At 46.7% G+C, this 62,276-nt stretch overlaps 3 protein-coding genes and 1 non-coding gene across 7 annotated transcripts; 2 read left to right on the top strand and 2 right to left on the bottom strand.

Annotated features, from left to right (window-relative positions):
- The first annotated feature begins 2,226 nt into the window (after nt 1-2,226).
- On the top strand, nt 2,227-10,203 carry NRIP2 (nuclear receptor interacting protein 2). 2 transcript variants are annotated; one of them, XM_041736325.1, is made up of 7 exons: nt 2,227-2,731; nt 3,294-3,359; nt 6,228-6,380; nt 7,585-7,667; nt 7,999-8,120; nt 8,338-8,390; nt 8,709-10,203. In XM_041736325.1, exons 1-7 carry the CDS (start codon nt 2,477-2,479, stop codon nt 8,799-8,801), a joined length of 825 nt encoding a protein of 274 aa, XP_041592259.1. In that variant the 5' UTR covers nt 2,227-2,476; the 3' UTR covers nt 8,802-10,203. The 2 variants fall into 2 exon arrangements, with proteins under 2 accessions (XP_041592259.1, XP_041592260.1); XM_041736326.1 differs by lacking the exon at nt 3,294-3,359 and having other exon boundaries at nt 2,232-2,731.
- Nucleotides 10,204-10,482: 279 nt separating this feature from the next.
- ITFG2 (integrin alpha FG-GAP repeat containing 2) lies at nt 10,483-21,437 on the bottom strand. 3 transcript variants are annotated; one of them, XM_041736321.1, is made up of 12 exons: nt 21,016-21,437; nt 16,784-16,879; nt 16,211-16,252; nt 15,855-16,026; nt 14,954-15,093; nt 14,313-14,461; nt 13,812-13,915; nt 13,574-13,627; nt 13,379-13,470; nt 12,511-12,628; nt 11,605-11,778; nt 10,483-11,503 (listed from the first exon to the last, which is right to left on the bottom strand). In XM_041736321.1, exons 1-12 carry the CDS (start codon nt 21,109-21,111, stop codon nt 11,400-11,402), a joined length of 1,341 nt encoding a protein of 446 aa, XP_041592255.1. In that variant the 5' UTR covers nt 21,112-21,437; the 3' UTR covers nt 10,483-11,399. The 3 variants fall into 3 exon arrangements, with proteins under 3 accessions (XP_041592255.1, XP_041592258.1, XP_041592256.1); XM_041736324.1 differs by lacking the exon at nt 21,016-21,437 and adding an exon at nt 20,387-20,918; XM_041736322.1 differs by lacking the exon at nt 21,016-21,437 and adding an exon at nt 20,429-20,918.
- Nucleotides 21,438-27,045: 5,608 nt separating this feature from the next.
- On the bottom strand, nt 27,046-35,708 carry FKBP4 (FKBP prolyl isomerase 4). Its single transcript, XM_041736542.1, has 10 exons — nt 35,420-35,708; nt 33,181-33,325; nt 32,580-32,722; nt 31,647-31,767; nt 31,226-31,382; nt 30,479-30,569; nt 30,298-30,381; nt 29,879-30,064; nt 29,139-29,378; nt 27,046-27,847 (listed from the first exon to the last, which is right to left on the bottom strand). Exons 1-10 carry the CDS (start codon nt 35,522-35,524, stop codon nt 27,740-27,742), a joined length of 1,380 nt encoding a protein of 459 aa, XP_041592476.1. The 5' UTR covers nt 35,525-35,708; the 3' UTR covers nt 27,046-27,739.
- Nucleotides 35,709-50,598: 14,890 nt separating this feature from the next.
- Nucleotides 50,599-50,732, top strand: LOC121480459. Its single transcript, XR_005984977.1, has one exon. It is a non-coding gene; the product is annotated as a small nucleolar RNA SNORA70 (small nucleolar RNA).
- Nucleotides 50,733-62,276: the final 11,544 nt, after the last annotated feature.

Raw genomic sequence — 62,276 nt, 5'->3', positions numbered from 1 at the left:
AGGCCAGAACCTGATCAATAAAATCACACTACAGTTTGGTTTTCATTCTGCGCTTATCATCTTCAACAGTCTTCTTTGGCTTAGTGGACACTGAACAGGACTTTGGAGACAGAATACAAGGGTCCAATTCCAGGCTCTGCCATACAGTAACTGAATGTTAGGTGAGATTTCTAAGTGTATTAGCTTACTGGGACTTGCCATAACAATACCACTAACTGGATGGCTTACACAACAGAAATGTATTGCCTTACAGTTCTGGAGGCTGGAAGTCCTCCAAGATCAAGGTGCCAGAGAAGTTGGTTCTTTCTGAGGGTGCTGAGAAAGGATCTGGCCCAGGCCCTCCTTCTCCTAGCTTCTAGTGGATACTGACAACCTTTGGTGTTCCTTGGCTTAGTGATGCATCTTCTAGCCCTCCTGTTTATGTAGTGCTCTTCTTGTGTGCATCTCCATGAACAAATTTTCACTTTTAGTAAAGACACAGTCATCTTGGATTAGGGCCACTCCTAATGACCTCATGTTAACTTGATTATCTCTTTAAAGACCCTACCTCCAAATAAGGAAGGTTACATTCTGAGGTGCTGGGAGTTGGGACTTTAACATACAAACTTGCAGGGGGGACACAGTTTAACCCATTGGCACAGGGCCACTTCTCTCATCTGTAAACAGGGATCACAATGCAATTCTTCCTCAAAAAATTGTCATGGCTGTGAAAATACCTCAAACAGGCCACAAACAGACATCTTGTCTGTCTGAATATGTGCATGTGCCTTGGTGATGTGGGAATCAGACTGTGTCCCTAGGGAGCAGGCCTTAACTGGGGCCATCCTGTAAGTCTCCAACACAGTGTGAGCAGGTACTTGACTTGATGCATTTTAATGATGGTGAAGATAAAGGGCTGGAAAGAAAAATCTGATGACAGTTGAGCCAGGGCTGTAAAAGGTTTGATTCCAAGTGCTGATGAGGAAGTGGAGGGTAAGGAACTTCCAAACACTGTTGACTGGAGGACACATTGGTATGAATAGTCTGGAGGGCTATTATGCTAAAGGGGGAGAAGCTGTGTATCTGATGCCCCAGCCATTCCACACCTAGGAATGTACTCTAGATAAATGTTTACACGTGTGCCCAGGAGTTATGTCTAAAAATATTCATAGCACCATTGTTTGTAATTGAAAAATAATCTAAGGAGTGCCTGGCTGGCTCAGTCAGTAGAGCCTGCGACTCTTGATCTCAGGGTCATGAGTTCAAGCCCCAGGTTGGGCATGGAGCCTACTTAAAACAAAAACAAATGAGAAATAACCTAAGTTTCCTAAACATGATGTATTCAGAGAGGAATGACATATGGCGGTTAAAGAGAACTGAAAGAGTAATGAATATCTCATGGATAAATCTAATAAAATATTGAGCAATAAATGGGTCAGGCAAAACTAAATGACATGTTGCTTAGGGCACATATATACTCATATGCGTGGAGAGTAAAAGAAGTATGGGAATGGTCAAAGTCCAGATTGAGGAAGGGATTTTATCTGGGGAGAAGGAGAAGTGCAGGGGGCACTTCAACTATATTTATAATAGTTTGGTTATTTTTTTTGACCGAGGTGGCCAATAAAAGGTATTGGTTATTCCTTGTAACTTTCTGAGTGTTTGAATTTAATGCTTTTTAAAGAGCCAGGACTCCATAAACCTTACATAAAGAAGAGGGAGAAGCTGGGGCCCTGCTTGTGGGGAGATTCAGAGTTGCTCTTGCTCCCCCCTCTCCCTGGAACCCAGAACCCAGAGTAAATTAGCTAGACACTCTTGACAACTGCCACACTGAAAGGTTGAGTCCCAGAATGGTCCAGCCTCTCCTGTTGATGGAAGGAGAGGAGGAGTGAAGGACATTCTGAGGCTGCCCCTCTCTGCTCAACCTGGTTATCAGCCTGCACCCCAACCCTGAACTGCAGAGAACCCCAGCAGAGGGAACAGTGGGGCAGCCCAGAGGAGACGGGAGGGCAGGCACACAGGGATGCACGTGCCTGCATCCCATGCATGCACTGAGCATGCAGGCTGACTCCCCCACACACCCACACTCACTGCCTTTCAAACAAGCTGGCATGGCACCCTGACAGTTTACAATACTGTTACACCCCTCTCGGTTGCAGACACACACACACACACACACACACACACACACACACTCTCTCTCTCTCTCTCTCCTTCCACCAACCACTCCAACCAGGACCCTAGACTTGCATGCTCTGCAGAGCCTGCCACCTGCAGGCCCTGCCAACCCCCCCTCTCTCGGGTAGTGCTGGGTTTTTCCAGCCGGAGCCTCACTCTCTCTACTGCAATCCTGGAAATTGGTGTCTGACGCGGCTGCTCCTGCACGTTATTTATTGATTTCCTCTGCCCCTGTGGAGACCCTCCTGTCCGGAGAGCTGCCACCTGCCCAGGGAGCCGAGGCAGGCAGGAAGCGGCAGGGCCACGGGAGGCAGAGGGGATGGAGAGAAGCACCGTCCCGCAGCCCCCACCCTGCTCATCAAGCTCGTCAAGCCCTGCAGGGGCCGTGAGCACCAGGCAGGAGGCCAGAGAGGAGGGAGACTCCAGTAGGAGGGGACGGGAGGCAGCGCCTCGGGACCGAGCCCCCCTGAGCCAGCAGCGCCGGCTCAGACAGGCCACCCAGTTCCTGCACAAGGACTCAGCCGACCTGCTCCCCCTGGACAGCCTCAAGAGGCTCGGCACCTCCAAGGACTTGGTGAGGCAGCCCTCTCCCCACCCTTCCTCTCCATCTCCTTGAATCCCGGGGAGGGGAGGGAGGAGGGAGGGCTGGAGGGGACAGTCCCCAAGCCTTTGGATCCCCTTTCCCTGGCTGAGGATGGGGCATAGGTAGTTTGAGGGGCTCTTCTCTGACCATTCTCACTCTTTGCTGGGAATGTTCCCATGGCTCGGTGGCTCTGGGAGACCCTGTTCTCATTGCTCTGCTTCTCCCAAATAGTCCCAGGTTTATCTTGGGGTGATAAGGAGCTGTGCTCTTTAGGAAAAGAGGCTTACAAGGACACAGGAATCTTCTGGAGTGGTGGCTTACTGCTGGGAGGGCCCAGAGGCCTGACCAGTTTAGGGCTGTGGTTTCTCCTAACCCTCAACAACGGATTCCCTCCTACCAGCTTTGACCATTCATTTGCCTTTTCCCTCCAGAATGGTAGCATTAAGGGCCCCTGTCCTTTCCAGAGCCCTGGGGTTTTGTATGGCTCTTGCCTGGGCCACCAGCCTCCTGAGCACCCCTTGCTCCCTCTTTGTTGGGGGCACTGGCCTTCCAGGCTCCCTTCTTCCACCTCCGTGAAGCAGAGGGAATCGGGCAAGAGGAGGGAAACAACAAGGAGGAGGTGAGTGGGTCAGGGGACAGCTGCATATACTCATCTTCCTTGGAAAGACTGGTAAAGAGCATGGATAGGCTCTGGGGACAGCCTGCTTGGGTTCAGGTCCTGGCTCTGCCACCTACTATCTTGGGCAAGTTGCTTTACATCTCTGAGCTTGTTTCTTCCTCTGCTAAATGAGGACAAAATTAGTAGTATCTCCTTCACGGGGTTACTGTGGGAGTGGCATGAACTAATACCTCTAAGCGGCTTAGAAAAGCGTGTATTAGATAGAAAGCACTAAGGTCCATTTAGCTCAAGAGAGAAAATAAGCACCGCAGAATATGGAGTCCTCTCTGGTGTCTGGCTCCTAGAAGAGAGGAAGGCTTTCATAGAAGGGCCTGGAAGCACTCGGCACCCTCACCCAATTCCTCATTAGAAGGTCTGAGAGGAGGGCGCTCCCACAACCTGAGAGGCACAAGGTCAAGTCCGGGGGCCCAAGGCCCGAGTTAGTGGGGAGGCTGATGCAGGCCCTTGCTCCCTTTCCTGACCTAGGCCCGCCAAATTGTTCCTGGACGAATGTTCCCCCTCCAGGAACCCAGGAGATTCCCAGCAGCTCCCAAAGAGAAAAAGTGACCAGCCTGGGATCTCAGTTCAGGGAACTTCAGGGCTGCTCCCTCCCTGCACACACAAGCACTGTGGAGAGCTAGGGACAAAGAGGGCAACAGGGGAGCTGGTCGTTGGGCTATCGGTGGCTAGGACCTCAAAGTCACTATGGTTTGGATACCACCTTACATCTCTCTAGCCCCCCGGAGTAGAGGCTTTATTAACACCGCCATCCCAGAATGGCAGGTCCGGCCTTCTGATGAGAAGTCCTGAGCTTTTTACCTCACCTGTCTGCCCCAGGACCTCCCGGATAGATCTCAGTTACTTTGTGTGGCTTTGGGAGTGAAGACACGGCAGATTGGGAGGACCCCACCATCTCCCTCCCCGGAAGAACTCTGCAGTAAACTGCACAGCACTGGGGGCCTAAAGCCTGTAATCATCGTGGGAAAGGTGGGAGGAGAGCTGGGAACCGCAGGGCCCCTCTTTCCGGCTAGTCCCAGAGTTCACTGCCCTTTTTTCCCACAGCTGGGTCTCCTGCTTGCAGCCTTGTTGGCAGGAGCAGCTGGCCTCAAGGGCCTCATTAAACCAAGGGTAGAAAAACAACCCCAGGTTCCCAAGCAGAGAGGGCAGGTGGAGAAGATGGACAGATAAAGTCATTCTTCAATAATTATTTATTGAGTGCCTACTATATGCTGAGCTAAGCCTTGGGATATAAAGACCTGACCCTCATAGGGTCTCCAGGTTAATGGGGGGAGGGGGCAAAATCCACAAATCACATCTGTGAGAAGCATGACAAAGGGAGAGAAGGGATGCTGGCCCAGCCTGGTGTGTGGAATGAAGAGTACAAAGAAGTCAGAGAGGGCTTCCTGGAGGAGATAAACCCCACATTAGTTACAGGACACATATGGGACTTCATACTTAGATAAAAATCTCTCTCCCAAATAAAGAGTAGTTCCTGAACAAACTATGTTGAACCAGTCATCTAGTCTGGCCTAGAAAAGAATGAGAAAGAGGAGTCTCAGCAAAGGGGTTGAGCAGAAGTCAAGGTGTGGAGGTGAAGAGCACCATGGTACAAGAGGTATAAGCAGGGTCACTAGGGCAGACCTGCCAAGTGGGGGACGAGGCTGAAGGCCCAGCAGGGCCAGGTCACCTGGGCTATGCATCACCTTAAAAAGTTTAGGCTTGGGACACTTGGGTGGCTCAGCGGTTGAGCATCTGCCTTCAGCTCAGCTCGTGATCCCAGGGTCCTGGGACGGAGTCCCGCAACGGGCTCCCCCTAGGGAGCCTGCTTCTCCCTCTGCCTGTGTCTCTGCCTCTCTGTCTCTGATGGATAAATTCTTAAAAAGTCTGGGCTTTATCAGGTAAGTGACAGGAGGTGAGTGTGCTTTGAGAGGTTTTATTCATTTATTTTTTTTTCTTTGTTTTTTTTTTTTTCTTTGAGAGGTTTTAAACAGGAGTAAGAAGAGTTAGTTTGGTTTCACTTTGGTGTTTCTCAGACTTGCACACGAATCAGAGCATCCTGTTAGAACGAAGCCTCTAAATAAGATGAGATTCTGCACTTCTAACCAGCTTCCAAGTGATTGGAAGCTGACTACAGCTAACCAGCTGTAGGACTGCACCTTGGGGAGCAAGGGTTTAGATGACCCCTGGCTTCGAGCAGGTGTACCTGAGGCAGGTTCTTGCGAACTTAGGGAGGCGGTCCGTGCCCCAGGCTAGCTGGAGTGAGGCTTGAATACAGGCAGGAATACAAAGCAAGGATGGACTAGATAAATACAGGAGGCAAAGCTGACGGAACTTCGGAAGTGGAGTGACCAGACTGGGTGAAAGTCTCAGGTGGGGGAGGGCTCAAGCATCCTAGTTTTGAAGAGGACTTTTGCTTTTGATGTTACCGATTTCTTCTCAACACATCATCAACCCTGGCATCTGCGGCTCATTGAAGGATGAGGTCAGAGGGTGAAAGGGAGAAAAAGTAAAAAATAATGTGTTCTAGGCTGGAGTTAAAAGCTCCCCAAGCATCATATTAGCTCTTGAGAGGTCCCATTGGCTGACAGGTCAGTCCAATCTAGTGGACTGTTTTCCTCGTCCCATTTGTTCATTGCCGAGCAACCCCTTGGGTCCCAGCAAACTGGAGTGCTGGATACTGGGTTCACTCCACTATAATGCCCTGACTGCTGTGAGATACAGGTCCGGGGTTGGGGAGAACATCGTGGTGATAACAATGGTAAAAGGACCGAGTGGCCCGGATACTTGGGTTTAGACCTGCCTGCCTTCTTGGTTTTGTGCGGGAGCCAGCAGCCGCACAGCGTGATCCAAAGACGCCTGGTGGAGGGAAACCAGAGTCGGCTGCAGGGCGAGTCTCCCCTGGCGCAGGCCCGGATTCATGGCCAGGAGGGCAGGAGGAAGACCAGCAAGACAGAGATTCCGGCTCTTCTGGTCAACTGCAAGGTGAGAAGCCCCCCAGAGCAATGACTTTCATAGACAATCCTGCCTGGGACTGGCTCACTTCAGCCACCCTCCTTTCTCCCCTGGGTGATGCCGGAAGAAGGGAGAGAGGGAGGGAGGGGTAGGAGCAAAGGCACCTCCTCCCCCAGCCTGGACCAAAAAATGAGACCCTGTACATTCTTTACTCTCTGTCTCGACCCATCTTCCCTCCATGCTGAGCCACCTGTCACTGTCATTCCTTCTTCCCTTTATCAAATATAACCTTCAAGTGAGAATGTGTGAGCACTCTTCAGTGCACTATGTCTGTGATCGGTGTGTGCCCGTATGCATCCTGCAACCCCACCCCCCAGAGAAAGCTCATGTGTTCCAAGGGGACAGTCTCATCACCTCCGAAGCCACTGAACCAACTGAGCAGTATCGGACCCTCCCTGACAAATGCCCACTGCTTTGGTGTGATGTTTCTCCTTCCTGTTCTCCAATCATTCTATGGCCACGTTCCGCAACCAAATGGTACCTCTTCCTTGCAGCCTTTTCTGATTTCCCCGAGGAGGAAACAAACAGCCTCTCCTCCCTCTCAATGTCCAGGGCACTTTACTCCCAAACCTTTCGTAGACCTCAACACTTTCCAGCATGCAGTGGTTACGTGCCCCTTCCTTCAGACCCAAGCACAGCATTCACCCCTGTGCCTTCTAGCCACATGCATCTCACACATAGTAGGTACTCAATGTCTGGAATAAGAAAACTGCATGCATTTGGGATATCCAAGCACAACCCAAAATGTCCATACACATCCAGAAGGAAGTGAACCAGTCTTTATTCCTGTGCTGAACCTGTCCCTTATCCACATATGAAGTGCCTGACAAGGTGGCCTGGTCTTCCCACCCTTCCATCCCTCACCCAGACCGCTCTAAACTCAACCCTCAACTTCCCAAGAATTTCTCTCCACAAACAGATCTCCATTTCTGGTCAAATCATTCCCAAGTGTATGGACTCACCATGGGGCAGCTCTACTTCTTTTTTTGATTCCTCTAAGAGCCGGTTTTGCCTCAATTGGATGAGTGCCATAAAAATCACTTTGAAAGACTCAGTTCTTTCCCTTCACTCATTTCTGAGAGGGAATCATCAAAGGGCTGGGAAAGGTGAAGGATCCAAGCCCAATCTGTTCTCCCTGGGGGGCTCACTGACTCCCCACGACCCTCTTTCTCAGTGCCGAGACCAGGAGCTTCAGGTGGCCGTGGACACAGGCACCCAGCACAATCAGATCTCTGCTGGATGCCTCAACCGCCTGGGGTAAGAGTGTGGCCCAAAACAATGGATTGGGGGAAAATATTCAGAAAATATTCTGAAATGAGATAGTAGTGGTATTCACAGACGCTGAATATACTAAAAACCACTGCATTTGTAAAAGAGTGACTTTTGTGGTTTATCATCAAGGAAGCTGTAGTTTGGAAAAAAAAAAAAAAAGACTTGATGGGGACTCTGATAGCGAAGATAAGGATTTAGACCCCACGTAGGGCCCAGGGATTGGAAGAGTACCCAAGTGTGGTAAGGGAGGGGTGTCAGCTGACTCGGGCAGGGACCAGGGGCTGTGGTTGCCATAACCCTTGCTTCCGAATCATAGCTTAGGGAAGAAGGTCCTCAAAGCCCCAGGTGGGGGCCTGGCCCCCGGGCCTCCCCTCGAGGTGGAGCAGCTGGAGCTACAGCTGGGCCAGGAGACAGTGGCCTGCTCGGCTCAGGTGGTGGGTGAGTCCTCCCTTCCTTCCCAGCTTTCCTCTTCCTCTCCCACCTTCCTCTCTTGGCTGGGGTGAAGGCTGGCACCACTGGAGGTGTCTCTGGTCTCTGGGCCCAGATCCCCAGACTTGGAGTGTGGGGAGGGCAGATAAGGAGTGAGTGTGGACAGGAGGGCCCTGCGACCCCTAGGTGCCCCTCCAGCCTCTTCTGTCTTCACATGATCCTACAGATGTTGAGAGTCCTGAGCTCTGTCTTGGACTGCAGACTCTGCTTTCCCTCAAGGTAAGGAGGATGCTGGCGCTTGGGCCACGCTTGGGGCCTGGCCTGAAGGGCCGGAGAAAAGAAGTGAGGCGCAGGTGTGCAAGTGGGGTCAGCTTGTCATGAGAAAGCCTTGGAGGTGTGTGATGGCACCTTTGCTTTCTCAGAGGTTCCTTATTTGCCCACAAGTGAAAAATAAGCAGGTCCCATTGCCCCACCCCCACCCCCAGGGCTCTGGGTGAACAGAACCAGGGGGAAGAGCAAGGAGTAGGGAGAGGCTGTGGGAAGTGGGGATGCCCTGAGAGGCGCACATTTCCCCTTCTCCCCCTGCCCCCTCAACAGTGCTGTATTGACTTGGAGCGTGGAGTGCTGCGGCTGAGAGCCCCCTTCCCAGAGCTGCCCTTCCTGCCTCTGTACCAAGAGCCTGGCCAGTGATTGCTGAACCAGACAGTCCCCAGGGAAAGGACTCTGCCTTGGGGAGGAGCCATATGGGGGAATGGGGCATGAGAGCCAGGTAGCTGGGGACTACCGCGTCTGTCTCCTTCTGTCGCCACCCTAACCCTGCCATCCCATTTCCTTCGGCCAGCCACATTCCTCTCTGTTCTCAGTGACTGCTTCAGGAGTCCTCCAGAGAGAGGGCCTATGGTCTCAGGGGCCTGGCTTCCCTGGTCCTGTTCCCTTCCACATCAGGACTGTGGCAAAGGGACATTAAGTGGCATGCTAGGGACTGGCCTGAGTCGAAGTATCATCCTTCACCTGTGCCCTCCACCCCACCCCCCCTTGGTGGCCTTCACTCCCAGACCTGTTGCCTCACCTTCTGGGGCTTGTTATCTTTCACAATGAGCCTACCACAAGTCACCCCCCTCGGCCCTGTCCCTGCTGACGCCCACTTTTCTGATTCTGTACACATCTGTTCACAGTTGAGTAGGGGAAGAAAGGCAAAAGAATGTTCCAACATAACGGGAAGGTGAGTTGGTAGAAGAATGAAGGCTCACAGGGCTGGGAGCTTCCTTAGTTACTTTTTCTGGGGCTGCAAATGTCTGAATCCGGTTATTATTTGATTACACCATGCAAAACCTTGGATGGAACTCTGACAATTCTCTAAGCATCGCTCCTCCTCCACTTGCTTTTTTAACACATTGGGACCCTGAATCTCAGAGGGTGGGGGTGTGGAGGTGTTGTCAGGAAATGCCCCGAGGTGGAAGGATGGCAGAGTAGTCAGTACTCAGACTTACCCTAATCAGTATTCTTTCTTATTTCTAGAGCCACTCACCTCATTAGACCCTCTTCCTTCCCCTCATCTCTGGCCTCTCGAGCTTGAGCTTGTCTAATTTTGGAATCAGTGACTTTCTATCACTCGCCAGGCTGTGAGCCAAGGCAAAAAAATAAGGAGACTTTTTGTCTTCACTGTGAAGAGAAGAATCTAACCCTAGAAGAGCCAGCTCCCTGAGGGTCCTTCTGGCTGGTTTCAGGCTCTCGAGCCATGGATGAGGGGTAGAGGAAGACAGTGGTACCACTAACCTCAGTTAGGAAGCTAGAGCCCTTGGAGTGGAAACAAAGTCTTGAGCCTTGGGTAGATTAGAGAAGAAGCAGGATACAACCCTGCTGCCCTGTGACCTCTGGTCTTGCCTTTCCCTGCTGAGCTCCCTGCCCTCTGAAGAAGAGGAGCAAACCCACTACCACATGTGTAATAATGATACCCTCATCCCTCCTGCCTTGCCCTATAGCCTCTGCTTTCTCTTCTGCCTCTTGCTGCTTCTGTAACTGCAGACCCCAGACCCAGGGGCGGGTCTTCAGCTCAGCTGCTTCTCCATTTGAATAAACACCTGTTTCTCTATGCCAATAGCCTTCTCTGGTCTTCCTCCACACTGAGCAGAGTCTGAACAAATAACTCTGCCCTGATTCCCTTACACAAAGGTAATATGAATGTGGACCTTTCCCCAGGTTGATCCATTGGGCTGGGTCTACAGAACTGAGAGCAATGGCTTTCAAATTCCTCTGAACACAACCCACAGCAGGAAATACATTTTGCATCGTACTTAGCATACGTAGACACGTGACCATGCACGATTATAACAAAATAATACTTCCCTATCCTGTGAGCAATATACTCTGATATTTTTCATTCTATTTTATTCTATCCTATTTCATTTATCCAAAAAATGCTGACCTCAACCCACCAAAGGATTGCAACCCGTAATGTAAAAAAAAAAAAAAAATACTTAGAGTGCACAGAATCGAGAGCAGAAGGGATCAAACTGGCCCAAGACAAAATTCTGATTGTGGTCTGGATCATAAACCTGCATCAGATTTTAAATGTCTATTGTCTCAGAGACAATGTGTTCTGAGGGGAAATGGGAACAAGGCTTACGAAGATGCATGATACTTAAAGAACATGGCAAAAGGAGAAAGTGCTAGCCCAGTTTCTTGTTAAGTAGAAGAAAATCAAAAAAAAAAAAGAAAAAAAAAAAGAAAATCATCTCAGGGTTGCTGGGAACAGTTAAGACCAGAGTGTAAAATGTCCTGAAAGATTCTCCTCAAAAGCAAAACAGCGTGCCATTCCTGTAACAGCCACTAATGCCAATGACTTGGAGCTGTGCCATGGAAGATGGAGCTGTGAATGACAGAGAACCCTTAACTCATTACTTCACTGACCCCAAACCCTGCTTTCTTTACAAGTGTTGGAGCCATGCAAAAGATGTGTGCTCCCTCCTCACAAACAAGTCTGTTTTCCGTACAAGGGGTGTGGGGAGTTCTGGGGAGGGGGCAGTCCCAGACAATGTGGGATGAAGCTGGGGTCCTATGATCCTGTTGATGTGATGGGTCAGGTACAGGAGGAAAGAGCAGAGGGCCAATTTGCCTCTTCTTTCCCCAAGAAGACCATGAAGGCTACAATTCACAGCCACCCTAGGGTTGCTGCCAACCTTCCATGCTCCTCTGTGATGTTTGCTTCCTATTCTGCTAGCACCATGGATACCGTGGGGGCTGGGGTAGTTCAGGAGGCTCCTTCTTCAGCTAAGATGGCAAGTCTGGCTAGGTGGGATCATGGATGCTTGCAGGAGCACACTGTGGTGGCTGGTCCGGATGATAGAGGGTTTGGTGAAGCAGGTCGCGGATGGCTGGGCTGTCATCAGGATCTGAGGGCAAGAAAGGGGTGCATTAGAGGCTGGGGGAGGGGGGCTGTCTCCTGCACACCTGGCATGGGGCTTCTCCAGCTGGAAGCTCTCCTGGGACTCACCCACGCCCAGCTCCTGGAGGAGGCTCTGGAACTCTGGCTCAGCCTCCAGCAGCTTCAACAAATTGGTCGACTCCATCCGCTCAAGTTGCACCTCCCAGTACACATAGATCTTCTGGTTGAACGTGACGTACACGAGGCAGGGGCTGTTGCGGCCCTCCTTGCAGGCATAGAGGCCTGGGGGTGTGGGGGTGAGACAGAGGTCAGAGAATTCCAGTCCCAGTGGGGAAGGGCAGGGTAGAAGATGCCAGCCTCGGGCTCAGCAGTTTCCACCCTTGCAGATGCCAAGCAGAAAACTAAAGCCCATCTTTCTATTCATTCCATGTTGGGAACCCAATAAAATAGGCAAAATACGTGGCCCGTTTCAGATATGGAAATACGCCAGGCAGAACAAAACCCAAACAGTGGTATTTGTTGATTTTCCCATCCTAGTGATAGTCCCGGATGAATGAAGGGTAGTCTTGATAGTCCAAGGGGTGGATTTACCCAGAGCACTGTGCGGTTCTCACCATCTCAGCGACCAAAGATATCTCCGTGCCCCCTGAAAGAGCCAGGGGACTGCTCTCCAAGTCCGATTTGGAACTAACATGAATGTTCTGGGAGAATGTTCCTCCCAGAGTTCTGACATGCTCAGGCGGGAAAGAAATGTCTAGGGGCTTCACATATCCCAGATGGGCAGATGATAAAAACTCGGCCCATTCTTTTTTTTTTTTTTTAAACTCGGCCCATTCTTACTCAGAGACTGGCCCGTCACTCTCTTATCCCTTATTTAAAACCACACAGATGGCACTTTAGTACACACCATGACCCTCCAACACCAGTGCTGAAGAGCTCGTTTGTTTATGAAGACTTATGTTAGGGCACACGGAGAGGGTAAAAATGAGAGGCGGGCATGGGCCAGGATCCCACCTGCACAGAAGGCCCGGATGTTCTCGTCCACCTGGAAGCGGACAACAGTGCGGTTGTGATCAATGATATAGGTCTGTCCATCCCAGGCACAGGCAACCACCTCCTCATGCCCATTGCCCTGAAAAAGGCCAGAAACAAGGATGCAGGGGTGGCCAGGAGCTGTTTTACAAAGAGCCCTAGTCATGGGGCTGGATGAAAGATAACAAAGCAGTGCATCCAGCCCTGAATGACAAACAGCTAGCTGGGAGTGAACACGAGCCCCCGTTTCTGACTCAACTTCCTCTGTGTACCAGTCACCGAACAGCTGGTGAGGTCGGCAATGGTGGTCTCTGTCTGATGTGGAGGACACTTCAGCTTACAGAAGCTAGTCACTCTCTCACGGTCACTCAGCAGCCTAGGGAGGCAGCACAGAATCAGGACTCAAACCCAGGCCTGCTCAACCAACTTTAAAACCTCGTGCCTCTTCTCCTAAACCATCACACACGCACCATGCCGGGCAAAGTCTGATCCCATCTGCAGATCCGGGGGATGCAGCTTTATTAAATAGAGGCTCATAGACAGACGAGGTAAAAAAAAAAAAAAAAGAACATGCCTCTGGAGTTGAGGCTAATAACTCACTTCTGGACCTTAATAACTTGTTTCTCTTTGGAGCCATTACTGATGTCAAAGCGTGCTGGAAAGTACTGCCAAGAGATCCCATGGCAGCATGGGGGACACTGCTGAACACTTAGAAACAGACTCACTAGAGATGCAGTTAAGAGTCTGTCTGAAGAGGCTGACATAAAGGCAGAGAGGGAACTGGGAAGGGAGAGCATCCTCACTTAAATCTCATCTCTCCAAGTCAAGGAGGTAAGAATGTTCCTCTTACCGTGACATCCAGTTTCTCTAGGGCGAAAAGCTGGTGATCCACCTGCACCGACCACAACAGCTTGTCTGCTTCCTCCATAAGCTTCAGAGTCCCTGCAAGGGCATGGGTGGAGGGGACAGGCAGGCTGGGTGGGCGGGACAGGACCCCGGGGCGGACCTCACGGGCATCCAGTCCCCCAGCCTAACAGGAACTCACCATCCAGGGTGCAGAGGGCAAAAAGGCCAGAGCCACCATTCTCAGAGCTGTGGCCTGTGGGGGGGGTGGGGGGGTGGGCAACAGGACAGAAAGAAGAAAATGTGAAGGAAGGGCAGGGCGAGGTCAGAGCCCATAGGGTGAGGGGCGGTCCCAGGTGGGGAGAAAGGGAAGGGCCTGCATCTCCTCCCTTCCAGGGCTGATGCTTGCCCCCTCGGCTCCCTCTTGCACCCCAGCCCACCTTCACTTCTTCGGATGTTGCCAATGAGGTGGGTGGAGACGTTCTTGTTGTGGATGCGGCCAGAAGTCTGATGCAGCATGATGTCTCGGGCAGCTGGGGTCTCCCTGTCAGCAAGTGGGAGATACGGAGTGGGGATCACCTGAACCCAGTTCTCCAGGACCTTTGTGCTCCCCCCGTATCCTGATCCCTGTACAAGCTTCCAGGATGAGAGTCAGCCTGGAAACCTATTGCTGACCCTGTCTGGCCCATGCGGCAAAGCAGAAAAGAGGGAAAGAGCTGCCAAGTTAGAATCTTGGCATCTCCTCCAGGTGCTACAAAGTTAAAGCTCAAGATGCCCTGGGTCCTCCAAATAATATTCCCTAGTGGGGCACAGGCACTGTGTCTGTGTCAGGACCCAGCTGAAGCAGCTCTGCCAACTATAGACCTGTCCCCTGCCACGTGAACCCAGAAGCCCACCTGGATTCCATGCACCCCATGCCACCCACAGGCCTGCACCCTTACCTACTGCCCTCTGAGACCTCCTCAGGGGTGGGGGGCAGCTCCATGTCCTTGTTCCAGGTACACAGCAGGATGGCATAAGCACAGCCTGGCTGAGATACCATCAGTTCCGGAACACCCAGGGGTCCTGGAGTCACCGAAAGACTGTCCACCTGCACCAGGGAATAGGGGCTTACAGGGGGCTGGGGGCAGAAGGAAGCGGGACCCTGCAGGGAATTGGGGAGAAAAGTGGCGCAGGGGCCCTGGGAATAGGCTTCGAGGGCAGCAGTGGGAGGAAGAATGTGTGTTCACAGGGCTCTTGCCAGGTGTCATCCTCTCCATACAGCCCACCTGCTCTCTTGTGTATATGTCGAATGGGTTCCGCACCCTGACACAGGGCATATTAACAGACTCCACAGGCACACAGCCCCCACACTGCTCACTCCTGACTCTTACCCAGTGCTCCTTCCTCTTGGCCTATTGTTAGTAATTAGTAACTAAGACCCTGATTTGAAACTCTTTTCTTCGCATTTCTCTTAACAAGGAAACTTTCCCTTCCTCCCACCCTAAACCCTGGCTCATACTGTTCTCCCTTGAGCCCCCTCCCCCAGGAGGGCTTCCTCCCTGCTCCCTGGGGTCCTCAAGCCCCACCCTCAGCCTCTCACCTGACCCTCCAGTGTCCATTTCTTGAGTGACACCAGTTGCCCTGTTGGATGTTCAGTGCCCTCACCCAGATCTTCCCAGCGGAAAGCTCGGACCACACGGTCTGTGTAACCTACCACCAGCTCGCAACACCCATCTCCATCTGCAGATCCAGAAAGTAAGAGGAGTTTGGAGCCAAATGTGTAGTCGTGAGCCTGAATCCTTCATATGTCCTCCCTGCTCCTCTGCTAATATCACCCCCACCTGTGCATTTAACCAGTATGACTTCAGTGCCAAAGTAAACCCTCAGCACGCTTAGTGTATGCACCTGCTCCCTGCCTTCCTAGCGCTTGGAACACTCCACCTACCATCTGCTCCACAGGTCCTATTACTTCTTCCCTCATGCTGCTTCCCTCAGAGACACAACTGGAGTGTCACATACCTACCGCCACCGGCAAGACAGCTTCAAGCCCTGTATCCATGGGGCTCACTCCCAACACCTTCAATGTTTGATCAAATGTCACCTTCCCAGCAAGGGCTTCCGTGACATCTCCACTGAGAATTGGTACCTCTACTTCTACACCCTGATATTCCCTAGCCCCTTCCTGTGGTTTATTTTCTTGGCTCTTACTACCTTCCAAAATACTACTTAATTTTCTTTACAACATTTTACACTGTTTATCTTCTGTCCCTTCCAAGGGACAGAAGGTCCAAGAAGGCAGTGACTTTTGTCCATTTTATTCACTGCTTCCATCCCACTGCCTAGAATGATACTTAGTTTATGAGAGCTCAGTAACTCAACAAAAAATGCATAATAATTGCACACATGAACACTAAAAACCTCTTGGAGTCCCTTGAGATCTGCTCTACTACTACCCATTGACTCCTATCCCCCTGGCTGCTTGCAGAGACAGCCATGCCCACCGATGTCGCTGATCAGCATGACCTTGGTGTTGGCAGGAATGTGCTGCTTGAAGACTGGATGTTGTTCCTCTCCCGTTATGGTCTCATGGTGTCCGGAAGCATCCATGGCCTTGGCAGGCGTCAGGTCACACAGGTGGAACCAGCCTTCAGCACTCACTGCCACCACCAGGTTCTGGGAGAGACAGAGGCATGGGGGGTGAACTGGGAGGAGAGTCTAGGCATGAGCCTGGTCATTAAAGCACAGTAGTGATGGCTGAAGCCTTTAACTCACCACTGATCTCCACCAGGAGATGGGGCTCAATCTAGGTGAAGCTTTGGAATTCTACCAAAGTCCCAATGTCCCCTAGGGTTCTTACCTTGCCTTTATTACATACATCTCCAACCCCAACGCAAGTCAGCTGCAAAGAAGAGGGGAGACACACTGAGACTGATATTCCCTAATCTCCGTGAAGCAAGCAAGGAGAGGGTTCACTAGCTACCATCGTTCGCTGAGAATTTGTGCCATGTGAACCTAATCAAGGTCTTATGCTATAGCTTTGGTTTACCCAGACAGCAATAGGAAGACCAGGAGTAGTTAAGACAGTCTAGGCTGAACAAAAGTTCCACATCTAATAGCCAGTCTATCATATTTCTAGACTTATTCCAAGTATTACCACCCCGCCCCCATTTTCTACTATACTTTATAAGATCAGATGATCTTGGTGTTTCTAAGTACTAAATACTTACCAAGAGAGCCAGTCGACAATGAACGTACCAGCTGGGAACATGCTGCCTGGTGGCTTCCCTCCCTGACTCAAATAAACCCTGAAACAGCAGGGCTGAGGAGCTGGTGAACTGGGACACACTAGTGGGCTCCTGGGTAGCTTAGCCTTGACAGTCTCTGCACAGAACCCCTCCATCCCTCGAGCCCCAGGGAATTGGACACTGACCATGCCCTGGCAGGAACAGGTGAGCCACGGCCGGCTGTCATCATTCTTATACACGAACAGCTTCCCACTGGTGTCTCCCACCACCAGTTCATTTAACTTCAAACAGGAAGAGAAGACAGTGTTAGTTAGGATAGGATCTTATGGAACCACCTCAACTTTTCTGTATGGGGCCCATCCTGGGGAAGTCACAAGACCTGAACTTGTATCTTCATCAACCTTAGTAAAAATCTTTTGCAAGCAACAAATCCACAGTTCCCAGAGTTTCTTTTATTTTCCTGTAGGGGTGTGTGTGTGTGTGTGTGTGTGTGTGTGTCAGGGGAGGTTAGCAAAATGGTCCAATACAGAAATCTATGACCCTTCCCAGAAGTCTGACAACTGAACAGTTTCGTGGCCTGCATGCCTGACTTCAACTCTTCCAATCTGTCATTGCCAATGGGACATGTTTTGAAAACAACCCAAAATATTTAACTTTTGGAAAACTGAACTTCAGACCACATATTTAATCAAGGGCCAAATGAAAAGACAAGGTCAGCCCTGGGGGCCCTCCTTCCTCCAGCAAGACCTTTTGAGTGTGGTGTGTATGAGCGGTTGGAGGTGCTGGAGGAGGCAGCAGGAAGGGGTTGCTGGCTTCAGCCTCCATGTTCTGGGCCTCTGGTGCCCTCAAGTGGTGGCCGTGCCCCCAGGAGGGGGCGCCCTGCAGGGCCTCTTCACTATTTGTTATACAGGTGCTCCATTGTCCCAATTGTTCCCCAAAGGCTGGCTGGCTGCCTTTCCAGGGACTAACAGTGATAACAAGGTAGCCCCAAACCCTTTTTGCACAAATAGCTTCCTGATTTCCCCTTAGGGGGCAGGGCCAGCCAACACTCCCTTCCTATCCTCAAAATAGAGTGAATATTAGATTCTCAAGAGATTTAATTCTAAAGGCAACAAAGATACAACAGATCAACAGTAAGGAAAAGTTTTAAAATGCACTGGGATTTATTAATAATGATTTACTTGATCTGAATCTTCAATTTGTTTCTTAAAACAGTTATGGGAGTTTCTGGTGGGAATATTTGATCACAAAAGCATAAAACAGGTTTTTTTTTTTTTTTTTTTTTTTACATTAAACCCTCTTCACCTGATGTTTCTATTATGGCTACCCCAGAGGACTCTGGCAGACACACAGGAGAGAAGCTGCATGGTAGAGAGGCTCAGTGCGGCTACCTGGATTTGAATCCAGCTCTCTATGCTAAAATTTTCTCATCTATAAAACAAAGATCATAAGGGTATCTACCATGTAAGGTTGTTGTGAGAATCGAGCTAACAGCAGCAGGCCTTTAAACCAGTGACTGGCACAGAGCGAGCACTAAGTACCAGGTGGTTTTCAGCCTCTAGTTAAAGGCCTCCAAGGCGAGAGAGCCTAGAATCTTTCATACAATCCATTCTTTCAAATACATTCATTCAGTAAATGCCATCCATAGTCCATAGTAAGCCCTTAATAAAGATTTACTTAATAGACTAATAACAAAAAAGATTTTGGAAGGCATCTGGGTGGCTCAGTCAGTTAAGCGTCTGCCTTTAGCTCAGGTCATGGAGTTGGGCTCCCTGCTCAGCGGAAAGTCTTCTTCCTCTGTGCTGCTCGTCCTTGCGCTTTCTCTCAAGTAAATAAAATCTTTTTTAAAAAAGATTCTATTAGGAACCAAAGAAAAATAAGAATGAAAGAGAATGTTCAGTCAGCCCTGGAGTTTCCAGGTAAAGCTAGACAATGAGTCAGTCAAAGATAAATGCTGCAGATTCCCTGCTGAAGACGACCTCACCATTTAACAAGGGCACAGACACAGGAATAAAATCGTCAAACGGTGTGGTAAGTGCAGTGAGCAGGCAGATGTGACCCAGCCAGGCAATGACAGGAAGAAAGGCAATGACAGTGATGTAATAGCTGGCCTCCTAGAAGGGGACATTTCCAAAGTAGCCCATCTGCTTTCTGATAACTATAATGTTTCCAGCAGTTCTGCTTCTCTGTGGCTCATCCTGTCTCTGGCCTCTGGCAGTCACTCACTGACACTAAAGAACACTGCTGGAGAGTACCATCACCAGAACTACTAAAAGAGAGAGGAGGTGAGGTCTCTGATCTGCTACAGTCTTCTAGAGACTTCCCCCTGGTGTAGCCAGGCCTTCTGTGGACAGTCCAAGAGAGTGTGGATTCTATTTCTGGCTTCCCCTCCTCCCAACTGACCAGGAAATAAATTCATTTCAAAGAACTTTAGGCTATTGATTTATTAAAATGAAATAAGCCTTTTTCCTGTGCCAAAGCTCCAAGTGCTGGCCTGGAGAAACGATAACAGAATTTCTATCTGCACTTGTGCAGGCTGAATGTACCACATACAATCACTAGGCAACTATCTCGACTACCTGCCCTTCTTTCAGTTATATTTATCAATTACAGGCAAAGCCCTTCAGACTGCTTTAGAGTTACATAATCACATTGGCTCTCCAGAACAGTCCTCATTTATTCAACAAACGTTTGATGAGTGCCTAGCTATGTGCCAGGTACTATTCTAAGTGTTGGGAAGACAGCAGTGAAAAAACAGATAAAAATTTCCTATCCTTATGAAGCTTACAACTCAGGTTAAGAAAAAAAAAAAAGTAGACAATACATCTATTATTGCAGAACGGAGTGTTATTAGTGCAATCCACCAGAAAAGTTCAATTTCCAAAAAAGCTGATGCTGTAAAGCTGTGGAGGCATGTATTTTTCCCTTTTAAAAACAAGACAAGGGATCCCTGGGTGGCGCAGCGGTTTGGCGCCTGCCTTTGGCCCAGGGCGCGATCCTGGAGACCCGGGATCGAATCCCACATCGGGCTCCCGGTGCATGGAGCCTGCTTCTCCCTCCGCCTGTGTCTCTGCCTCTCTCTCTCTCTCTCTGTGACTATCATAAATAAAAAAAAAATAAATAAATAAAAAAATAAATAAAAAGAAGACAAATACATAAGGCAGAAAATAATGCACACCCAAAGTCACTCTGTTAATTCACTATTTGAAAATGCCTCTCTTGATTTTCTCATAACATTGTAATGCTTGGCATTATGAAGAAACGTGAAAGCCCAGCAAACGATACAAATTTATGAGAATAACTCCTTCCTCCCTCGGAGCAGCAGAGCCAAAACAGTCCTCCTAAAACACGTTCTCCAACACAGGTCAAAGGAGGCCGGGGCGGGGGCGGGTATGTTTTAGTCCTCGTTTTTTCCCAGAGAAGTAAGCACAGAACAGTTAGGGAGGTGAGAATAAGGAGGAGAATAGGGAGACGGGGCAGAGGGTAGGAGAGGATGGCAATAAGGTGCTTTGCATTCCAAGTATGAAATAATGAATGAAAACATAGCTGTTAAGGGTCTCACACCAGCAACAGCCCCCACCCCCTTCGGGGCCCCACCCCAAAACTCTGCACACACGTGAACGAATGCACCTCCTTACTCTGTTACTCTCCTATCACCCCAGCCGACTGTGCGCTTCCTGCGTGCCTCGTTCATTTTGGAATTCCCAGAATACAGCCCAGTTCCTAGTGGCGCACTAGGGGCAACGGAATAAATCTTTGCGGAAAAACAGAATCCAACACTAACGTACCCAGCGGTAGCCGTGTGCCAGGCACGGTCCTGCCCGCTTTACCTGTGTTAACTCATTTAAACAACGAGGAAACGAACGGCGGTCGACAGATGCAACTGTAGATACAAACTGCTTTTGTAATTCGACCAAGCGCTTTCAAGGTGCCAGACCCCTGCGTGTCCACAGAAACCCGGCGCGACCGGGTGGGGCCGCAGAGGCGGCAGCACAGCCGTGTATTCGGCGCAAGGGGCAGGTGCAAGCGCAGCGAAGGAGCGTCGCGAGCTTGTTCCAAGGCTTCGAGAGGGGACATGATTTGGGAGGGGAGGCTTTCCCCCACCCCGAGCAGGCGTAATACATGCAGTGAGCCAGGAAATCTGGCCACCGGTGTGCCAGGCTCCTACTGTGAAAAGCTCACTGACTTGGGCAAAGGACCCGTTATCTATGCCCCTAAAAGATCACCAGACAACCGAACCGGGGCCGTCCGGGCCCGACCCCGCGGCACAGAGGGCGCCGGCACAGCCTCCCCGAGGCCACCGCGCAGGCGCACCGCTCAAGCCGCACGCACGCCGCGGGCGGCTTCCCCACGTCCCCGGCCCCGCCCCCTGAGCCGCGGGGCCGGCCGGCGTCTCGCGCAATGCGCATGCACTGACCGTGTCGTTGTCGACGTCTCCGAGGCAGATCGCGTGCGGGAAGAGGCTCCCGCTGAAGTCCAGGGCCACGCGCTGCACGTAGCTAACCGACCTCATCGCACTTGCAAGGGCCGGGGGACCGGGCAGCCCCGCTGAATGTCCCCCGAGCCCCTCCCGAGAGCTGCCCGAGCGGAAGGCCAGCCAAAGCGGAAAGTTACGTCACCGCCCGCGCCTCCAATCGCGGCCTCCGTCGCTTAATCTTAAAAAGAGGAGGTGGGTCTTCCGAGCCCCGTGGGCAGGGGCGGGCTCACCGAGCTGCCGCTGTGAGTGGCAGTTCCCTGGGCCAGTCCCTTCCTCCAGATCCCCGCGAGCAGGGGGAGACCTGCCTGACGGGGGCGGGCGATCTGTTCCCCGGCAACCGGCAACCGGCAACCGGCAACCGGCAACCGGCTCCGCGGGGCTTGACCTCCTAACCTTGACCTCTTCCTTGGTTGCCCTAGCGACGGAGAGCCCCGGCCTTCAGACTAAACCAGGAAGTCCTAATAATCGTGAAACTGACAACTATATGGTTTCCAACAGGGTCCTATTAAAAAAAAAAATGACATAGCCACCCGTTAGGAGTCCCGAAACAATGTGAATTGAACCGGAATTTAAAGAGACAATAGAATAGAAAATAGCAAATGACTCTCGAGTACTACATTTTGTGAAACCTTGGTTTCACTTGTATATATTTACATATGTCTATTTTAGATACTTCCGTGAAAAAATATTTTTTAAAATGGTGCGCGTATGCTTTTGGCCTGTGGTTTGAAAACCACTTGCCGCGAAGCACATTCGTATATATTGTTTCATGTAATTAGCCCAACAACCCCGAGAGGCTGTGGTATTATTCCAGTTTTTTGGATGAGAAAAACAGGTTCAGCAAGATTGAGTAACCAGACAAAGTTGTGGGGATGGGACTCAAATCAAGGTTGTTAGATCCAGAACCTCAGCTCCCTTCTACCACTTAGGCTGTAGTTCCCAGAAGCGCCCTCAGGCCGGAAGGCAGGGGGTTGGGTAGGCTCCGCTCTCTGCCCTCCGCATCCACACAAAGTTCTTGCCTCCCTGCCTCAGTGGTCTTACTCTGTCTGTACTGTAGATGGGCTGTCACCGTCATGGTTGGCCTCTTGGAAATTTCTTTATTTGGGGTGCCTGCCTCGTCAATCAGGGCATCAGAAGTCTTACTTGTAAAATTCTGCAGGTCCAGACTAATGTGTGCACTGGTCTTTCAGGAGGTGGACATTGTGAAAATAAGAATATCTACCACACCTGGGGAGGTTGGACCAGGGGGCTGGTCCCACTTTCTACATCTGAACGTAGAGGGAGAAGGCACTGGAGGCAGGACTTTTTGCCTGGGGATGGGAGAGGGGGGTGGCACATTTTGTCCCAGACGTCCCAATGGATCTGACAGCTAGATAAGATGAGAACAAGGAACAGCAAACAGAACAGTAAACAGGAGGCTGTCCAGACAAATAGCTGGAGACTGCAGATACACTCGAGTTTCTGTTTTGATGGTATACCGTGGGCTTGGTGGGGTCCATTCAAAGGCTCTGTGTCACACAGGTGTACCTGGTGCTTTAAATGCATGATCTTATTGTGGAGGGGTTGCACACAACCTCATCCTGCACTATCATATCTCTGTTTTCCTCTCATTCTAGCTCATACCCCATGCTTCCTCTTAGGTTTTAAGGGATGGAAAAAGAAAAGCTGTTTTAAAAATGCTTACTTCTAAATGAAAGTTAAATAGTGTTGAATTGTGTTTCTTTTCACTGTTATTTCTCTATTGTTTTCTCTTTTTCCAGCCTTTTGAATGAAATTATAAAAGTAAATAATTAAGTAAATTCATAAATAACCCAGGACAAAATAGGTAAGGCTCACTCAGCTTCTACCACCAAGTGCCCTGGCCTGACCCAGTTCTTTGAAATTATACCCTGACCCAGCACTTCACACTTAGTTTTATCTCCTTCAACAGTTGTGTTTCTGGTTCTTGACCCTTCTTTGCCACAGGCTGCCTGTTAATGTTTCTCCTGTAGGTGCTGTCGTTATGATGACATTATGTCACATGACAACTTGGATACCATGCCTTTTGGCTTTTGTCAAGAGAGTCAAATAAAGTTAGTAAGGTGAGATAGATCTCCAAGAAATATGACATGAATGGAATCTTTCTAGTCTCCCCACCTTGCGTCAGTTACTTCATCTGGGTTGTGTGTTACATTCTTTGGAAGTGGAACACACTAGACAATTGCAGAGCCATGTGGACAGATCCCTAGCTCCACAAGGAACACCCCTGTTTTTTGGCCCTTCATAATGGGATGGTTGATGGCACGATCCACTGGCACCATCTAGAGCTAGTCTTTTTTAAGCCAAGCACGCTTTCAGCATGGGGGTTGGCTTACTCCCCAGAACTTGCTCACCAGGCCCTCTTCCTGGTTAGATGACATGGATACAGTTGTGTGGGTGGCATTTTGTTTACCAGTCAGCCCAATGATAGCTTCATTAGAAACCTGCTATGGGAAGGAGGGACATTAAATGGGAAGCATTTCCAGGGAGATACTTTGTCCACTTCTAATTCCAGGAGTGGACAGACGGGTCCAAATTTTGTCTACCTAGGATGGCCAAGTAAGAAACAGGACCTTGAAAACTCTCTACATATGAGGCCCAGAAACACTTACCATCCAGGGAGTAGGGTCTAGGGCTTCCTAATGGGCTCAGTTTGAGAATGCCCTTCCCTCTCTAGTCTGCAATGCACCTTAGCATAAAAGGTCCTGAGAAGTCCTCAAGTACAGAAAACTGTTTCTCAGACTGACTGGAAATTAGGACAACAATGTGGGCAGCCCCGCTATGAGTGAAATGCTGTCATTCAGAGCTCTTTTTGAGTCCCACCTACTTCTTTGCATGTTTGGCTCTGTCAGAAAGGATCATCCACTCTGGGAGGCTTTGATCCTAGAGCCTGTCAGGCTTGTCATCTGGTTTTGTTTTAAAGGATTTTAAGTAATCTCTATAGCCAACATGGGACTGAACTCACAACCCTGAGATCAAGAGTTGTATCAAAGTGTACAAGCACTGTACGGACTCAGCTTACCGGGTACCCTAGGGTCGTTTTCTGTTAAAAAGCCTACTGTTATTAACTGAAGGATGAAGATAGTCCTTCATTTTCTCTAAGGTCCAAACATGAAAAAATGGGCTTAAAAAACCAAGGATGATGAAAATGTGTCGAACTAGATAGAGGTGGTGGTCTTACAGTGATGTGATTAGACTAAATACCACTGCATTGTTCATGTTAAAATGGTTAATTTTATACTATGTGAATTCCATCTCAAAAAAAAAAATGCAAACAGAACTATTTTATGTGTGAAGCACTCCTAACAGTTGGAACAGGAGATGGGTGATCCTGGAACCTACTGGTTGGATGGGGAGGGGGAGGGTTTGACCAGTCCTCTCCTTTAGCCAAAGAACTCTGCAAATTTGTGAAGGCAGTTTTTTTTTCTTTCCTTTCCTTTTTTTTTTTTTTTTTTTAAGATTTTATTTATTCCGCTTAAAAAAAAATTATTATTTATTTTTAACATGTTATTTATTTATTATTATTTTTTAAATTTTTATTTATGATAGTCACAGAGAGAGAGAGAGAGGCAGAGACACAGGCAGAGGGAGAAGCAGGCTCCATGCACCGGGAGCCCGATGTGGGATTCGATCCCGGATCTCCAGGATTGTGCCCTGGGCCAAAGGCAGGCGCCAAACCGCTGCGCCACCCAGGGATCCCCAACATGTTATTTATCTATTCATGAGAGACACACAGAGAGAGAGGCAGAGATACAGGCTGAGGGAGAAGCAGGCTCCATTCAGGAAGCCCGATGTGGGACTCGATCCCAGAACTCCAGGATCATGCCCTGGGCCAAAGGCAGAGGGTCAACTGCTGAGCTACCCAGGCGTCCCAGATTCCACTCTTTTAAGGGAAATGAGATGCACAGCTCCCCCTTTTGACGGTGGTGCGGCTGGTCTAGTGTGAGGGAGCACAAGTGCTCCACGGCTGGCATAAGGCAGGCAGGGCCAGGACCCACAGAACTGTGGACCTCAGTAAAGGTTCTGACCTTCAGGCTAAATGGGATGGGAGGTCATCGAAAGGGTTTTAAGCAGTTGGAGGAGTAGGACTTGAATGCAGTGTTGAGTGAAGTACAAGAGGGAATGCAAGCTAGGAGGAACCTTCTGCAGGAAGGAGACCCGGCTCAAGGCGCATGGTGCTGTTGGGGAAAGGCTGCCAGAATGGAAATGGGAACTTGATGTGAGGATCGGCACTAGGACAAGATGAACCCAATCTTAAATTTTCTAAATCTACAGTAACTGCTAGCAGTACTAGTTACTGGTTTTCCTTATTTGAGCACATTATCTCCATCCGGGAAGATTTTGAGTGTTGGTGAGGAAATGTTCAACTGAGGCTGTGAACTTGATGGTCCAAAGCAAAGTGGAAGTACAGGACACACCTGTTTTTAATCCTTAAGGCTTTTTTTTTTTTTTTTTAAACATTTTACATATTTGAGGAAGGAGGAGAGGTAGAGAGGGAAAAGCAGACTCCTCATTGAGCAGGGAACCCAATGCAGGGCTCTGTTCCAGGACCCTGGGATCATGGCCAGAGCTGTACACAAACACTTAACTGAGCCACCCAGAACTTCTGGTCACTTAAGTAAAACATCTTCACAGTAGTCTTAATATTACATTGACCAAGGCTTGTCCAGCTCCAGGATTCTATAGAAATGCATTTGTTTTAAATTCCTAGAATCCCACGGAATCATTCAGAGCTGGAAGGAGTTTTAAGTCTTGTCCACTCCCGTTTTTGGAGCTAAGGAAATAGGTTCACCTTGCCCAAGATCACAGGAGCCTCCTAACAAGTTTGGATTTGTTCCAGAGAGCTCAAAATCCAGGCAGACCCTTCTACTTAACTTGAGCCTTGTTTTCATCTGTAAAATGGGGTAACACCTTTGTAGGATGGTTGCAAGGATTAAGGTTAATTCACACAAAGCTCTGGTTTAGTCCTAGCCTTCTGTCCTAGGTGCATGAGGGTCAGCTATCGTTGGCTACAGGGGCAAGATGGATCTTAGCATACCAAAGACCCAGGTGCACAGGATTGTGTTAAACTCTGCAAGAGTACAAGTGGGCACTGGGAGACTAAACTGAATTTTAGTTTGGACTCGTGGAAAGAGCCATGCTATAGGATGTGGGGAGATTTCCATACACATTAATCTTCCACAGTAAAAGCACAGAGAAATTGCTTCTGGAACTGTATAAGCACATGGGTAGGCACACTACACCTCTACCACCGTATAGAAAGGACAACTTACAGGAGGGAAGAAGGCCACAGATAGAGGCTTTAGCCTGCTGTCACAACCATCGGGAGAAGACAAGACTTGTGCCCCCTGGCTTCTCCCAGGGCCCCTGGGTGGCTATAGGAGGCAAAGATCAACACACAGAAAAAAGTCTAAGCTCTTTCCTATTAAGGTCTACAGAGAAGCTGGAAAGCAGGCCTGAGTGTGTACCAGAGTTCCCTGGCTTGACTGCAGTTCTTCCCTACCATACATAATTGTGTAAAAGGGATCTTACTGGAGGGTTGCTAATGTATTTATACCTTGAGAAGAAACCAAGAAAGTCTTGTGCTTTCTGCTAGATCACTTAAGGCAGAAGTAGACAAATCTAACCCGAAACCACACAAGTGGTGCCGGTACTTTATTCTATCTTTCCTCCTGTTAAAGAAGAGCAGAGCTCTGAGAACTCACCCCACTTGGGGTGGGGGTGCTGGGAGCCTATTGGGGGTGGAAGGCATTGCCCAGCTGTGGTCTGTATGGCACCTGGGAGGCCCTGGTGCTGGCACCACTCCATGCTCACAGAACGCTTCTTGATTGGCAACACCTGAAGCATGACTAGGGGTGAAACCTGTATAGTGAACCCTCAGTTTTGTCCCCAGAGCGTAGCCACCATGCCCACCCTCTGAGCCCGAACAGAAAGGGTTGCTGGACACCCAGGTTTTATTTCCACTTTATTGCTCAAGCACAGAACTTGAGGTAAGCCCAGACCTTCAGCAACGTGCAGAGAAGAGGCTGAGGGGGTTGGGGACACAACCTGGCTGAGAAGAGAAACTGATCCAAAGGGAAATACTGGTGGGGGGGACAGGAGGTGGTCGTCGGGACACCAGAAGACATCTTAGCCATACCATCTGAGGGGAGGATGGCAGCAGAGAACAGTTTACGGGGACAGCAGTGGTTCTTCCCATGCCCCTAGCACCCACATGGAGGCCACATGTTTAGGAATGGACCAGGAGGAGGAAAGGACAAAAATGGCTGCCTAGGAGGCTCCCTCTCCACCCTGGTTTCCCATCAGACCTCGAGTAGCATCCCTACCACTCACTCCCTTCTACCATTTGGAAAATGGACATAGCAAACAAAAGAAGCAAAATAAATTAACATTCTGATGAGTGTGCGTGTGGATGGACATTCATTCACATGTAATGGGGGAAGAGGGAAGGGAAGAGGGGGTGACACCACCTGAAATGATCCCCCAGCCTACTCCTTTCCCCTTTCCCCCAAAGCCACCATCTAACCAGATAGAAAAATAAAGGTCTAATTCACTCAAAATTCTTCAGTTTTTACAAAACTAACAGGGTGGAGGAGGGGAGGGAGCAGGGGAGGCAGGCAGCCGCAGGAATAGGGCTCAGCAGAGGCTATGCTTCCGTCTCCACCTGAGGTTGGCTCCCTGCCACATCATTCTTCTGCTCATCCTTCATCTCTGTGTCAGCAGGATGGTTTCCCGAAGCTACTGCTGCCTTGGCCTGGGAGAAAGGAGGAGAGTAGGGGGATGGAGGAGAGTAGGGGGATGAGTTCCAGTTCTCATCGAGCCCAGGCCTCAGACGAGAAAGGGGACTTGTGCTCCATGTCCCTGCTCCGCTTGCCTGCACTGAGCTGATGGCAGTGACAAGCAATAGTGACCTGCCACACTGACACCGTGTCAGGTCTGTACCAGACTCCTATCCTCTTTGTCCCTCAAGTTAAAAAAAAGATACAACTAGTTTCTAACAGAATTACACTGACACAGCAAACTCCCTCTCTAGGTATGTCCTAAGATACACAGAAGTATACATTTTCAAGATCACTTGGTGCAATACTACGTAAAACTGTACTCGTCCAAAATGGGAATGACTCCCACAAGGGGCTCCTGATCACTCTACCGCTAGTCCAAACTGATATCTTTTAAGTGCAAAATAATACCGTGGATTTCTGAAGCCTGACTCGGGTCTGAAAAATAAATGTGATTAAAAAAAATAATATGTTACAGTATTTATCTCTCCTGTTTCCGTTCACTTTTCTAGCACGCTACTAGAAAACTGCAAATCACTATACAGGTTGCATTATTCTTCTATTCACCAGTACTAGTTTGGAACACTGGAAGGTTAACAGGGACTGGGAAAAACATAGGCTGTATGTCTATGAGGGAACACCATAGGCTCAGTGAAGAATGTGAAGGCAGTTTATGCTGCTATAATCCTGTAGGCAGGATATGAAGAAAGCATAATGTACAAAACCGGTAGAACGTGTTGTCTTTTATTAGGGAAAAGGAAAAAAAAAAAAAAAAAAGAAAGAAAAGGAAGAAAATGTAACTGGTCTACTTGTCAGATAATTTACTGGAATTCCAGTAAATTATTTCCAGATAACATACTGCAGTCCTCTAAACATTGGTCTTACCCAGTTGCTCCTCGGTGGTAGGAGACTTCACGTTCTTTCATGTGGTTTAAATATAACTATGTAAAACTCTATTACCTGTTTCAACATAGGCTTTTAAACCTAAGTTTTAAAAAGGCAAAAAGAATGGAGGTTGGGAAGCACACAGAGGGCAATCGCTCCCAAGCTCTAAGGCCTGGGGGGGTGGTTTTCAGCCCTGATCACAGAGGCAGGGTGGCCCTCACAACAGGGGTCTTGCTAAGGAGTGTTCATGTTCTTGCTCTAGGGACAAGGGCAATGTCTGGTTTCCAGCAGTGGCACACATGACCACAGGCCAGGAGCCGCAGTGGCTGGGGCAGGGCTTTTCTTCTGTCTCTCCCACCCATTCCCTGTCCCAAACCTTACCTTGCTCTCCTCCTCAGCCAGCCTCTCAAACATGTTGGCATACAGCTTCTTCTCCCTTGCAAGCTGCTTGCGGATCCGCTGCTGGCACACAGCCAGCTGGGCCTTGGCAGCTTTGTTGCTGGGGTAGAGCTGCAGGACCTTCTGGAAGTCAGCCCGTGCCAAGTCAAAGTCATTCACCGCCAGGTGGGCCTCTCCACGGCGGAAGAGGCCCTTCTCGTTGTTGCTGTCCAGTTCTAGGGCCTAAGGACACGGAGAGGAAGCAAGAGCAAGACCTCAGCCCCTTGGCCTGTCTGGCCGGACTGGGTTTCAGAGGAGCCCTCAGTAGAACACAGCCTGCTAGCTCCACCCCAGGAAGGGGGGAGGGGTAGTCTTCAGGCATTAAAGGGAAAAGACCGAGGTCTAGGAAAGAACCCCAGTTAGTCCATGACGCAGAGAGAAAACAGGGCTTTCGATGAAAGACCATGCCAACACTTCCATTCTCTCGAGAATAAAGCAACTACTGAGAGGCACAGGCTAGGGACTAGGGCAAAGGAAACACCGTAGCAATCTTTCCCTTCCTCTGACTCCAGAGCACTAAAGCGAAGGGGCTTGCTTCTCCAAGCCCTTGCCCCGGGGCTTTCATCTCAGGGCTCCCACTGGTCCACCTGCTACCCTACTCCTGAGGCCAAGTTTCAGACCAGCTGGCAGCTCACACAACCAAGCCCGTGAATGCTGCTCCCATGCCTTTCCATGGGCCTCACCTTGTTACAGCTCTCAACGGCAGCTGAGAAGGCCTGCAGTTTCAGATGACACATGGCCAGGTTGAGGTGGGAGGCCAGCCGGAGGGCCTGTGCCTTCTGTGCGTCCTCGTTAGAGAAACTTGACTCATATTCCAGCCAGGATATGATCTTCTTGTACTGTAGTAAAGCTTGCTTGTACTTGCCTTCCTAGAAAGGGAGGGGGGCTCAGGCACCAGGAGGACACTCTGCAGATAAGAAGACCAGGGAGTCCTGCCTCCCCATTCCCCTGCCAGACCAGCTAGCTCAGATATACTAGGTGCCGACTGCAGGTGTGTCCAGTCCTCTCCCTGGCAGAAAATGAGTTTTCTAGTCATTGGGAAAGGCTAGGCCCAGAAGAGCCCTCCCGGGGAGCGTCCTCAGGGCCCCAGACGCTGGCTCACCTTGAAGTACACGGTGCCTCGCTCTTTCACTATGGTGCTCTGTTCCAACTTCTCCTCTGAGTTCATCTCCCAAGACTCCTTGGCCTGCCGTACCCCCAAGGGAGACACAGAGTCGTCAACTACCCCGAAGCCATGTCCCGGGACCCAACTCCTAGACAGACAAGACCCTGAGCAAACTCACCTTCTCAAAGCTCTTGAGGTGTATTTCGTATTTCAGCTCAGCATTTGGTGGGATCTGGAACTTCTCCTTCCCAACACTGCCAAAAGCATAGCTGGGGGGCGGGGGGGAGAGAAAGGTCACTGCAGCCACACTCAACCTGCTCCCAGCTGAAAAGGCTTCCTGTCTGTTTCCTGCGAAGCACCTCCCTGTCCCTTGAGACTTGGTTCAAATGTTTCCTGTTTGGCAGAATCTTCCCTGACCTCTTCACACAATTAGCTGGTCTCATAGCATCTCCCACATCATTCTAATTCATACTAACAGTACTAACGGTGGAACAGTCACTAACTTACTAATTACTAAATCTCACTGAATGAATCACTAGAAGGCAGGGCTAATCTCTCTCAATATCCAGGAATCTTCAGTACTGCTCCTGGCACATAATAGGTGTGTTTCAACAAACATCATTAATGATGGAGTATTGCTTAACAGGAGACAAAGATTTTGTGTTGGTAGAGGAGGCAATGTAGAGGAGCCATGACTGAAAAGATTAGGTTTTGATTCAAATGTAGACAATTATGACCATGCTCCTAAATATGAAGGAAATCACATTTGCTGTGCCAAGAGTCACAGGGACCTCTAGTGAAGCTGTGGGGGTAGTGAACACACACAGAGGAAGAGCTACAAGGGGCTGGTTACACAACTCACTGTGGACATGTACAATCCTGACCTTGGATCACGCACCTGCTCTACTAAGTGCCCACTCCTCACCTGGGCTTGAGGTACACAATGGAATGTTCTCCCTTTTCCATGCGCTGAATGGCTTTCTCCAGCCCACAAGGCAGGTCCAGGCTCTCTCCCTCGCCAACCTCAAAGCGGAGCTCCCGCTGGTCAAACATCTGGTCCTTGTAGTACCCTTCCAGTGCAACTGGCAGGGAGAAGAGGCAATGTGCCAGGGATTTGAGCAGGCAAGAGACTGAGGAAGGATGCCACCAGCCACCCTCCATGACCTCCTCACTTCCTGCCACCAAGGTGCCCTTGTCCTGTTCTAAGCTGGAGGGATGTTGAGAAGATATGGTCTAATCCCTCGTTTCTCAGATGAGATACGAGGATCAGAAAAGGAAGGGACTTGCCCAGAGCCTCAAGGCCTAAGTACCAGAATCTGAACCGAAACCCCAGACTGCTATCTCACCATCCACGATAGCACCCTCGTTGGGCCTGGCATAGCCTTCGCCCCGAGTCCGTATTCTCCGGATGATCCCGCCATCCTCTTCTTCTGTCAGGTCCTCTCCCCTGAACTCGAACAACTCCACCTGTGGGATGAGACGCAAGGCGACACAACTCCTTTCAGCACTAACTCATCAGCGGTGAGCTGCAGTTTTTCTCTCTCCAGAAGAGTCCCTGGTAACTGCCAGACCAGGCCCGACCACAAGGGCAGCAAACCAAGAGTGGACAAAGCGGCACTTCTGCTGAGTTCTGGTCTCAACTTTGGTAGAGCTGGGCCGGTCAAGCAGATCTAGTTGACCTCAGCTCCACACAGGGAGGGCACGTTCCAGCCCACTGAGAAAGCCAAGCTGGTAGGCAGTGGAAATGACCCAACATCTTTCAGCAAGTCTCCCGAACATCCTCCAAGCATCCACTAATGAGGGCTCAGCCATTGTCAGACTGAATGGTGTGAAGTCCCCCATCTCAGGAAAGCCTCTCATCGCCGTGGCCCACAGGGAGATCTCTCCCCTCCTTTGATCTGTAAAGCACTGATGTTCTATACTGCCATCTATCACTATATAGATTCTAACCCCCAGAGCCCTTTCAGTGGAATTATAACCTGTCTGGGCATCGTTCCAGAAATAAAACATGCCTCAACCCTTACCCTACTTCAACTCTGAGGACGAATTTGTGGCCACCTCTTCCCCCCCTGAAATCTCCATTAGTGGCTGTGCTCTGGCAGCAGCAGGCTATGTGCACAGCAGAGCCAGCTGCCCTCTCCAGGGCTCTTCCTCCCCTAAGGCAGGCCCTTAGCCTTGGCTACATTGTCTCCAAGCGGCAGGAAGCCCTGGAGGGCAGCCAGGCCCTGGGCTGAGAGAAGGCTGGCTCTCTGCCTTGCTCTCTGTGCCTGGACACTCACCTCAAACACAAGCGTGGCATTGGGGGGGATTTTTGGAGGGCTGCCTGCCGAACCGTAGGCATATTCTGGTTTGCAGGTGATGTGGCACACTTCTCCCACCTTCATGGTTGCTACAGCAATGTCCCAAGCCTTAATGACCTCCCCTGTAGGCACAGAAAGCAAACAGGTCCTCCTTGGCAGGGAGCTGACCCTGGGCTCAGACAGTAGCTCCAGAGACCTTTAGGACACTATGCCCACATGGAAGCTACATACTCTTTAGAAACGAGACCAGGGAGGTAGAAAACCTGGTTGCAATAAGGCCCCAGATCTCTTTTAAGATATTACTCAAGTCTGGAACAAAGTTGTTTAAGAAACCAGGGAATCTACCCCTGAAGAGGAACTGAGGTGTCCAAAGGTGATTAGGGAAGGTGAGAGAGAGATAGAGAGAGAGAAAGAGATATCAACACGGTTCCAGGAGAGGAGAAGAAAAAACGAGTTTAACGAGAGAAACTCATGGACTGAACAAACCATTCCTCCTTACGCTTCTGAAAGTATGGTTTCTGCTTGTGACAGCTTACACCCTCCGTAGAGCTGATGCTACCAACCCACTAACCGTGCCTACCTTTGCCCAGGTCAAAGGAGAATTTGTCCTTGCGGTCCAGACTGGAGTCAAACTTGGTGCCATCTAACAGCCAGCCAGTGTAGTGGACAAAGACTCGGTCCCCAATCATGGGCATCTCCGTGCCTGTGCCCTCTCGCTTGATGACCTGGGAGGAAGGCAGAGAAGGTGAGTACTGGGAAAGCTTGCTGGCTTTCCCGGGGCATGGGGGCTGAATGAGGCACTTAAACTGCCCACACAGACTCTGATGCAAACATAGAGGGACCCTTCTGTCACAATGTAAGCAAAAGGACTAAACCTCCCATGATTGTGACATTAAGTCTGGCTAGAAGCCAGCTGACACCCTGCCTCCATCTTTCTTGAGGTGCAATAGGACTTGGGATCCTGGAGTCCCGGGATCGACTCCCACGTCAGGCTCCCTGCATGGAGCCTGCTTCTCCCTCTGCCTGTGTCTCTGCCCTTCTCTGTGTCTCTCATGAATGAATTAAAAAAAAAAAAAATCTTAGAAAACCAAAAACCTCAAGACAGGGATGCCTGGGTGGCTCAGTGGTTGAGCATCTGCCTTAGGCTCAGGTCATGATCCTAGGATCCCAGGATCAAGTCCTGAATCAAGCTCCCTGCAGGGAGCCTGTTTCTCCCTCTGCCTATGTCTCTGCCACCTCTCTATTTTTCATGAATAAATAAACAAAATCTGTTAAAAAAAAAAAAAAAAGAGAGAGAGAGAAAGAGAGAGAGAGAGAAGAAAAACTCAAAACAGAAACCCGGCGTTCAAGTTTTCGCTCTATGATCTTGTGTAAGTCAAGCTTTCTAGACTTTATTTGTAAACTAGTGATAATAATCCCTATCAGGATTGGAGAAACAAACTGGTAAAAAGCTGAAAATTATTATCAGTAGAAAAGAGAGAAGCATTTATGCTAGGTTGCCTCATTCTTCCTAAATGCTGGTGGTCATCATATCAGGGTCTGGTTGGTGGACAGAAATAGAATAATGGACAGGATCGCAGAAGTCCAAAAGAGGCTGTGAAAATACCAGGTCACCGATGAGCACAGGGGCACTGAGACTCAGGACAGGAGCATTCACTTGATTGGGAAGCAAGTGAAGTGTTTTGAGAACTAGAGCCTTTCTCAGGAAGATCTGCTTCTCTTCTTTAGCATTTATATAAGGGGACAAGGAGACTCCACGGATCACCTGGAAGGTATGTGGTTGCCTTCTAAGGGAAAGCCTGCATAACAGAATGGGCAGAAGCCTTGAAGAGTACAAAAGGAAGGGAGTGGAAGAGAAAAGGGCAAAGGACCCTTCTGGGAATAATAACCTTGTAGAAACCATCAGGACGCTGGAGAGAGAAGAGGAAGCCTCATGCTCACTGGGAGAACAGCTTAAGATTCCGAGATCTGGGCAAGACCAGGACCGTTTCTGGACCAGTTTATGGGTTCCCTGAGGTCTCTAGCTTTGCCCAGGTCTCTCGCTCTCTCTCACGCAACTAAGCAGTAGGAAGCCAGGATGAAAAGAAACACTGCATGAGGAGGAGGCATGAAATCCAGCCTGGGATTTCGCCATCCTGTACTCCACAGAACCTGCTCTGGAGCACCGAGTCGTCCTGACCCAGGTCAAGATGCCCTGCCCCCCGCGGCCCGGCCCCCTCGCCCGCGGCTCCCAGCAGAGCACGTCCTCCCGGCCCGCAGCCCGGCCCCGGCTCACGAGGGGGAGGGGAACTACAGGTCCCGGCATGCCGCGCTCGCCGGCGTTCCCGGGGGGGGGGGGGGGGCAGCATGGCCGGGCCGGTGACCTCGCTGGGTCCCAGCCTCTGGGAAGGGGGAAGCCGGGGGGACGGAGGGCGCCACCGGCTCTGTTGCCGCCGGGCCCCGGGCTGGGCCAGGGAATCAGTCTGGTGACCGCTCCGGGTCCGAGCTCAGGTTTAACCGGCCGAGGCAGCCGAGATCTCGCAGCGGCGCCCGCGGAGGCGTCCAGGGGCTTCCCGGCTGCAGCTGGCGGCGGGGCCGGGGCCGGGGCCGGCCCGGGCCCCCTGGCGGCACCTCGCGTGCAACCCGGCGGCCCCGCCCCTCCCTCCGCGCTGCACCGCGCACGCCGGAGTTGGCGCCGCAGTCGCGGCCCGGACGCCGCAGGACGGCCGAGGGGGCCCGCGCACCCCGCCGCCCAACAACGCAGCCCGGGCCGGGAGGGCGGTGCAAGGGGCCGCGGGCGCACGCCCGGCTCACGGGGCGCCCCGGCTCGGCGGAGGTACCTTCAGCACGCCTTCGTCCTGCTTCGGGCTGATATCCGCCCCCTCGAGGGGAAGCGGCGCCGACTGCGCCCCGCTCTCGGCCGCCTTCATCTCCTCGGCGGTCATCGCCGCTCGGTGCGCCGCGCACTCCGGGAGCCGGGCCTGTCTGCTGGGGGAGGCGGGCGGGGGGGCGCTGGCGGCGGCCGCCCGGCTGCGCACCGGCCTAGGGCTCCAACACCGGCGGCTCCGGCGCGCTCGCGGCCCGCGGCGGGTTCGGCGCGGGAGCGGGAGTCGGTGGGTAATGAGCGGCCGCGGGGAGCGATTGGTGCCGCCCCGCCGCGGAGGGAGGGGCTGGGCGGCGCCGGGGCGGGAGCGAGGGGCGGAGGGGGCGGGGGCGGAGAACTTTCTGGAGACGGCGGCCGCCGAGCCAGTTCGGGCCCTGGTGCTCAGGGTGCTCGTGTGGACGTGTGCGGCTTGGGCTTCGGGTGGGTTTTTTTGTTTTTGTTTTTTCTCCTTCCCCGGGTCATTCCTCCCTGCGGCTGCCTGGCCTCCCTCTCCCCACGCTGGGGCCCTCGGACTGCGGGGTTCCCCCGCTCACCCGCACCCCACCCCCACCGAGCGCCCTTCCCTGGCCCTCCCCCGCCCGTTTCCCGGTCTAACCAGATTCTTCCAGATCCTTCTCGATCCCCCTGCATCGCTCCCAGGCCGAGTGTGCCCGCCGCCCCCGATCCGCCCCGTACGTTGCAGCCTGCGGCGTCCTGGGCTCCGACCGCGCAGCCGGACGTGGTCTCCCCGCGCTCGGGACGCGCATTTTTATAAGCCGGCGGCGGGCGCACGCGGCGCGGCCTCCGCATCTCTACACTCAGCGTATGGACACTTAAAGGATGGGGGGGAGAGAAGGGAAGGGGATTCGGTGGGACGAAAGTGAGGGAACGCGGTAACCCCGGTGCTCAGAATCGGGGAGAACACCCCTGAATTCCCCAGACCCGGGAACACGTGCCGCCTTTAGCTAAAAATGGTCGGAGCAGGATTTGCAAGAAATGACCCGCTGAGCTAAGGACTCTTTAAATGGGACCTTCCCCAGCTATGATAGGAGGACCCTTAAGATTAATATTTAAAACTAGAAATTGTTTCAAGTCGCGAAAACAGTCATTCCATTTTACCAAAGACCCACGGCAATGACAATTTTCTGCCTAATACTTGGTTTTCGAGTATCTACCGACTGCCTGTGAGTGCAGAGCAGCTGTGCGGCAAGTCAGAGCTCTGCAGCCCCTAGCTACCTGAATAGATAGAGAGCCTTTGACAAAAAAGAATCATCTAGAGAGTGTCGATTTTGCTCAGCGCTTAGCCCCAGTTTAACATAGTGTCTGGTGAGTGGAGTCAAGTAGTTTTTGGCTGCATAAGTTTGTATTCCATTAATAATTTTTTTTTGGAGTCCTCACTATATGCCTGGCACTGTGCTGTTGTATGCAAACTGTCGCACTTAGGTACATAATTTACCCTATTATGGATGAAATTGCAGCTCCATAAGGTAATTGGGTCATTCGTTATAGTCCTGTCTGATGGAGTCTGATGGGAAGGGAATGCAGAAGAAATAAAACCATTTCCTCCAGCAATTTATAGCAGATGACTTGAGCCACAACTAAGAAGTGTCTCATTAGATGATTGGGGATACCCATTAGATTTATGGGGGGATAAATCTATTTATTTTCTATGCGTCCCTCAGTAGAGTAGGAAGTAATACTGTGAAAGTTCTCCAAAACTCCAGGAGATAAGGGTGGTGGGTAAGGTGCTAGCTGGCTGGTTTGGCAGTTATCTCGGTGTTGGTTTATGCACTTGGCTGCACCAACGTGTGGTAGTTTCTTTTCTTTCTTTTTCTTTTTCTTTTCTTTTTTTGGTAGGATTTTATTTATTGATTTTTTTTAGAACAGGGAGAGAATCTCAAGTGGACTCCGGGCCCCATTCCTGGGCTCAACCTCACCTGGAGATCATCACCTGAGCCAAAACCCAAGAGCCAGACATTTAACCAACTGAACCACCCAGGTGCCCCTGTGCTAGTTTCTTTTGATGCTAAGACCACAGGGTATTATCTGGAGGAATGAGTTGGGATGGAAAAGGAAAGTTCACCTTTAGAGGACTGCTTTTCTACATCTTTTTTATTACTCGCAGCAAATAGCATAAGTCTATATCTTTTAGTTTCTGTTAACACATAGTACTGAAGATGCACCTGCCACTGAGAGTTGGGTCACCCATGTACTATTTTGATCTGAGGCAGGTTCTGGGGATGGTAACATTTGTCAATGAGAGGAGTTATAACGGTTAGGAAAGAGGGAACATGCGGCAAGTATCCAGCACAGTGCCCACCTTTGAGTGGGTGGTTTACGGAATGATGGTCATTACTCTAATGTGATAAGTGTAATGGCAGAGATAGGGCAAGAGGGGTCTATTAGGGGAATGATAGGGTGGAAGGGAAAGGGGAAGGATAGGAGGGAAAGGTTTCCAGTGAGAAAGTTCTGACTCTGTTCAGTGGATGAGTACAGGAGGGGCTGGGAGGTGGAAGGGAGAGAGGAGGGGGCAGTAGGCATTGGGTTCCTGAATTCCCAGACCAGAACCTTACTGTTCCTAGATTTTTTTCCTGTTTCTTTATATTCTTCTGATTGCAAAACTTACATATACTCAATGTAGAAAGTATGCAGATATTTTGTTCTTTCCCTCCCCTGACTTTTCCCATTTCCAGCTCATTGAAATCAATATTCCCATTAAAGGTGTTTAACAATGTAATTATTTGCACTGGTATTATTCACTCATTCAAAATCCTTCCAAAATTTTCCCTTTCTGCTAGAAGAAGAGAACATACTTTTTTTTTTTTTTTTTCAAATCATCCACCTTATTCTGGAGATGACTCAAGCTGTGGTCAGAAGCTTTGTTATTGCCAAAATCAGCCTTCCTGTGCTCATCTAGTTCACCTCTCTAATGCTGGGTGCATCCTTCAGACATGAAGACCCTGTTGTCTTTATAGTTGCTATTTTCACTTTCTTACACTGCCAGTGCTCTTAAACGTTAAAATATATATATATTTGTATCATTCAAAAGTATGTGAGATGAGTATGTAGGTGTTTGTACATGTACACATACACATAGTATGTCCCATACGAACATGATGAACCTTGGGAATATACCACCTAGCCGAAGGATTAGAACATTGCCAACATGATGTGTCAAAAAATCAGGGGCGTCTGGATGGCTCAGTCAGTTAAGCAAATTGCCTTCGCCTCAGTTCATGATCCCAGGGTGCTGGGATGGAGCCCCACATCAGGCTCCCTGCTCAGCGAGGAGTCTGCTTCTCCCCTTCCGTCTGATTGCCGTTCCCCCTGCTTGTGCGCTCTGTCAGATAAATGAATAAAATCTTTTAAAAAATTTAACAGATGAGACACTTTGGTGGCTCAGTGGTTGAGCATCTGCCTTCGGCTCAGGGCATGATCCCAGGTCTGGGGATCAAGTCCCTCATCGGGCTTCCTGTGGGGAGCCTGCTTCTCCCACTGTCTGTCTCTGCCTCTCTGTGTGTCTGTCATGAATAAGTAAATAAATAAAAATCTAAAAAAAAAAAAAAGTAATAGAAAACCCTACTAGGTATGTACCCAAAGAATACGAAAACACTAATTTAAAAAGATAGATGCACCCCTATGTTTATTGCAGCATTATTTTCAGGTCAAGTTATGGAAGTACCCGAGTGTCCACTGATAGATGAATGGATGAAGATGTGGTATATTCTTTTTCTTTTTTTTTTTAAGATTTTATTTATTTATTCATGAGAGACACAGAGAAAGAGGCAGAGACATAGAGAAGCAGCCTCCCTGCAGAGAGCCTGATGTGGGACTCGATCCCAGGACTCTGGGATCATGCCCTAAGCCAAAGGCAGATGCTCAATCACTGAGCCACTCAGGTGCCCCAAGATGTGGTATATTCATACAATGGAATGTTACTCAGCCATAAAAAAATGAAATCTTGTCATTTTTAACAACATGGATGGATCTAGAGAGTGTAATGCTAAGTGAGATAAGTCAGTCAGAGAAAGACAAATACCATATGATTTCACTCATATGTAGAATTTCAGAAACAAAACAAAGAAGAGACTTAACTCTAGAGAACAAATTGATGGTTACTAGAGGCGGGGATGGGTGGAAAATAGGTGAACTAGGTAGAGGGGATTAAGAGTACGCTTATGATGAGCACTGAGTAACATATAGAATTGTTGAATCATTATATTGTGCACTTGAAACTAATAAAACACTAATATGATAGCTATACTGGAATTTTTAAGAAAGTAATACCAAAAATATTAAGGACACTTACATAATTTCTTGCTACTTTTTGTGTCTTTTGATTGAGAAAATGCAAACCATACTATCGGCCAAAACAGACACTCAATAGTTCATGAAAAATACATTTATTTACTTATTTTAGTGATTATTGGTTATTATTATTATTATTATTATTCTAAGTAGGGTTCAACGCCCAGTGTAGAGCCCAACACAGGGCTTGAACTCACAATCCTGAGATTAAGACCTGAGCTGAGATCAAGAGTCAGACACTTAATCAGCTGGGCCACCCAGATGCAACCAGTCTATTTTCATACACTTGAAAAATAGTAGACCCTTGGGTGAGGTTTGCAAATAAGAGAGATCTGCAGAATGTAAAGGTTAAGCTCTTGAGGTCTGGCTTGGGCTCCAATCTGTTTCATCATTGAACACATTGTTGGTCCTTGGGCAAGTTTTCCTGAGCTATAAAATGGGAGTCATGATAGTACCTACCTCATAGGGGTTTTCTTTAAGGATTTTTTAAAAAAGATTTATTTATTTGTTTATGCATGAGAGAGACACAGAGAGGCAGAGACATAGGCAGAGGGAGAAGTAGGCTCCATGCAGGGAGCCCGCTGCAGGACTCGATCCCAGGACTCCAGGATCACACCCTGAGCCAAAGGCAGACACTTAACCGCTGAGCCAGCCAGGCGTCCCTTCTTTGATAATTAAATGAATTATTATGTGTGAAATACTTAAAGCAGTGCATGGCACATGGTAAGTGGTAATCACTTTGTGTGCCACGTTTAATTTTTTCAGCCTGCTGATTACTGGAATATGGAATAAAAGCCCTGGAAGATCCTGTCTTTTGCCCTCTGATTCAGAGCTGCTGGCCCAGACAAGGGTTTGCTCTATCATTTCCAGGAGAGTGCTTCTCTCCTGAATGTTAAATTATATTTGTACTTTTTGCTCCTTAATACTCAATTATGAGTCTGAATTTTTTTTTTAAAGATTTTATTTGTTTATTCATAGAGACACAGAGAGAGGCAGAGACATGGGCAGAGGGAGAAGCAGGCTCCATGCAGGGAGCCTGATGTGGGACTCGATTCAGGGTCTCCAGGATCACACCCTGGGCTGCAGGCGGCGCTAACCACTGCACCACCGGGGTTACCCTGAGTCTGACTATCTTATATAACTAATGGTATCTTTGTGTGCTGATATTTTGTCATTCCAAAAAGACCAGGAGCCCTGTGCAGGTAAGGATTTGGTCTTAATATTTCCTTGGGCTCCAGTATTATCTGATCTCTCTGGGGATAAAAGGACAAAATATTTTGGCTGTCCTGCTAAGTGAAAGAATTTTTTTCTTCTTTATAAAAATAAAATCTAATTTCCTACCACAGATAAATATATTCTTTTTGTTTTTCTCTTGAGGTGATAAAAGGTAGCCGGTCTTCATCCTTCTGTATCAAGGGATGCACTGAAAATTGGCTTTGGCCTTGTTCTTTAGAGGGTCATATAGCCAGGAACTTATTGGCATTATTTCTAGTTTCCCAAACTTGAGAGTGATTAAAGACCAGGTGTTGGTGTAGGTTGTCATCCTGTCAATTAACATAACTAGAACAAGGATTGTCATTTGAGAAAAATAAAATCTTGCCCTCTATTGTCCTTGGTTGAAAGTAAATGTATATTTAATATCGTAAATATGTACTGTCATGACCACAGGGGCAACCCAGCAGCTATCATTACTGAGAAACTAAGAAATTATTTTTCCTTCAGTATAGTGTCAAACTTCTGTAATTGGTCTGTTAACATGTTTAAATGTTTAAGTTGTAGTAATAATAAAAAGTTTATATGAGAGTTTGGATTTATTCTTATATTCCAGAAGTTCATTCTATGTCGACAATAGCTTTAGTTTAGTTAAATATTGACTATAATATTTCTTCCTTCCGCATTTATCCAAAACGTGTATTCAGAGAGTCTCTGTCTTTAACCTTTCAATTGGTGATCTTTAACCTCTCCATAACTAGCCACCTCCAGGGGAACTATGTGGTATTTCAGTTTTAATTTCCTCATGGAGCCCTAGACAGGGGTGGGAATACTCACATAGATTCTGGGATAGACCAGACAGAGAGAGCCTCATATACCTTTGGGGAGAAGAGTATCCTTTTATAAAGGAGTTCTTGGTTTGATCCCTTATTGATCAATTACTTGACATCCCAACCAGCCTCTCTTTCCCATTGGGAAGGAAAGATGGGGTTATGGAAAACTATCCCTCAGACCATCCTCAAGACTGGAGCCCATTAAGGCTTGCCACCACAACTTCCCATAAATGGCCAGTTGGTGTAAAGCTATTTTCTGAGCATGTATTGGGTTCCAGGGTCAGCACCAGGGATTGTGGGTTGCCTAGAGCCTATGACAGAATGATCCTACCCTCGAGGTGCTTACACAGAGAATTTAGAGCCGAACTAAGGGCTAAGTGGCATGGCACTGTTTCAGGGGGCAAATTGCTCAGATCTGGTAAGAGGAAGAATATGCTGGGCAGGCCTCAGAAAGAGCTAGAACTTGAGAAAGATGTTGAAAGATGGATAATAATATCTATTTATTTTTTAAAAGATGTAAATGTGTAGCTCGATAAATTCTTACATATATATCTATGCATCTATCACCCACATCAGAGTAGAACATCTCAGCACCCCAACTGCCTCCCTCGTGTTGTGCCCTACAGGAGAAATAATGATCCCCAGGAGTAAACACTATTCTGATTTCTATCACAGTAGATTAGTTCCCTCTGTGTATAGTTATATATAAAAAAGTTATACTTTTTTTTAAAAAAGATTTTATTTTATTGTTTATTCATGAGAGACAGAGAGAGAGAGAGAAAGGCAGAGACACAGGCAGAGGGAGAAGCAGGCTCCATGCAGGAAACCTGACATGGGACTCGATCCCAGGACTCCGGGATCACGCCCTGGGCCAAAAGCAGGCTCCAAACCGCTGAGCCACCCAGGGATCCCCATATGACAACTTTCTTATCCATCCCATTGCTGATGATATAGGAGTTGTTTCCAGGTTTGAGCTATTATCTACACAACTTCTATGAATATTCTTATACATTGCTTTTAGACATACAAGTGCTCATTTCAGTTTGGTATCTACCTAAGAAATGGAATTGCTGGGTCATGGGTTTTTCTTATATTTAGCTTTGGTAGATGTTGCCAATTTTCTGAAGTAGCGCTATCAAGTTTACACTCCCACCAAGAGTGTCTGAGAGTTCCAGTTCCTGCACATTCTTGCCAAAACGTGATATCGCCAGTCCTTTTAAATTTAGCTTATCTGGAGGATGTAGTGCTATGCAATTTGTATTTCCTTGATAATTAATGAAGTCGAACACCTTTTCGTATACGTTTTGGCCATCTGGATACTCATTCAAATCTTTGTGAAGTACCTGTTCATAACTTTGGCCCATTCTAAAAGACTACATTGTCTATCCTTTTGTTATTAATTTTGGGGTTTCTTTCTATATTTTAGGTAAGATTTGCTTCGATAATACCACAGTCATCTTTTGGTCTGTTGCATGCCTTTTCACTCACATAATGGTATGTTTTGGTGAATATTTTAATTTTAATGAAGTTCAGTTTACTAATTACTTTTTATGGTTAGTGATTTTCTTTAATAGACTTTGGTTTTTAGAGTGGTTTTGGGGTCAAAGCAAAATTGAGCAGGAGGCACAGAGATTTCGCACAGATCCTCTACCTGACACCCATTATCATAGGCTCTCTCCATTATCAACACCCCTCGGCAGAGGAGTACGTTTGTTACAATCAATGAACCTATAGCAACACGTCACTATCAATCAAAGTTCATAGTTTACATTAGGGTTCACTCTTGGGCTTGTACATTCTACGGGTTTAGACAAATTTGTGAAGACGTGTACCTACCATAATAGTGACCCACAGGGTAGTTTTACTGTCATAAGAATCCTCTGTGTTCTGCCTGTGTTCTCTCCCTTGATAACCCCTGGCAACCACTGATCTTTTTATTGTAGTTTTGCCTTTTCCAGAATGTCATATGGTTGGAAACATATAGTATGTAGACTTTTCAGACTGGCTTCTTTCACTCAGTAATATGCATTTAAGTTTCCTCCATGTCTTTTCATGGCTGATAGCTCATTTCATTTTAGTACTGAATAATTTTGCATTGTATGGATGTACCACAGTTTGTTTATCTGTTCATTGCGGAAGGATGTCTTGGCTGCTTACAAGTTTTGGCAAGGACGCTGTTATTAAATAACAGTATTCAATTTATTGAATAACTGAATAAAACTGTTAGTATCCATGTGCAGGTTTTTGTATGGACATCAGTTTTAAACTCCTTTGGGTAAATCACTGTATGATAAGAGTATGTTTAGTTTTGTACAAAACTGCCAAACTGTATTGCAAAGTGGGTGTTTTGCATTCCTGCCAGCGACAAACAGGAACTCTCTCTCCTATTACCCTACATCCTAACTAGCATTTGGTTTTGCCAGTGTTCTCAATTTTGGCCATTCTAGTAGGTATACAGTGCTAATCTTGTATTTATTTATTTATTTATTTATGATTTTATTTATTTATTCATGAGAGACACACACAGAGAGAGAGAGGCAGAGACACGGGCAGAGGAAGAAGCAGGCTCCGTGTAGGGAGCCTGATGTGGGACTCGATCCCAGGTCCGCTGAGCCACCCGGGCTGCCCCGGTTTTTCTATTCTTTGATTTTTTTTCATATACATTTTATTATCACCTTGTTAATATCTTTTAAAAATGCTGAGGTTTTGATTGCGATTCCACTAACTTATAAGTCAAATTAAATTAGGGAGATCTGACATCTTCAAATACTGATTTGTCCAATCCATGAACATGATATATTCCTCCTTTTGTTTTTTGTATTCTTTAATTTTTTTCAGCGGTGTTTAGTGTTTCATATTTTCAGTGTCAAGGTCTTGTACTTCTTTTATTAGACTTATTCCTAGGCATTTTTTGGTTTTGGTGCTATTGCAGATGCTGTTTTTAAAAGTTTACTTTTGGGACAACCCAGGTGGCTCAGTGGTTTAGCGCCGCCTTCAGCCCAGGGTGTGATCCTGGAGACCCGGGATGGAGTCCCACGTCGGGCTTCCTGCATGGAGCCTGCTTCTGTCTCTGCCTCTCTCTCTCTCCGATTCTTTCATGAATAAATAAATAAAATCTTTAAAATAAAATAAAAGTTTGCTTTCTAATCGTTTGTTGTCAGTATACGGAATGCAATTGATATTTTGTTTTAATTATTGTAAAAAATACATAACAAAATTTACCATTTTAACTATATTTTGGTATAAGGTGTGGGGGTGCTAAATACATTCACGTTGTTGTACAAACATGCAATTGATGTCTGTTGGTAACAGCTATTGAGATAGAATTCAGACAGCATATAATTCACCATTTAAAGTGTGCAAATTCAGGGGCTTTTAGTATATTCACAGCGTTGTGCAACCATCAGCATAACCAATTTTTGAACATTTTCATCCCCCCGCAATAAAGACTCCCTGTAACCTTCAGCTATCACTTCCCAGCGCTTCCCAGCCCCCAGCCCCCAGCCCTTGGCAACTGCTAATCTGCTTCCTGTCCCATCTAGTCCCATCTCAGATTGCAGGTATTTGAGAGGTTTGAAAGAATGGCTGGAGCTTCATCTCTACTTGCAGATAATGCTTTCAAAATTTCTGTAGAGAGATGTCTTATCTTCTCTGGACTTCTGTCAGTCTTTTACACACTTGCCTTCTTTTCTTTGCTTCTCTGCTCAGTTCTTAGCTTTCTATTTCTTTCTTTCTTCCTTTCTGTTTCTTACTCATGAAACAGAGGTGCTTTTCTAATGTTTGTCACCCTCCCTCTCTGAATATTGAGGCAAACAAACTCACTCTTCCTTGTTGGTGGGTTCTTCTAACCCCATCACCATGCCCTTCTCCATGGTGTGCCTTTCCTTTGTTCATTTATTTATTTATTTATTTATTTAAATTTTTATTTATTTATGATAGGAACACAGTGAGAGAGAGAGGCAGAGACACAGGCAGAGGGAGAAGCAGGCTCCATGCACCGGGAGCCTGACGTGGGATTTGATCCCGGATCTCCAGGATCGCGCCCTGGGCCAAAGGCAGGCGCCAAACCGCTGCGTCACCCAGGGATCCCTCCTTTGTTCATTTAGCTGTTGCTTGAAAACATTTATGTTTTCTCCATTTCTATTCTCCAATTTTTCTTTCTCTCATGCAACTGATTTTTCCCATGCAATTGATTTTTAAAATCAGTTCTATTTTTTAAAAATATTTTATTTATTTATTAGAGAGAAAGAGAGCATGAGCAGGGGGAGGGGCAAAGAGAGAGGGAAAAGCAGACTCCCTGCTGAGCAGGGAGCCCAACGTGGGGCTCTATCCCAGGACCCTGAGATCATGACCTGAGCAGAAGGCAAACACTTAACCAACTGAGCCACCTAGGTGCCCCTAAAATCAGTTATATTGAGGTACAATTTACCTGCGCTTGAATTCACCAATTTTAAGTGCATAGTTTAATAAGTTTGATAAATATACATCCCCATGGGACAATTCGTGTCAGCTGGGCTGACAAGATATAGAATATTTCCATCATCCCCAAAAATTCACTTATGCCCCTCTTCTGATAACCCCAAGCAGCCCTCCTCCTAGGCCCTTGGCATCCACTAATCTGCTTTCTCTGACTATAGTTTTGCTTTTTTAAGAATTTCACAAAAAAGGAATTATATAGTAGATATCTTTTATGTCTGGCTTCTTTCACTTAGCATAATGCTTTTGAGATTTACCTATATTGTTGTGTGTATCAGTAATTTGTTCTTTTTAAAAAAATTACTAAATAGTATCCCATTGTGTGGATGTGTGTGTGTATATATATATATATATATATACACACCACGGTTTATCTGTTCACCAGCTGAAGGACATTTAGGTTGTTTCCAGTCTGTGGTTAATAGGAATGAAGTTGCTGGGACATTCTTGTGCAACTTTTTGTTTGGAAATATTTCTTCATTTCTCTTGTCTATATATCTCGGAGCAGGATTGCTAGGCAGATGGTAAATATATGTTTGACTATAAAGAACTGCTCACCTATTTTCTAAATTAGCTATGCCAGTTTGCATTACCATCAGCAATGTATGAAAGTTACATTTACTCTGCATCCCTGCCACACTGACTCATCTTTTAACCATTCTAATGGGTGTGCAGTAAAATATCATTGTCTTCTGATGAATAATGATATTAATCATCTTTTGTGTACATAATTTGCCATTTTGTATACTTTCTTTGGTGACATGTCTGTTCATATCTTTTATCTATATTTTAAAAATCAGACTATTTTACTGATTTGTGAGCAGGATGTGTGTGTGTGTGTGTGTGTGTGTGTGTGTGTGTGTGTGTATGACACTGTGGGAAGCTGGATGAATGATGGCTCTCCAAACACGTTTATGTCCTAATTCCCAGAATCTATGAATATGTTACCTTGGATCTTGAGATTATCCTGTTGGGTCCAATGCAATCACAAGGGTCTTCATAAGAGGAAAGTAGGAGTGTTGGCATCAGAGGTGGAGATGGAAGCAGAAATTGATGTGCTATGGGGCTGTAAGCCAAGGAATACAAGGAGCTTCAAGAAACTGGAGAAGATAAGGAAACAAATTCTCCCTGGAGCCTCTGAAAGGAATGGAGCTCAGCTGATACCTTGATTTTAGCCTAGTGAGACTGATTTTAGACTGTTAACGTTGAACTGTAGGTAATAGATTTGTATTATTTTAAGTCACCAAGTTTGCAGTAATTTATTAGAATGGAGGTGTACCAATACTCAGAGTTTATGGAATGATTCTAAGCCTTTTTCTCTGCTTCTCAGTCAGTCTTGTTTTTTTTCTACCATATTGTTCTGAATGGAGGGAGCAGGGTATTCAGGAGGTGAGAACAGTATAAAAAAGCTGCCCCAAAGTGGACATAAGCATCTGCTGCACAGAGCAGACGGGCCTCAGATGGAATATAATGTGTTGGAGAGTGGGAGGTGAGATTAGGTGGTGCAAGCAGAGGAATTTGGCCTTGAGCCTATTAGAACCCACTCAGATTGGAGCATTTACATGGTTCGCTGAAAGTATGGGGGAGGGGTGGCTGGACTGGGCTGAAACAAGCAGTGGGGAGAAAAGACTTTCCCAGACTCTCTCATTCCGTCTGGTGGGGTGGCGAACCTAGCATGCTGTTGACTGTTATTTTATTTTTAAAAAGATTTTATTTATTTATTCATGAGAGACACATAGAGAGGCAGAGACATAGGCAGAGAGAGAAGCAAACTCCATGCAGGGAGCCTGATGTGGGACTTGGTCCCGGGCCCAGGATCACGCCCTGAGCCAAAGGCAGACAGACACTCAACCGCTGAGCCACCCAGGCATCCCTGTTGACTGTTATTTTAGAACAGCATTGCACAGTTCTGCCAACCAAATGGATCCTGTTCACAAGGGTTGGGAACTCTGGGAGGTCACAGCCACCTCATCTGTCTGGGACCCTCTGGTTGTCTGGATTTCCCAGCATGCCCTATCCTGTCAATCTTCTCTGAACTGACTCTGCCCACATTAAGGACGTTCTGAGGTGATGCTGTCAGCCTGGCCAGCACTTCTCTATACTCTGCTCGGGCATAGGATTTGTTGGCCTTTTGCAGAGGAAGCCAAAGCATACCATCTGGGATCTTACAAGGTATGCACCTTTGTCTTCTCTACTTCTCTGGCCCTGGTCACACAGCTGTCAGTAGTGAGAATATGGGCCAGCCCACTGGCTTATGCCACATCTCCCCAGTTCTGGAACTTTGACCAAATCTTCTGTCACTGGGACCCAGGATACCTCCAGACCCTTGGCCAAGGAATTTTCCATTCTCTTTTCTACTTCTACCTAGCTTAGGACAGCTCAAACGCAACCTTCTTCAGGAAGCCTTCCTTGATAGCACCACTTAAATAATAATTATATTTTGTACGGCACATTTTCAGTGTTCAGTGATTGTCTATTTACTATTTCATCATATAGTATGTGGTCCTCTAATCATTCTGAAAAGGCAAGTGCGGATGGACACCTTGTCTTCCAGTGAGATGACATAACTTCTTGAGAACAGGGATTAATCTTTCTTTATTTGTGCCGCATCTCACGAAATGTATTGTAAACCACTTGGGGACAGGTGCTATTTTACATGGAGAGTGTTCATGGTGTCATTCCAAAAATTGTTCGGTAAACTCTTCAGGGGTAGGATAAGTAGACTGGAACTAAGTAAGAGGTAAGACCAGAAAAGAATGCTTCTTAATTAAACAAGGTATTTCCTTTCTAGCAGTGTTGTGTGAATTCCTAAATATAGGGCAAACCTTTCAGCCAGCTCCAATATTTTACACTGCAAAAAGTCGGGCTTCTAGTCACCAGTCCCTTTTGTTTTCTTTCGTGTGTGTGTATGTGTGTACTCTCCTTTCAATATTTCAACAGACAATAGATGTTTACTGAGTATGTTGTATGATAAACACTAAGGACTCCAACATGAGTAATAGGTGATGTTTCTCTGCAGGTGGCTATCTTAGCTGCTCTGAGTCCTTACCTATCTGGCTGGATACATGTCACTCACAAACCTCTATCTCCACTCCCAAGCTCCTTCCCAAGTCCATCTCTCACATTAGGTGTTAGACAATTTTCCACATGTCAAAATACAGACAATCAGTTCTACATCCCTAAGAGGAGCAAAGTAGTGATTCGCCTTGCCAAGAGCCACCCTCCCCTGCCACGACGTCACATGGTTTGTTGAAGCTGTGAGGAGGAGTGAGGTGTGGGGGATTCTAACTGGTAGTTGGATTTTGGCAGAAAGCTGAGACACCTAGAATGCTAGAGACAACCTCCTACCAGTGGGAAACTGAGTTAAAATCAAGGGAAACTAGTGATCAAATTCAGTCTTTCCGGGCACAAGAAAAACAATACACATTTTCTAACAACGGAGGAAAAAATTAGTGATCACCTACTAAAATGAATGAAAACAGCAGGAGTGGGATGCCTGGGTGGCTCAGTGTTTGAGCATCTGCCTTCATCTCAGGTGGTGATTGGGGGCCTGGGATTCAGTCCTGCATCAGGCTGCCCACAAGGAGCATGCTTCTCCCTCTGCCTGTGTCTCTGCCTCTCTCTGTGTGCCTCTTACGAATAAATAAATAAAATCTTAAAAAAAAAAAGAAAGCAGCAAGAATAGTAACAACAACAAGGACCACAGGACAGAATGGGAAACAAATACAGTATAATTTAGAGACTATAGTGTGGGGGACAGACCCACTCTAAGGATATGCCTTCCTTTGAAAGGCCTGACCTGGCTTCCGCACCCTAGCTTTTATGGACATGAGAACTATGGGAGCTGACAAAGGTGTCCCATCAACACCTCAATCCAATTCCTTCTCCATTCTCTTCTTTTGCAGCTTCCGGGTCCACTTTTTTTTTCTTTTTGCAAGGTGGGGCTGGTGTCTGTGGTTAGGACAATGCCTTACATTGCCAGGAGAGGGCAGCAGATCATTCTCCCACCACCTAGATGTAACCTCAGAGTTTCCTAGGATTCCAGCTTGTTTTCGATGTTTACTGAGTGCCCATTAGTACCAGGCTCAGTGCTGGGCACTGGGGATGCAAAGCTGAGAAAGATATGATCCCTGCTCTGGAGGAGCCCATGGTTTAGATGAGTGAGACAGTTGTGGAAACACATACAATGCCAAACAAGGGGTAAGGTGCTAAGGCAGAAGGCTCCTCTGCGGATGGCAGTGTCTCAAGGAGGGGTGGGGAGAACAGGAGCATTAGAAGGCACCCCGTAAGGGGAGATACTTGAACTGGGTCTTGAAAGATGATGGGTCTGCAGCCAAATAAGCCGACTGTGCTCTTTCCCCATGGAGGCCCAGTGTGTAATGGCTGCCAACAGTAGCCTCCTTGGTGGTGTATGCAGCCTATTGATTGTATGGGTTGCCCTGAGAGACCTTCCAGACAGCCCTTTCCAGTGGACACCGATTATCACTAATCTAGGCTGCAGACAGGCATGTGGGGTTCCTTTGGAAAGCCCCAGGGCACAGTGGTCAGGGTCGGGTCCATATTGGCCAAGTCTTTGTGTACATCCATACCAAGCTGCAGAACAAGAAGCATGGGATTGAGGTCCTGTGCAGGGCCAAGTTCAAGTTCCCTGGCTGCTAGAAAATCCACATTTCCAAGAAGTGGAGTTTTACTAAGTTTAATGCAGACAAATTTGAAGACATGGTGGTTAAAAAGTGGCTCATACCAGATGGTTGTGGGGTCAAATACATCCCTAATCACCGTCTCTTGGACAAATGGCAGGCTCCGCACTCGTGAGAACCTTGGCACTGCCCCCTGCCTATTCATGCCCACCAATAAATCCTACTTCCTGTCAAAATGAAAGATGATGGTTTTTTGTTTTGTTTTGTTTTGTTTTTTACAGTGCACACAGACAGGAAAGACATCCCAGGCAGGGAAACCAGGATGAGCATAACACTCACTACAGGCAAAAGATGCTAGGGAGGGGGCAGGGCAAGAGCCTTGGGAAGCTGATGGATCATGGAGTACTATTCTTGGTTGCTGAAGAGCCTGGACTAGAGCCATGAAGGAAATGGGAAGCCATCATAGGGGTTTAATTCGGAGAGCAACACACTCAGATTTGCACTTTAAAGAAGTTTGCTCTCCTAGTTATGCGGAGGAGAGAGACTGTAGGGATGTAAGAAGGGCAGGCCTGAGAATGGATGCCTCATTAAGATTTTTGGAACAGGCAGGGCGCTAGATGATGGTGATCTGAATAAAGATGGAAGCAGTGGGGGTGGGAAAGAGGGTTGGACATGAGGCTTGTTCTCTGATCAGATGGAGTGCAATGAGAGCAGAGGTCTCCCAGTTCTGGCTTGAAGGGTGGGGGTGATTGCTGGTGGCAGCTAATGAGGTAAACGGAAAAGAGTAGGAAAAATTTGGTGGGAAAGATTACATGTTGTTGACAAGTATGGGGCATCACGTCTAGCTCTGCATTTTGTTTCTGCCATACTCCCCCAGTCTAGACTCTTATGACCTCTCACTGATTCTGTGACAGAGGCTTCCTGTTGGGTCTCACCAAGTTTATTCTCTCTTGCTGTTGGAATAGCTTATGACTTCTTTCATTTAATACATATTTATGGACAGCCCATTATGGGCAGGCACTGTGATAAATTTCTTCCCCCACAGAGCTCATGGCCTAGGGGGGCTGGGGATGAAGGATGAGACAGATAACTTAAGCTGATAGTTGCAATACAGTGTGAAAAATGCTCTCAGAAGTGAGGACATTGAGTGAGGTAGGATATATAACCTGGACAATTGCTGTATGGGCCAAAGGACCAAAGGAGGTTTCCTAGAGCAGTGACGTTGAGGCTCAACTGGTTGAGTTTTGTCCAATGTGGGAGTGGGTGGCAGTGGGGCTGGGGACAGGGAGAAAGTGTTTAAACAAGGTGTGTGGTCCCTGACTGTGAGTTGTGTGGCACAGAAGACAAGCAGCCTCCACTGGAGAGTACACAGGAGAAATCATGTTGTCAGGTCTGTACCAAGGAAGCGAGAAGAAAAGGACAATCAATGGAGAGTTGAGGATAGGGAAAAGTTTTTGTAGTATAGAGGTTTTTCCAAAGGCCCTGGGGAGAAGTTGGAAGGGGCAGAGGCAGAGGGGTAACTCAGGGGAGGAAGCACAGAGCAAATATGGCAACCCATTCATTTATTCCTTTTATTTAATAAATAGGGAATGAGGACCTACTCTAGGCCAGAAATACAGTAATGAGCAAGTTTCCCAATCTCATGGAACTTACATTTTTGTGGGAGGAAACCTACAATAAATAAATAATTTCAGATTGTAGACGGTGCTATGAAGAATGGGAAATGGGATGTAATAGAGAGTGCCTGGGGGAGCTTCTCTAGGTTGGGGGACCAGGAGAACCCTCTCTGAGGAGGGGACACTGACATGTGAGCTGAGTAGGAGGTGAGCATCTCTTCTAGGGAGAGGAGACAGAGCAAAGGTAAAGAGGATGTGGAAGAGTAAGCAGATGTTTGGAATGGCTTGCATCTTGGGTGGCAAGCAAGGATAACAGCCGTGTGGGCCCAATTGGGTTTAGCTGTCACATGGTTAGGCAGAGAATTAGTTCCCCCAGTCCTTCAGGTGGTAGATGGACCCTCAGACCTAGAGGGATTGTACTTCTGAAAGAGCTTTCTTAATCTGTCAGATGAGGCTAGTTTTCTGGAAGGAGCTGGAGCTAGTCTGTATCTGGATGGTCACTTGAGTTCTGGAAGAGGCTCCAAACTCTAGGGTAGGAGTTGACCAACTATGGCATGGGCCAAGTTCTATATTATTAGAACACAACTCAGCTCTTTTATTTACATGTTGTCAATGGTTATGTTAGTGAGTTGAGTCATTGCAACAGAGACCATGTAGGCCGCAAAGCCTGTGACATTTACTATCTGACCCTTTTAAATGGAAAAAAAAAAATCACAGTTTGCTAAGCTCTGCTGTAAGCTGTGACAGGAAGTTTTCTCGGAGGTGGTTCAGGGCTGGTCTGTATGTGCTGGTCTGTAAGTGTGGAGAAGGTAAGGCTGTACTCTGGAGCTGAGTCTCCAAAGTCTTCAAGTCCATCTCAGGTGCTGTAAACTATTATTCATTAAGCATGTTTACATGTATGTAGGAGTGTATGAGCTTGGAGATGTAGTCTGGGCTTGAATTGGTCCTCCATGAGTGGACTCTGCCACTTGCTATAAGAGGTGTTGTCCCAAGTCACAACTCTATACATGTCATGTTCTGCTTGGTAACATTAAGCAACTTTCTGTTGCTGACTAATAAAATTCACATTCCTTAACCTAACTCCACATATGGCCTAGTGTACCATTCCAGCCTCTACCCAAACAAATCCTTAATGCTTCAGCCAAACCTGAGTACTTACCACTCCCCAAACATACTTTCTTCACTTTGGTGACTGAATCATTTTGGGACCACTTACCACATTCAGCTTTTTGTTCTAGGTTACTGGGGTTCTTGTCTCATGGGCTCTATCAGTTTTTAAACTATACAAGGGTAAGTACCATATCTCCATTCATTTCTATATGATCAATAGAGCTGGCTTTTAGAAGAGAGTTAGATTGTGTATTTGTAACAGATGCTTAGCACTGTTTCTTGAATGCATTGGGCACTTAGAAATATTCATCTAGCATTCAAGCAGTCAAGGGTTTACTGTATTGTTTTTTGTTTGTTTGTTTTACAGGTTTTATTTATTTATTCATGAGAGACACAGAAGGAGAGAGAGGCAGAGACACAGGCAGAGGGAGAAGCAGACTCCATGCAAGGAGGCTGATGTGGGACTCGATTCCGGGTCTCCAGGATCACTCCCTGGGTTGAAGGCGGCCCTAAACCGCTAAGCCACTGGGGCTGCCCTACTGTATTGTTTTTAAAATAATCTCTCCACCCCACGTAGGGCTTGAACTCACAAACCCTAGATCAAGAATCACACGCACTATTGACTGATCCAGCCAGGTACCGCAAGGGTCTACTGTATTAATATTTGTATCCTTGCACCTAATACTTGACACATGATAAATGAATGAAAAACAATGAATAAATTAATGATTGCAAGTATTTCTCCACGGGTGAGAGGAAAGCAATCATAATTATTAGTAGTGGTAGGGAAACGTTTGGAATTGTTACCCTGCAGATATGGAACTCTGAAGGTTGACATTTCCTAATTCTAAATGTGAAATTTCAATAAATTACTACCAGGTGAACAAAGTCATGTGGGCCATGGCTCTTGGTCTAAGTAATATACTCTTAGGTGTGATTAATTGAAAGGGACTATAAAAGTTTTTTAACTTTTAAGTTTTAAAAACTTTTAAGTTTTTTAACTTAACAATGTTTGAAGGTTATCTGTTAGTGGTTAAAAGCACTCTAATTATCTTATGCATTACTACAAAGTCATGAAGTAGATTTTTAGAAAAATTTTCTGTTGTGGAAAATTTTAATCATATGCAGAAATCAGGAAAATAGTATAATGAGCCTTCCTGTATCCATCACCAAATATAGTTTATTAACTCATAGCCAATCTTGTTTCACATACACCCTCACCCATTTTTCCCTCTTCCATCTTATTTTGAAGCAAATCCCCAGACACATAATTTCATCCATAAATATTCAGTATATATCTGTAAAAGATAAGATCTATTTTAAAAAATCATAAGTACAACACCATTATCACACCAACCACCCGCACAATTCTTCTTCTTTTTTTTTTTAAGATTTTTTATTTATTTATTCATGAGAGACACAGAGAGGGGCAGAGACACAGGCAGAGGGAGAAGCAGGCTTCTTGAGGGGAGCCCAATGTGGGACTTGATCCTGGGACTCTGGGACCATGCCCTGAGCCGAAGGCAGATACTCAACCACTGAACTACCCAGGCATCCCACAATTATTCTTTAATGTTACAAAATATCTTGCTATCTTCAAATTTACAATTATTTCATATATTTTCTTTACAGTGTGTTTGTTTGGATCAGGATCCAAATAAAGTCCCACTTTATGATTGATTTGTCTCTTAGCTTTTTTGAACTTTGATTTCCCCTTTCATCTCTTTTTTTTTCTCTCTTGTGATGTATTTTTTTTATCTTTTAAAGATTTTATTTATTTATTTGACACAGAGTGCACACATTCAGGGGGAGTGGCAGACAGAAGGAGAGGGAGAAGTAGGGTCTCCACTGAGTAGGGAGCCCATCTTGTCTAGGGGCTTGATCCCAGGACCCTGGGATCATGACCTGAGCCGAAGCCAGATGCTTAACTGACTTAGCCACCCAGGTGCCCCTCTTCTGAAATTTATTTATTGAAGGAACAAGGCTTTTTTCTCATATTTTGGATTTTGCTAACTATAGCCTCATGAAATTATTTAACATATTCTTCTGTTCTTTGTACTTCCTGTAAATTAGTAGTTTGTTCAGGAGGCTTGATTAGATTCAGGTTAGAGATGAGGAGAGCAGCAGAGATTATGCTAGGTTCTTTGCTCAGGAGGTATGTCATTTCTGGTTGTCTTGTGTGTGTGTATGTGTGTGTGTGATGTTGGCACCCATTGGTCAGCTATGAATTGTCAAAATGATGGTATTATTATATGTTGCCTTTTCTTTTATTAGGTTGCATATTTCTGTAAAGAGATGTTGCCCCTTATAAACTGTTTTTGTTACCCAATGATACAATTTATATAAAAAAGTCTCAATAATTGCTTGATTTATTCTTTTTATCACCTTTCAAAATAATCTGTTTTTTGAAATATACTTCAAAGATGACCACTTTTTTTTTCCCTTTAAGAATCATTATGAACTCAGAGGTGTAAATGCATTTGATATATTTCAATACATTGTAGTTTTTATCTTCATTAATGTGCAGAATGTCTCATCTTTGGCCAGAAGTTCTTCAAATTGGCTCTTGAGAGTTGTTCACATCATCTTAATCTCTTTTTAAAAAAGATTTTATTTATTTGTTCATGACAGAGAGAGAGAGAGAGGTAGAGACACAGGCAGAGGGAGAAGCAGGCTCCATGCGGGAAGCCCAATGTGGGACTCGATTCCAGGACTCCGGGATCATGCCCTGAGCCAAAGGCAGATGCCCAACTGCTGAGCCACACAGGCGCCTTTCATTCTAATCTTTGACAGATTCCTTGCTCATCAGGATGGCAATAGGTTCCACACTCATCTTATACATTTTTGGCCCCAGACCTGGAATCAACAATTTCTCCAAATTGAAAAATGGTATTGGAGGCCACAATCTTGGTGCTAGTGGTAGATATTTCTTTTTAAATATTTTTAAAAATTGGGGCACCTGGGTGGCTCAGTTGGTTAAGTGTCTGACTTCAGGTCATCATTTCACGGTCCTGAGATCAAGCCCGGCAATGGGCTCACGCTCGGGGGGGCGGGGGGGGGGGCGGGGAGTCTGCTTGTCCTTTTCCCTCTGCCCTTTCCCTGACTCATGCTTTCTCTTTCTCTCTCTCAAATAAATAAATAAATAAAATTTTGAAAAAATATTTTAAAAAACTGACAGCTTTATTGAAGTATAATTTAAATACCACAAAATTCACCAATTTTAAGTGTACAATTCAATGATTTTTTATTGTATTTACAGAATTTTGCAACTATCACCAAAATCTTTTTTTTTCCATCAAAATATAATTTTATAACATTTCTATCATCCCCAAAGAATTTCATGCTTACTAGAGTCCCTCCTCATTCTCACTCCCAGACCTAGGCAACCACTAATCTACTTTTTGTTTCTATGTATCTACCTATCCTGGACATTTGTTTGTTTGTTTGTTTGTTGTTGTTGCTTAAAGATCTTATTTATTTATTCATAAGAGACACAGAAAGGCAGGGAGCCTGATGTGGGACTCCATCCCAGGACCCCAGGATCACAACCTGAGCCAAAGTCAGATGCTCCACCAACTGAGCCACCTAGGAGCCCCTCACTTTCTTGATTGTGTCTTTTGAAGTGCCACAGCTTTTGCTTTTTGCCCAATACAAGACCACAAAAATTTACTTTATGTTTTCTCCTAAGTTTTTTTTTAAGATTTATTTATTTATTCATGATAGACACACACACAGAGAGAGAGAGGGAGAGAGAGAGAGAGGCAGAGAGAGAAGCAGGCTTCATGCCGGGAGCCCAATGTGGGACTCGATCCCGGGTCTCCAGGATCACGCCCTGGGCCAAAGGCAGCGCCAAACCACCGAGCCACCCAGGGATCCCCTCTCCTAAGTTTTTGTTCTAACATTTAGATCTGTTATCCATTTGAGCTATTTTTTTGTGTGTGTATAGTGTCTGGTAGGGGCCCGAATGATTTTTTTTTTTTTTTTTTTAACCGAGGTTATCCAATTGCCCTAGCACCACTTGTTGAAAAGACAATTTCTTTCTCATCGAATCTTCTTGGTAGCTTTGTAGAAAATCAATTGACTATAAATGTAAGGATTTCGGGGATCCCTGGGTGGCGCAGCGGTTTGGCGCCTGCCTTTGGCCCAGGGCGCGATCCTGGAGACCCGGGATCGAATCCCACATCGGGCTCCCGGTGCATGGAGCCTGCTTCTCCCTCCGCCTGTATCTCTGCCTCTCTCTCTCTCTCTGTGACTATCATAAATAAATAAAAAATTTAAAAAAAAAAAATAAATGTAAGGATTTCTTTTTGGACTTTCGATTATATTCCATCAATCTATGTCTACCTTTATGCCAGTACTACACTGTCTTGATTATCTTTGTAGTAAGTTTTGAGATCAGGAAGTGTAAGTTCTCCAACCTTTCTTTTTTGGATTGTTTTGGGATTCTTTGCATTTGCATATAAATTTTACAACTAGCTTGCCAATTTCCACAAAAAAGGCAGCAGGGACTTTTGATAGAAATTGTGCTGAATCTGTAGACCAATTAGGGGAGAATATCCATCTTAATTTTGTTTAGTCTTCTGATCCATGGACGTGGGATGTCCTTCTATTTGTTTAAGTCTTCTTTAATTTCTTTCAACAATGTTTTAGGGATGCCTGAGTGGCTCAGTGGTTGAGTGTCTGCCTTTGGCTCAGGGAGTGATCCTGGAGTTCTGGGATCGAGTCCCACATCGGGCTTTCTGCATTGAGCCTGCTTATCTCTCTGCCTCTCTGTGTGTCTCTCATGAATAAATAAAATCTTTAAAAAACCCAAAACAATGTTTTATAGTTTTCATTCTACAAGTATTACACTCCTTTTTTTTTTCCCAGTTTATTCCTAAGTATTTTATTCTTTTTTATCTTATTGTGAATGAGACAATTTTCTTTTTTTTTTCTTTTTTTTTTTTTTAATTTTTTATTTATTTATGATAGTCACAGAGAGAGAGAGAGAGAGGCAGAGACACAGGCGGAGGGAGAAGCAGGCTCCATGCACCGGGAGCCTGATGTGGGATTCAAGAAGCAGGCTCCATGCACCGGGAGCCTGATGTGGGATTCGATCCCGGGTCTCCAGGATCGCGCCCTGGGCCAAAGGCAGGCGCCAAACCACTGCGCCACCCAGGGATCCCGAGACAATTTTCTTAATTTAATTTTCAGATCATTCATTGGTAGTGTATAGCAATGACAGCTGATTTTTATATATTGATTTTGTGAACTTGCTGAACTCGTTTATTAATTCTAGCTTTTTTTTTTTAGTGGATTTCTTAGGATCTTGTGTATATAAGATCGTGTCATTTGTGGATAAGACAGTTTAACTTCTTCCTTTCCAAACTGGATGCCTTTTATATATTTGTTACCTAATTACCCTGGTTAGAATATTCATTACATTGTTGAATAGAAGTGGTGAGCGTGTACATCTTTATTTTGTTCTCACTCTTAGGGGGAAAGCACTTGGTCTTTCACTATTAAATATGTAGGCTGTATGCTTTCACAGATACTTTTTATCATATTGAGAGGAAGTAACTTCCTATTCCTAGTTTGTTGAGGATTTTTTCATGAATGGGTAGATAATATCTTTAGTCCAATTTTACAAATAGGGAAACTAGCACTCTATTTACAGATGATCTGACTCTAAAGACCAAGCTCTTTCTTTTCTTTCTTTCTTTCTTTTTTTTATTTTTTTAAAGTAAGCTCTATGGGGATCCCAGGGTGGCTCAGTGGTTTAGCGCCTGCCTTTGGCCCAGGGCATGATCCTGGAGTCCCAGTATCTGAGTCCCACATCAGGTTCCCTGCATGGAGCCTGCTTCTCCCTCTGCCTGTGTCTCTTCCTCTCTCTCTCTCCTCTCTCTCTCTCTCTCTCTGTCTCTCATGAATAAAGAAATAAAATCTTAAAAAATAAAAATAAAGTAAGTTCTATGCCCAATATAGGGCTCAAACTCACAACCCTGAAATCAAGAGTCATAAGCTCTACCAACTGAACCAGCCAGGCACCCAAAGACCAAGCTCTTAATCACTGTGCTATCTCTCAATAGCATACTCTTCCACTTATTTTCACACAGTCTCCTCTATATTCTTATTTTCTTCTTATTTTGTTAATGTTGATGTTCTCCAGGATTCTTGGTCCTTTGCACTTGTTATTCTCTCCTGAGGCAAGAGAATGGCTTTGATCATCACTTCTAACCTACAAAATCTGTATCTCCTTAAACTCATGTATATCCTAATGCTTCCACATCTTATTCACTTGGATGCCTTTTTTATTTTTTAAGATTTTATTTATTCATGAGAGACAGAGAGAGAGAGAAAGGGAGAGACACAGGCAGAGGGAGAAGCAGGCTCCACGCAGGGAGCCTGACATGGGACTTGATCCCGGGACTCCAGGATCACGCCCTGGGCCAAAGGCGGATGCTCAACCACTGAGCCACCCGAGCGTCCCTTCACTTGGATATCTAAAGAAATCTTAAACCCATCATGTTCCTAAAATTCCCTATCCCCCTGTCCTCTCCCATGGGTTCCTCTTTCTATATTTTCAATATTGAATGCTTCTTCCATTTACCTTATCCAAATCTGAACCTGGGAGTGATCACACATGCCTGCTTTTCCTTGGCCCTTTCTCTCAACTCTTCTTCTTCTTTTTTCAAAAGATTTTATTTATTCATAGAGATGCAGAGAGAGAGAGAGGCAGAGAGAGAAGCAGCTCCATGCAGAGAGCCTGACATGGCACTCGATCCCAGGTCTCCAGGATCACACCCTGAGCTGCAGGCGGCGCTAAACCGCTGCGCCACAGGGGCTGCCCTCAACTCTTCTAATCAATTGCCAAGTTCTGCCCTATTTTAATCTCCAAAGTATCTTTATAATCTGTTCTTTTCTCTTCATCTCCAGTGCTACTGGGTTGCTACCTCAAGTCAAGTGAGGATTATTTTTCACTCCTGCTCTCAGTCTTGTCTTCCTCAAGTCCACCTTCCACATTATGAACAGAGTGATGTCTCTAAATCACAGACCCTCTGATATATAAGCCTATCAAAGACTCTCTGTTGCCACAGCATAGCAAACAAGGCCTTTCTTCCATTTACTTCCAAAATACAAGTGCATTTTGTACACTTCCACCAAATATCGAACTCATGAATGCACTTAAAGATCTCAATCATGACAGCTACGTGACACTTGCATCATTTGGAGACATTATACATTATTTGACTGGTTCTATATGTATACCCCTTTACATATCATGTTGTCTCACACCTAAGTGTTTTTGTATACACTTTTATCTTTGTTTGAGAGGTTCCTTCTCCCTCCACATCATCCTCTCTACTCCTTTTCATGCTGAAAGACCACATTCACCAGCCTGTTCTCTCTGAAACCTTCTCTAACTTATACAGAATTAATTATGTGCTCTCATCTCTATTTTTTAAGAACATTGTACATGCCTATATTAAAGTATTGTCCTATATTATAACTATCATATGTTATTTACTCTTACTCTTTGAGATTCTTTGAGGTTAGCAATCATGTTAGATTTATCTTGAAAACCCTCACAACACCCATCATATAGACAATGCTAAAAAAGTTTTTCTAAAGTCACTTGAATTAGACTTTTTTCTAGAAACCTCCTTGCTTTTAATAGACCAGTTTCTAAATCATCAGTTTACATTTTTAAAAGAACATGCTTAAAAATAACATTTTTTTGGATGACAAAAGTGACATATGTTTATTTTAAACTGCATGGAACTTATAGAAAAGTCCTAGGAAGAAAATAAGAGTTCCTTATAATCTACCATCTGGATATGTTACCACTATGATGTATGTTCTTCCAGTTTTTTCCTGTGCATTTGTATATGTGTGTATTTATATAATATAAACACATGTGTATATTCTGGATATATGTATATATAATATATAGTTGGATATATATATAAAACAATGTTATAGACACTTTTGGTAACTTGTCTTTTTTTAACTTAATGTTATATGAACATTTTGTCATGTCACTACATATTATTTTACAAAATTATTTTTAATGACTGCACATATATATGAACTGTAATGTAAAGTATCTGTGTGGGTTTTTTTTTTAAAGATTTTATTTATTTATTTATTCATGAGAGACACACAGAGAGAGAGAGAGAGGCAGAGGCATAGGCAGAGGGAGAAGAAGGCTCTATGCAGGGAACCTGATGTGGGGCTTGATCCTGGCATTCTGGGATCACGCCCTGAGCCAAAGGCAGACGCCCAACCACTGAGCCACCCAGGTGTCCCTGTATCTGTGCACTTTTGAGTGTCAAGAAAATTTTGAATTTTTTACTTATAAATAATGCTATGGTAAGCATATTTGTATATTAATCCTGTGCACACTTTTGATTCAACATAACGAGTTTAAAAAATATAATTCATTCACTATTTTGTCAACACATTTATTGAATAGCTGCTATGCGGTAGGCATTTAAAAAATTTATTTATTTTAAAGATTCTACTTATTTGAGAAGGGGCTAGGGAGAGTAGGAGTGGAGAAGGAGGGCCAGAGGGAGAGGAGAAGCAGGTTCCCCACCAAGCAGGGAGCCCAACTACAGGGCTCCATCCCAGGAGCCTCGGATCATAACCTGAGCCAA

The sequence above is a fragment of the Vulpes lagopus genome, chromosome 21, assembly GCF_018345385.1.
Source record: "Vulpes lagopus strain Blue_001 chromosome 21, ASM1834538v1, whole genome shotgun sequence".
Classification (NCBI taxonomy): domain Eukaryota; kingdom Metazoa; phylum Chordata; class Mammalia; order Carnivora; family Canidae; genus Vulpes; species Vulpes lagopus.
This window is presented reverse-complemented; position numbering and strand designations above follow the sequence as displayed.

Excerpts from the sequence above, each read along its gene's own strand:
- NRIP2 (XM_041736325.1), top strand. The coding sequence starts at position 2,477 with ATGGAGAGAAGCACCGTCCCGCAGCCCCCACCCTGCTCATCAAGCTCG. Across the intron at positions 2,732-3,293 it reads TCGGCACCTCCAAGGACTTG|GCTCCCTTCTTCCACCTCCG; the intron begins GTGAGGCAGCCC and ends CTGGCCTTCCAG. Across the intron at positions 6,381-7,584 it reads CTCTTCTGGTCAACTGCAAG|TGCCGAGACCAGGAGCTTCA; the intron begins GTGAGAAGCCCC and ends CCTCTTTCTCAG.
- ITFG2 (XM_041736321.1), bottom strand. The coding sequence starts at position 21,111 with ATGAGGTCGGTTAGCTACGTGCAGCGCGTGGCCCTGGACTTCAGCGGG. Across the intron at positions 16,027-16,210 it reads ATGTATGTAATAAAGGCAAG|AACCTGGTGGTGGCAGTGAG; the intron begins GTAAGAACCCTA and ends TGTCTCTCCCAG. Across the intron at positions 13,628-13,811 it reads CAACATCCGAAGAAGTGAAG|GCCACAGCTCTGAGAATGGT; the intron begins GTGGGCTGGGGT and ends CCCCCCCCACAG.
- FKBP4 (XM_041736542.1), bottom strand. The coding sequence starts at position 35,524 with ATGACCGCCGAGGAGATGAAGGCGGCCGAGAGCGGGGCGCAGTCGGCG. Across the intron at positions 33,326-35,419 it reads AGGACGAAGGCGTGCTGAAG|GTCATCAAGCGAGAGGGCAC; the intron begins GTACCTCCGCCG and ends CCTTCCTCCCAG. Across the intron at positions 32,723-33,180 it reads CTCCTTTGACCTGGGCAAAG|GGGAGGTCATTAAGGCTTGG; the intron begins GTAGGCACGGTT and ends CTGTGCCTACAG.